Raw genomic sequence first — 72,089 nt, forward strand, 5'->3', positions numbered from 1 at the left:
TGATGTACTGTATGTGAATAATCGTCTTGTTGTGCCAGATGTTTCAGATTCGAAACAACAAATTTTGTCAGAAGTGCACAGTAGTCGATTCAGTATCCATCCTTGTGGCAGAATGATGTATAATGATTTGAAAAGACAGTTTTGGTGGAAATAGATGAAGCAGATATTGCAGAATTTTTTTGTATCAAAATTTCTGAATTGCCAACAGGTGAAAGCCAAATGAACGAAACCAGGAGGTTTGTTGCATAGTTTGTCTATTCTTGAATGGAAATAGGATCACATTTCTATGGATTTTGTGACGAAGCTACCACGTTCCTCCCGAGGTTTTGATGCGATTTGGGTCGTGATTGATAGATTGACCAAATTAGCATGTTTTATTCCGTACAAGATGGCATACAAACATGACCAGATGGCAGATATCTATGTCAGAGAAGTGGTCAGATTGCATGGAGTGCCGAAGTAGATTGTATCAGACCGTGATTCTCGGTTTACTTCGCACTTTTGGCGCAGTTTGCAGCAAGCTCTAGGTACGAAGTTACATCTGAGTACCGCATATCATCCACAGGCTGAAGGACAATCAGAGCGGACTATCCAGACATTGGAAGATATGCTTAGAGCTGTAGTGCTAGATTTTGGCACTAGTTGGCAAGATTCTTTGCCTCTTTGTGAGTTTTCGTACAACAACAGCTATCAGACGAGTATAGAGATGGCTCCATTTGAAGCGTTGTACGGCAAGAAGTTCAGATCCCCTCTTTATTGGGATGATATCACTGAGGTACCTGAGATTGGACCTGATATGATTAGAGATATGATTGAGAAAGTAAAGCTGATTCGTCAGAGAACGAGAACAGGTCAAGACAGACAGGCCAAATATGCCAATGTTCGTCGTCGACCTCTAGTATTTGAGGCAGGAGATAGAGTATTTCTGAAGATTTCTCCTTTCAGAGGCATTGTCAGATTTGGCAAGAAAGGGAAGTTGTCTCCACGATATATCGGTCCGTATGAGATTCTCGAGAAGATAGGAGATCGTGCCTATCGACTCGCCTTACCGCTTTCTCTATCTGGAATACATGATGTCTTTCATGTATCTTTATTGTGGAAATATCTTCCTGATGCATCTCATATTATTCAACCAGATGAGGCAGAACTTGATGAGACACTGAGCCATTATGAAAAACCGATCCAGATTCTCGATCGAAAAGAAAAGCAACTCAGAACTAAGACTATTCCGCTTGTGAAAGTTCAATGGAGTTCGTCATGGCATCGAAGAAGCTACATGGGAGACTGAATCAGAAATGAGACAGAAATTCCCAGAGTTATTTCACAGATATGAGTTTCCTGTTTAGCTTCTGTTATACATTTCTTATTGTATCTGATTTCATATCTGATTTGATTGCTTGCGATTTCGAGGACGAAATCAGATCTTAGAGGGGGAGAAATGTAATGCCCGAGATTTTGATTATTGTAATATGAAATGATTTATTGATAATTGATGTGATTATAGACGGAAAGGATCAGACCGGGGAAGACCGGAGAAGAAATTGTTATGTGCGAGGACTGAGCCCTCGCGCATATGCGCGAGGTAGGCAGAGAACCTCGCGCATATGCGCGACCAGGACCCACGCATATGCGCGAGAATGGCAGAGAATCTTGCGCATATGCGCCGAAAGAGGACGTGCATATGCACGAGCTGAGGAAAGAAGAATGCCGAGACCAATAGGTCTCGCGCATATGCGCCGACGGAGGTCGTGCATATGCGTGAGACGTGCAGTGCAAAGAAATGGGCCACTTGTCTTTGCCATGCAAGTTGTATTAAAATAACTTCATTCTCATTCAGACTTAGGATAGAAAAGAGAAGACCAAGGCTCCGTGGAAAGAAACTCTAAATCTTTTGCAAATAATAGAAACTTGATTTTGTGCCAGATCCACCCGGTAGAATTTTGATCCGAGTTGATTTTCGAGTTCCTCTTGTCAAGAACTTCAACTGGACGTAAGTTTGATTACTTTCTGATATGATTTGAAAAAATGATATGGAGGAAATCCTGACATGATATATATTATGTGTTCCTGAGATTTTTACATCGTATAATTGAAATCAGATAGAAGAACATACACTGTATGAAATTGTTATCATTTTCAGAATTGATTTGATTGAGATTATACAGATTTGATATCAGATTATGTTTGTCAATCGATTATGGGTTGAGATTTGTATCTGTGGATATTTGTATTGTTTAGTATATTGATATTGTACTCCTCAATATTGTCAATGCCAGATTGAGTATTGACAGATTCGAATTCGAGACTTCGACTTTGTCAGACCGAGAAAAGAAAGGCATAAATCAATGTTGCACCGGGAAGATACGACTCGAGTTTGATTTGACTTGAATTTTCCAAAACCACATACTTAACTTTATTGCATTGATATTTGCAATTTATGAGATTGATATGCTTAGTCTATTGATTTAGAGCAAAGCATGTATTGAGTCATGGGCGGATGTGCCTAGTCATTGGCGGAGGTGCCAAGACACTGAATGTTTGGTTTATATCGATGTTGCGTAGGAGCAGATCGGCTTCTATTGCGGAGATTCGGTATATTGTGCCAATGTCCAGGAACCGGGATCCCTAGATTAGAGATGAGTCTAGTCTGAGATGACGAGTCCAGAGTTTATTTACAGTTTTATATCGATTCATGTCTTTCAGATTATGATAAATATTATTGATATCTGTTTCATGTTTTTATATCTGTTTATATGATTGCATATATACGTTGTTTATACTGGGAATATATTTCTCACCGGAGTTATTCGGCTGTTGTTGTGTTTGTATGTGTGCATGACAACAGGTGGGACAAGATCAGGGTCAAGAAGAGGATGAGAGATCAAGATTAGCGTGGAGATCCAGACTTAGAAGTAGATTTGTTTCATCACCTGATATGTAGTGAATGAACAGTAGTTTGTTATGATTTACTTTCGTACAAGACTTGTACTTTAGATCTGGATGTTGATCTTGTAAATGAAATAAAAAGTATTTCATATGTTGCGCACTCATGTATTTAAAAAAATAATTTAGAACTAGATTAATTAATTGATCCACTTAATCCCAGAAGACGAATTAGGTTCGGGTCCCCACAGCATACATTAAGCTTCCGATAGCAGAAGTATAAGGAATGTTTTTCATTTGTTCCCGCTCTAGATCATTCTTTGGGCATTGGCTCAAATTGAATTTATCGCCTTTCATAACGGGAGCTATACTTGGTGAACAATCTTTCATCCGATATCTCTCTAAAACTTTGTTGATATAGGTTTCTTAAGACAGACCTAGAATACCACTAATTCGATATCTGTGTATCTTAATGCCAATGACATAAGATGCATCGCCCATATCCTTCATATCAAAGTTTTTAGAGAGGAATTGTTTCACATCATATAACAGACCCTTATCATTTGTTGCAAGTAATATATCATCCATATATAGAATAAGGAAACAAATCTAGCTCCCACTGACCTTCTGGTATATACATTGATCCATGGGGTTCTCAACGAATCCGAATGAAGAGATAATATCATGAAATTTTAAATACCATTGACGAGAAGCTTGTTTCAATCCATATATAGATTTGTTAAACTTACAAACCAATTGCTCACCATTACTAGAGAAGAATCCTTCAGGTTGTTTCATATAAACCTTTTCCTCTAGTTCTCCATTGAGAAAAGCTGTATTGTTGCAAATCTAAGTCAAAATGTGCAACTAATGCTAGAATGATACAGAGAGAATCTTTCTTAGATACAGGAGAAAAATTCTCCTTATAATCGATTCCTTCCTGCTGAGTGAATCCTTTAGCAACGAGTATTGCTTTATACCTTTCAATGTTGTCTAATGAGTCTTTCTTTGTTTTGAAGACCCATTTTCATCCAATGGCTTTTACACCATCAGGCAACTGAACAAGATCCCAGACTCCATTAACTGCCATAGAATTCATCTCTTCTCTCATAGCATTAAACCATAGTTTTGACTCATTACAACTCATGGCTTGTGAAAACGTTTCAGGATCATTTTCGGCTCCGATGTTAAAATCCGATTCTTGTAAATACACAACTTAATCACTAGATATATCTGATCTTCTTATTCTAGTAGATCTCTTTAGGTTGTTTGGTTGATCAACAATTTCTTGTTGTTTTTCATTAACAACTTGATCTAATGGATTTTCATCAGCGATTTGTGGAACTTCAGTAACTGGTTGTCTAACAATCATTTGGTCTTGAGGAGTGTGAATAAAGACCAATCTGTCATTTGAATAAGAGGGTTGTGAATTAATGTGATCTTTCTCAAAAACTATGTCATTTGAATAATCACTCCCACTAATAAAATCATTCTCAAGAAAATTTGCATTTCTTGATTCCACAATTCTAGTGTTGTGATATGGACAATAGAATCTGTACCCTTTGGATTTTTCGGCATACCCAATGAAATATCCACTTATAGTTCTTGGGTCCAGTTTCTTTTCATGTGGGTTGTAAACTCTTATTTCAGAAGGACAACCCCAAATACATATATGTTGCAAACTCAGTTTCCAACCTTTAAATAACTCAAATGGCGACTTTGGGACAGCCTTAGTTGGAACTCGGTTTAATATATACACAGCTGTCTTAAGAGCTTCAGTCCACAAGGATTTAGGAAGTTTGGAGCTACTAAACATGCTCCTTACCATGTCCAATAATGTTCGGTTTCTCCTATCAGCTACGCCATTCTGGTCAGGAGAACCAGGCATAGTATATTGGGCAACAATCTCATGTTCTTGAAGAAACTTCGCAAACGGATCAGGTGCTTGTCCATTCTCAGTTTATCTGTCATAATATTCTCCACCTCTATCAGTTCTCACGATCTTAATATGTTTTCCACATTGCTTCTCCACTTCAGCCTTAAAAACCATAAAGGCTTCAAGTGCTTCGTTTTTATTATGAAGCATGTAGATATACATGTATCGTGAGTAATCATCAATGAAAGATATGAAGTATTTCGGACTTTGCATGTCCATATCTGGACAACAAATATCTGAATGTATTTCGAATATTTCCGTACTCCTCTTGGCACCCTTTTTAGACTTATTGGTCTGTTTTCCCTTAATGCAGTCCACACAAGTCTCAAAATCAATAAAATCTAAAGTACTAAGTACTCCATCATTCACTAATCTTTTAATCCTCTCTATGGAGATTTGTCTCAATCTCCAGTGCCACAATATAGAGAAATCTTCATTTATAACACATCTTTTAATATCTCCTTGAAAATGCATAGTGGTGTTATTATTTTGTAAAGAAATAGAAAAAAGACCATCAACAATTGTACCATTTCCAATAAGATTTGATTTATAAAACAAATTTATTGATTTATCCAAAAACTGAAAGGAATAACCAAGAGGTGTAAGTTTTGATACTGAAATTAAATTCCTAGAAAAACTAGGAACATAAAAGGTCTTTTCCAATTTTAAAATATAACCACTATTCAACACTGGGCAGCAAGTCCCAATAGCCTCCACATGCGAAGACATCTTGTTTCCTGAATAGATGCTTCGCTCATTTTCTATTGGCTTCCTTAGGTTTTGCATACCCTGCAAGGTATTTGTAACATGAATTGTAGAACCAGAATCAATCCACCATGTGTTATAAATCATATCAACCATATTAGATTCATAACAGACAAATGAAGTAGGAATACCTTTTTTTTTCAAGCCAGCCCTTAAATTTATTGCAATCCTTCTTAATGTGTCCCGTCTTTTTACAGAAGAAGCACTTGGATTCTTTCTTGATGTCAGGTTGGGGTGGAATTATTCCTTTCCATTTTCCCTTGACTTTGGCTTGCTTTTTATACTTTCCTTGTGTGGTCATAAAGACATTATCATTTGTTTCCATCAACAACTTTCCTTCCTCTTGAACACACATGATCATTAATTCATTAATCGACCATTTATCCTTATGTGTATTGTAGGAAATTTTAAAGGGTCCATATTGCTGTGGAAGAGTGCATAAAATGTAGTGCACAAGAAAAGTCTCAAACATTTCCACTTCAAGTGTCTTGAGCCGAGCCGCTATGTCCCGCATTTGTTCAAAATTTTTCAGAAATTCTCCAATTTTCAAGACTTCAAGGAAGATTTTAAAGGTGGAATCGAGAACAAAATTCTCAGGTAAGTTTTTTAATATTATCATCTCCAAACTTTCATTTTTTACTTGAACTTTCAGAAATCAAATTTTCAAGGCAGAGGTATCACGGCTTTGATACCAAATGTTAGAGATTTTTATCAAAATCATTTTTTTACGTATACATGAACATGAAAAAATAATATGTGGAAGATTAAATCGAGTGTTACCTCCGGCCATTGAAAATTTTGATTTCTCTGATTTTCTTCTCGGTTGATGTCTTCTAAGCACTCCACCCTCTCAATAGATGGTGTAAATTTTTCTTATGAGATGTGTGCTTAGGGACCTCAATCGCTCTATTTATAGGCGTTTCTCATACCATCGATGAGTGTACCGGGAGTCGAGATTCAGAAGAAAAATCGTGTATGCATTTAAATTTTCTTGGTCTTCGCCAATATCAATTTGTACACGCTACTTCTTTTAATATGTGTAACGTTTTTCTTACATTCCAAACCTACTGAACCCACGAAAATCAGCCCATGCATAATTGAATTCGCCGTTTCTCGCTAGACTTCAAGGAAACCCAATTCACGAATAATTTCCTACTCTCTCGATCAGTTGCGCTTGAGTCCTTTTCCTGCTCGTTCTGAACCCTTCCAAGCCTTGTCTTCGACCCACCAGGGTCTGGTCTAAGGCTCGGCTAGGTCCCTGTGTTGCTAGCTGATCCCTACCCGCTATTTACCCCAAGAACCGAGCCTTCCCAAAGAAACACTCCCCTCGGCTCTTCAACCTGCAACTACCAGCAAAAATTCTAAACCCCAAGAAAACCCTTATCACCATATACAGACCCATAACAATCAAAAACCGCAGCCCCTTGCACCAAAAACCAGAAAACGTGATATTACCCAAAGATACATGCTTGAACCGTGAAAAACCGAGGTAAAAAGACACTTGCCAGACAAATACCGAGCAATATACATACAACCACAGATGACAGCAGTAAACGAAATGAATGATGCAGAAATAATGATAAAATGCTTGCCTTATATTTATTTGAACGAAAACTTGGAGAAAACACGCGCCGCGGAGTCACTGGAGAGGCAGAGATAATCTTTTCTTGAAGAGGGGAGGGTGGCCGATGGTTGCTGGATTTTTTTTCTCACGGAAATGAGCTGCTGAAAGAGGATTTTCGGCTGGTTCAATTATTGTGGAGAAAGGATAGGTGTAGAGTTAATTAAGTAGTATTTAATTAGTTTAACAATTAGCTAATGGGCCCTAAGTTACTAATTAAAAGTTAAAAATGATTTTTAAGCCCAACAAGCTTAAAAATAGGCTCATTAGATCCAAACACACTCCCGAAAAATATTTCGTGTTGGAAAGATTTTGAAAATATTAGCCGAACCCTAAAAAATTCTCCCGATTTGATAAAATTTGCGTACCGGTTAAAATAAAATAATGCGGGTCAAAATACCCAATAAAATCCCGTTTCTTGAAAAAAAAATTTAAAACACATTATATTAGTTAATAAAAATTAATCATGTAATAAAATAATTTTTTCTGAAAATTCTCCGGTCTCCGTTCCTCGTTAAAGTGCGAAATGAAACTTAAATTCTTTAATGAATGAACCTTTAAAATTTCATGAATTAAATTCCACCATGCATTAATTATGCATAAAATGCTTAAAAATATTTAAACACAAATTAACGAAATAAAAAATACATTTAAAACTTTAAAACAATTTAATAAAATACCAAAAAAATTTAATAACTTGCATGCATGTGGTTTACGTGACCCTTCAAATTCTCGGGACGTTACAATCTTCCCCACTTAAATCGAATTTCGTCCCCGAAATTCGATTATCCTTGATAATCAAAAAGTTTAGACTTAGTTCTAGTATTCCAATAGTCCACGCTTCCGCGGCGCTACTCTGATAAAATAATAAATTTTAAGATGTACTTATGTCTCCTCAGTCTTAATAAACTCTATCTTCTAAATCCTCGTTTGCCTTTTTTTTCTATAGCCTCAAATTTCAAATTTTCTTAAATTTTTCAATATTAAAAATGGCAGTCCGAATTTTATTGCGTCTTACTTTCTTATACTATACCAGGATGTTCATTGACCTATTATATTAGCATTTATGTAATTCAACTTGAGAAACTTTAGCACAAAAAATTACTGATCGACTTCTATACTCTGTAATAAATACACTTAAAAATTAAACCTTATTTCAACCCCATAATAATATTAGCCTAAGATCCTTGAATGGAATCTTTATCTTACGGCACCAAACTTACGTAACACCAAACTTACGTAACTTACTATTTACAAATACATCCCGGATGTAAAATTGTTGCAAATATTAAACTTCGAATAACATTAATCCATAAAAACCAATTATACAATAATGATCTTCTACCTAATTAGTAAAACCCTTCTCGCATCAGTTGCATGCTTAAATTATTCACTTCCCAATTACAATATAGTTGAGGCCTAAAGCTCTTAGACTTTTCTCCTTGAAACGAATGTCGCATTCTTACGTATCTCTAATGCTTAATTAATACTAGCGTATAAAACTTAATAAGTCATCCCATGGGAACCTTATAATAACTCTAATAAATCAACTTCACTTGTACCCCATAGAGTTCCAGAATCTCCATATCAAAGTTTTAGAATTCTTACTCGATAAAAATCTTAATATTCATTCATTGATAACTTATGTTGAACACCATTAATTCCCTTTTGTTTTTGTTTCACCCAAAATTTCCGTATGAACAAATATCCCATAAATTTGAATTTCAAACTTACGCAACCCAAATAGTTTTGGATAACATAATTCCAACACACATATTCACTTATTCCCAAGTTGCACAATGACTGACAAAATTCCTCAAGACAAGGTGTCTACCTCACCTCTTACATGCGTCTATCATGAAAGGGGATCGGTTTTAGGTGATCGAAAGGCAACGGAAGCTCAAATTTCGGTTTTTTGCAAGATAATTCGAGCACCACATGTACTAGGTGTGTAGCAAATACAAAAATACAATATGTCATACATAGGGTGTTATGAAATTTTACCTATCAATCTCTTGAGATTGATGTTTGGCACCAACTTAGTTGTCAAGAAACTAAGCTCTTCAAAGGCAAGACAAATCTACAAGCTCTCCTTGTCCTTGAGTCCTTCCTTCAAAATCAAGCCCACCACCAAACTTAAAAGATCCACCTTACACTTGCACTAGAAAATGTAGGCTATTTTTCTTTTGAGAAGAGAATTGTTTCTCCAACAATTGAAGAACGAAAATGAGGGAAAAAAGAGCTAGAAATTTTGGCCAAGGGAGTATGGGAGGGAGGAGTATGAATTTTCTTGGTGTGGTAAAAAGTTGCATGCCATGCAAATTTATAATGAAAAGTATTCCTCAACTCTTCACCTCCCAAGCATGCTTTTGACTTGGGCTTGTAACAATTACAAGGCCCATGGACTTTTAATTAAATGTCGCAAACATATTTGAGTCCATTTAAAGTTTACTTGATTTTACTCAAGCCCACTAGTTTAATAATTATTTCTAATTGGGCTCTACAAGGCCCAATGTAGTTTAATTAATTCAACACTTGAATTAATTTAATTATTTGGACTCTACTAGGCCCACTAGTATTTAATTAATTCAACACTTGAATTAATTTAATTTAGTCCATAATAATGTTTATGTAAATCAAAATTTTCAAATACATTATTTATTTGGCCAATTTTTAATTTAGGAACACTTCCATAAATTAAAAGTTACATTTCCCTCATAGAAGTCATACTTCTATTTTTCCTTACGCTTATAAACTCAATTATAAACCGTTCAACACAATGAACTATTTTAACTTCTCAACGGGATCTAGAAAGCTAGTACTTGTGTGGCCCTAATGATTCATTGATACAACTAGCCGTGGGTTCACATCTACATGTGATTCGGCCTAAACATGTCCTTATACGAGCATACCCAATTGCTCCATTCTTACTTATCAACTCCTTGATAACAAAAATGTCAGAACTCAAGTCTGATAGTACCCAACCAATCATGTTAAACGCCTAGCAGCATCGCTTACATGATTCCCTAGGTATCAAATGATAGTGCCTGCAAGAACCATTCAATTATGGTTAGCGTACAGTACGGTCCCTTCAACTCATATATCCCGACCGATTCGACAACCATTGGCATATCAAGAGTTGTCAATGAATCGATACTATGTGTCATGTCTTAGTTGCATCGATGGTGTAATCTATGAAACCCCTTTCATAATTACCACCATACTCTGATCAGAGATTTCATACTACACATACATGAGAACACATATGATATCCATACCCGAAGGTAAGCGGTGAATCCCCGACTACAATGCATCGACTCCTATATGTTTCGACAGAACACCCAACCTTGCCACCTGATGACCCCATAAGAGTCGGTAAACAAGTCAAGTTGTAATTCTAGCACATAGAGTCTCAATGTTGTCCGGGGTCATAAGGACTAATGGTGTACAACCATAAACTAGGACTTTTCCACTCGATAATTGAGAACCACTTGGAAAATCCTTTATTGAGAGTTGTTTAGTGCACTCTACAAGGAGCACCTATCTGCATGCTCGGACATCACAATGTCCCCTACCAATGAAACATGGTACTCACATCGCAGATACTAGTCTCGAACTCGAGCGGCCTATATCTTTCTTAGCGGCTGCTGAATCGACTAGGAACTGTTTAGAATATACAGTATTCCAAATATGAGTTTATGATACTCATCATATGAGCATCTCATATTCTTTCTACTATTTGTATATTCAAGGACTTTATCTATGCAACTAGCATGGGTATACAGATAAAGAAGTGCCAAAATAATAAATTAGAATATTATTAAAATAAATACTGTTCATACATAGAGTTTAAACATGAACCCTCGGCCAACACTTGGCTCGACGGGCACCTACTCTAACAATCTCCCTACTTGCCCTAGAGCCAACTACCCATATGCTTCAAACCCATCGATTCGCGATGCTTCTCGCATAATGGTCCTGGTAAAGGCTTAGTTAGCGGATCAGCAACATTATCTGCGGAGCCGACTTTGTCAATCGTGACGTCTCCTCTTTCTACGATCTCTCGGAGGATGTGGTACTTTCTCAATACGTGTTTGGATTTCTGATGAGACCTCGCCTCCTTTGCTTGAGCAATGGCTTCCGTGTTATCACAAAACACCGGGACAGGAGCAACTCCATTAGGAATGACGTTCAACTCTTGGACGAAATTCCTTATCCAATAAGCCTCTTTGCTGCTGCTAATGCAGCAATATATTCTGCCTCAGTGGTGGAATCCGCTGTACTGTCTTGCTTGGAACTCTTCCAAGAGATAGCAGCACCATTGAGCATGAATATGAATCCAGAGGTTGACTTCGAGTCATCGATATTGCTTTGGAAGCTAGAGTCGGTATAGCCTTCCAATTTCAGTTCCCCACCCCCATAGACCAAGAACAACTTATTGGTCCTTCTCAAATACTTGAGGATGTCTTTCACAGCTTTCCAATGTGGAAGACCGGGGTTCGATTGATATCTTCTCACTACACTTATTGCGAAAGTCACGTTAGGACGTGTAGATATCATCTCATACATGATGCTATGCAATCGCAGATGCATACGGAATGCGTGTCATCGCCTCTATCTCTGCATCAGTCTTGGTAGACATAGACATGGATAGGGACACGCCATGACACATTGGTAGATGTCCTCTCTTGGACTCATCCATCGAGAACCTCTTCACTGATGGTATCAATGTATGTGGACTGGGTGAGACCAAGCAATCTTCTTGATCTATCTCTATAGATCTGTATTCCCAATACAAAAGATGCTTCACCCAAGTCCTGCATCGAGAACTTACTCACTAACCATATCTTAGTTGATTGCAACATTCCTACATCATTCCCAATGAGTAGAATGTCATCAATATACAGCACCAGGAATGTCACAGCACTCCCACTGACCTTCTTATACACACAGGGTTCCTCATATGCTCACTTCCGACAGATGTAAACCCTTCGGGTTGAGACATGTAAATTTCTTCCTTAATATCCCCATTAAGAAAGGTTGTCTTAACATCCATCTGCCATATCTCATAGTCATACCATGCAGCTATGGCTAGCAAAATCCTTATGGACTTGAACATTGCAACTGGAGAAAAGGTTTCCTCAAAGTCAACTCCTTGTATCACATCCATGGATAGGCTCATCATGGCCCTCTTCAAGAAGCAGACCATACCTCATAGGTGGTCTCGAGACTCTCTCGGATCTTCTAGGAGTTGTATCTCCTCTCTTGGCTCTTCGGGTGTGGGTTCTACAATAGTAGGTGTCTTTCGAACCTCTTCGAGTTCTATCATCTCGCCTTTTCTATCTAATAGAAATTTCTTTTCTAAAAAGGTTGCATTCCTAGAAACAAACACCTTTGTTTCTTTGGGATGATAGAAGTAGTATCCAACCGAATTCTTTGGATATCCCACAAAGTAACATAAAATGAATCGACTATCCAATTTATCTCCCACTATCTGCTTCACATAAGCAGGGCACCCCTATATTCTAAGATAAGAATATTTGGGTGGCTTACCCATCCATAGCTCATATGGTGTCTTATCAACTATCTTTGTATGGACATTATTCAACAACTGTAAGGCTTGAGATTTATTAGTCTTCATTGATGTGATATTCGGAAGATATGAGTATGCATGACATGTAATGAGAGGCACTAAATGAGATTATGAAGTGTTGCATGAGATATAGACCGCACCCGCGGTAAGGAAAGGACCGCACCCGCGGTTATGGTTCATGAAATATGGAAGAGTTTCAGTAGCATGAGTGCACCCGTGCCTAGAGAAACACCGCACTCGCGGTGCATGGACAGAAAGATGGCCATTTTTACCGTAGGGTCACCGCACCCGCGGTCCAGAGAGAGTCCACCCGCGGTTAATGTCCAGTAGGGTAGGAAATTTTATTCGAAGCAAGACCGCACCCGCGGTCAAGGAGGGACCGCACCCGCGGTCGTCGAATTTCGGAAAATGTAAGGCATGCCGTGGGCACAGCGCACCCGCGGTGAAGACTGACCGCACCCGCGGTGCTGCATGCGGAGAAATCCACCTTTGTTCCTTGTTGTGACACATGGCATATATATATATATATATATAGATATTGGACTGATTTAGTCTTCCTCACTTTCAGAACTCAGAACCGAGAGCATCTTCAACAATTCCTCATGTTCTTCCAAATTTATAATTGTGATTGTGTGAGATTTATACATTAAAACTTGAATCTAAATATGGATTTGGATTCCTCTCTTTGAAGGCTACAAGAGGATGTAAGTATTGTTCACTTTCAACATGCTTTGAAGTTAAGATGTTGGGGAAATCAGATTTTGGTTGTTATTATGTGTTCTTGACATGTTGGACATAGTATAATCGAAATCGGATCGAGAAAATGATAGCATAAGACATTGTTATGATTTTCAGCATGTATCGAAATGAGATATGCAGATTTCAGAAGTTATATATGTTTATGATGATGATTATGAGTTGTTGATATTGATTATGTTATATGAGTTGATCGGTATATTGAGAATCCGTCGTTATGCCGTCGAAATGCATTGAAATGAAATATTGATTCCTATGTGTATTGAGGTGTACTAGAGCTTGATAGAATGTACATTGATGATGCCATTTCAGATTTGTATTGGCGACTTTGACATCGAGACTTCGACATCGACAGAGATTGTGCGACGAAAGGTATAATTCATGTGAATTCGGGAGATACGACTCGAATCAGACTTGGTTGGAGTTTCCCTAAATCACATACTAGATTTATTATTTATATTTGATTATGATTATGTCTTGTTTATAGATTTATATTCAAGCATTGAAATAGGAGAGTCATTGGCAGACTTGCCAAACTAGACGTTCGGTGGTATCGACGCTTCGGATCAGATTCAATCCGATTGTAGACATTCGATACAGACAGGGCCGAAGTCTAGGAATAAGACGTACAGTTACCCCGATTGGGAGGGTAGGTGACAGACAATGACGTCTTATTCACACCGGGATCCCTAGAAATAGAGTCGAGTCGAGTCAAGATATGAATTGAATTGAGTTGCATGCTTATTTTATTTTAATTTCAGAGATTATGGAATACATTGTTACTGCATGCTTATTTTGATTGGTTTCCTAGACTATGAAACCTATTGTTATGAATTTTATGCATGATAATATGCTTTATGATTATATTGTGTATATGCATGTATACATGTTTTATACTGGGATTTATTCTCACCGGAGTATCCGGCTGTTGTCTTGTTTTGTATGTGTGCATGACAACAGGTGGGACAAGATCGGGGTCAAGAAGATGATGAGAGATCGAGATTAGAGTGGTGATTCCGGACTTGGATGTAGACCTTGTTTAATACTTGAACTTTAGTAGTTAAACCTTAGACTAGTTTGAATTAGAAGCATGTTGTATAAGATTTGTATTATTATACTGGTTTGTATAATAGATTGATTCCATTACCTTCCGCATTTTAAAAGAAAAATTTTTTAGACCCTGTTTATCTTAATTGATAATTAAATCTCAAAGATGATTAAGAAGATGATTAGCGTCCGGGTCCCCACAACAGGTGGTATCAGAGCGATAGATCCTTTAGACTGAGATAGAAGAGAATGAGCGGGGTAGGGTGAGTTTTCTTTCCTTGCATGTGATTGCTAGCATGAGATTTATTTTAATGTTGACTTACATTGTGTGTGCTAGCATGACATTATGCTTTACTGCTTTAAAATACATGTTATCTAATTATCTGATTTGAATTGGTAATATGTATTATTGAGTATGAATCAGATTTGATTCATGATCGGCAGTAAGATGATCATAGAAAGATTGGAACAGATTTGTAGTATTCGAGTACTAATGTTTTGATAAGCAGATATACCTCCACGGAGAATCCAGAAAGGGGTAGTACTTCGACTGAACAGATAGATGTATCAGAAACTCAGATGGAAATACAGTTGGAAGAATTTCAGTTATTTCAGCCGCCGATTCTGAGTGGTGTCGAGACGTCTCAAGATTGTGAGAACTGGTTTGATGACATAGAAATACTTTTTGATTTACTTGATTATTCAGATGAGCAGAGAATTAAACTGATATTCCACCAGTTACGAGAGACTGCCAGAAGTTGGTGGATTACAAGTAAAAGAATGCTAGAACAGAGAGGTACAATGATTTCGTGGGAAATATTCAGAACTGAATTTTATCGAAGATTTTTCTCAGTTTCGTATCGGGAGGACAAGAAAGCAGAGTTTGAGAATTTGAGACAAGGTCAACTGAATATTGAAGGATATGTTGCTAAATTCTCTACTGCGTTTTGCTCCTCATGTAATTGGGAATGATGAAGCTGTAGCGGATCAGTTCATCAGAGGATTGAGCTCGGAGATAGTTGCATTGATGAATATGCAGCGACCTTACCATTTTGTTGATGCCTTGAGTAGAGCGAAGAGAGCGGAGGCGAGTCTGATTAGACAACTAAAAAGGGTGTGTGAGATGCAACCCCAGACACAGCAATCCCCTCTCCGATTTGATCGCGGCAGCACGAGTGGAAAGCAAGATTTGCTGAAAGCTCGAAAGAAACCATTCAAGAAGTTAGGGAGCGGACTGAGCGGTTCATCTAGCTCCAGTGGTTCCCGCCCAAGTTATACTGGAGTGTATTGCAGAATTTGCGGAGGGAGACATTCCACAGAGCAATGCCAGGGAATGACTGGTATTTGCCATATTTGTTGACAGCCGGGACACTTTGCTAGAGTTTGTCCTCAGAGAAATTCCCGAAGATTTTAGGGAGCAGAAGACCGAGGAACAGACATAGGACACACCTGATGATAGAGTGGCAGGTATTGTTCTTTTATGATTATATTGCATAGGTATTGATATATACTACTGCATTCCCTACGATCATCTTTGACTGAGTTGCATTGAGATATGCTGTATCTGTTGAGTCTGATTGTACTGTAATATTGATTCCCTTATTTTTTTTGGAAAGAAAGATGGATATCAGAGATTTCTGTGAAATATTGTATACTACAGTAAGATGAGAATAAGATTGAGTTAGATTATGATGTACTTGTGTTTTCTAAGTTGACTGCATTATTGATATTAATATGCTGAACAAGTACAGAACTATTATAGATTCCTTTCAGGAGAGTATAAAATTCAGACCAGATATGGCTGATGAGTAAAGATTTCACAGTAAGGATTATAGATTAGAATTCCTTTGATATCTGTATTATTTATGACTCGATTGATACAGAAAGGAACAGATGGTATCCTTATGTATTCAGTAGACATACGAAAATCGAGCCTAGCATTGGCAGATTTGCCAGTGATGTACGAGTTGGCTGATGTCTGCCAGATAAGATTCCAGAATTGATTTGTATTAGGAAGATAGATTTCAGAATTGAATTGATACCAGGTACAGGTTGTGTTTTAGAATTCAGTACAGAATGATATTAAATGTACAGAATGACACTAAAAGAATTGAAAGATCAGTAGAAGAGTACCGACCAGGAGTTACATCTGATTTAATGTTTCTCTTTGGCATGTTTCAGTATGTTCAGAGATATTATGATGATTTCATGCTCGTTGTATCTATGATGTTTTGATATCCTTACAGCATCTGATTGACTGAATCGAATATCTGAAGATTGTATTGAATACTCTGAGAACTGTGATTATTGTATACAGAAATTATTCAGATATGAATCCTGCTTGAAACAGATTGTATTCAGAATATGCGATATCTGAAGTTAGTATACTGATTGATTTTGACACAGTTGAGATCATGATCAGTAGATAAGAATAATACCGATATCAGAAAGAGCAGAAATGTCAGAAATGTCAGAAATTTATGTTTGGTCTGAATTGACAGAATTTCGTATACGATTGTTATTTTGTGTCTGCCTGAGTATTGTTATATTTCTACAACCGTATTTGATACAGATCAATGTGAACCGTTGAGATTATATACAGTTCAATCCGAATCAGAGTTGAATTCGAGAATTTCAGTAGATCAGAAATATAATCAGAATGTTCAGAGCTTAATTTCAATAATCAGAACAGAGCATCGATCAGAGTGACAGATATGTGATTTTACGGTATGAGAATGATTATCTTGTGATGTCCAATGTTTCAGAATTGTACAACAGAATTTGATATCGACAATCAGAACCGAATACCAGGTAGGTATTTTTCTTTAATTTATATTAATAACTGATTATTTATACCAAATAGTTCGAATTGGAAATGACAGATAGGGTTAGAAGCGCACAGAAATGGATTCAGTAGTCGTTCAGGTAACAGAAAGTATATGATAATTCCAACAGATAGTTTTGATATAGACAGATTAAATCAGTTATGGCAGAATTTATGCTGAAATGTTGGCAGAATTGTACTGAAATGTCTGAATCGCCAATAAATGAAGATAGAAAGATAGAGATCAGAAGATTTATTACAGAATTTGTATAGTCTTGACTAGATATGGGGAGTATATTTCGATGAATTTCGTAATATGACTACTGCAATACTTTCCAGAGTGTGATGTAATATGATTGTGATTGACAGATTGTTCAATCTATATCTATTAGTTTGTACTAGATAACGTACAAACATGACCAAATAACACAGATCGATGTCAGAAAAGTGGTCAGAATAACTAGAATGCCGAAGTAGAGTATATCAGATTGTGATTATGATTGAGTTTGTAATTGTGGCAGAATATACCATGAACTCATTCATATATTATCCACCGATTGACAGATAGCCAGAGTGTACTATTCGGATATTGAGAGGTATACAGAGAGCTGCAGTGCTGGATGCTAGCACCAGTTGATATGACATATTGTCGGTGTGTGAATTATTGTACGATCATAGCTATCAGATAACCAGATGGATAATGAAATAATTACAGACGATATATTGTACAGTGAGTACTGCAGATTTCTTTGGTATAAGAATAATATCTCGGAGATACCTGAGATAAGATTTGATACGGTCAGAGATATGACAAAGAAAATGTAGCTAATTCAAAAGAAAATGAAGATAGCTCAGACCAGACAGACTTAATATGCCAACGTCGGATGATGACGATTGGTACTTGGAGCCGAAGATTTAATATATCCTTGACTGGGATAAACAGATATGATATCAGCTGATGATATTGATTTGGTATGAGCTGTTGATTGGTATATACGGGTGTTGTATAGCCAGTATTATGAGATTGATTCTGTCAGAGTTATTTCGAAGGGTATTATGATACTATGCTCTTGAATTATTATTCCAATTTAGAATCACAGATCCGTACAAGAAAGATATTTTCAGAATGAAGACTATTCTATTATTGAAAATACAGTAAGTTGACAGGGCCTCAAAGAGACTATCTGAAAGACAGAATTTGTCATGAGATTAAGATTTCAGAATGGATTCATTGAGATGAGTTTCTGATTTAAACTCTATTATACATTTCTTCTGATATAGTGCTTTTCATATATGAATTGATAGATTGTTTGCGATTTCTAGGACGAAATCATTTCTTAGAGGGGGAGAAATGTAAGGCTTGAGATTTATTAGTCTTCATTGATATGATATTCGGAAGATATGAGTATGCATGACATGTAATGAGAGGCACTAAATGATATTATGAAGTGTTGCATGAGATACAGACCGCACCCGCGGTAAGGAAAGGACCGCACCCGCGGTTATGGTTCATGAAATATGGAAGAGTTACAGTAGCATGAGCGCACCCGCGCCTAGAGAAGCACCGCACCCGCGGTGCATGGACAGAAAGATGGCCATTTTTACCGTAGGGTCACCGCACCCGCGGTCCAGAGGTAGTGCACCCGCGGTTAATGTCCAGTAGGGTAGGAAATTTTATTCGAAGCAAGACCGCACCCGCGGTCAAGGAAGGACCGCACCCGCGGTCGTCGAATTTCAGAAAATGAAAGGCATGCCGTGGGCACAGCGCACCCGCGGTGAAGAGTGACCGCACTCGCGGTGCTGCATGCGAGAAATCCACATTTGTTCCTTGTTGTGACACATGGCATATATATATATATATAGATATTGGACTGATTTAGTCTTCCTCACTTTCAGAACTCAGAACCGAGAGCATCTTCAACAATTCCTCAAGTTCTTCCAAATTTATAATTGTGATTGTGTGAGATTTATACATTAAAACTTGAATCTAAATATGGATTTGGATTCCTCTCTTTGAAGGCTACAAGAGGATGTAAGTATTGTTCACTTTCAACATGATTTGAAGTTGAGATGTTGCGAAAATCCGATACTGGTTGTTATTATGTGTTCTTGACATGTTGGACATAGTATAATCGAAACCAGATCGAGAAAATGATAGCATATGACATTGTTATGATTTTCAGCATGTATCGAAATGAGATATGCAGATTTCAGAAGTTATATATGTTTATGATGAAGATTATGAGTTGTTGATATTGATTATGTTATATGAGTTGATCGGTATATTGAGAATCCGTCGTTATGTCGTCGAAATGCATTTAAATGAAATATTGATTCCTATGTGTATTGAGGTGTACTAGAGCTTGATAGAATGTACATTGATGATGCCATTTCAGATTTGTATTGGCGACTTTGACATCGAGACTTCGACATCGACAGAGATTGTGCGACGAAAGGTATAATTCATGTGAATTCGGGAGATACGACTCGAATCAGACTTGGTTGGAGTTTCCCTAAATCACATACTAGATTTATTATTTATATTTGATTATGATTATGTCTTGTTTATAGATTTATATTCAAGCATTGAAATAGGAGAGTCATTGGCAGACTTGCCAAACTAGACGTTCGGTGGTATCGACGCTTCGGATCAGATTCAATCCGATTGTAGACATTCGATACAGACAGGGCCGAAGTCTAGGAATAAGTGGTACAGTTACCCCGATGTGGAGGGTAGGTGACAGACAGTGACGTCTTATTCACACTGGGATCCCTAGAGTTAGAGTCGAGTCGAGTCAAGATATGAATTGAATTGAGTTGCATGCTTATTTTATTTTCATTTCAGAGATTATGGAATCCATTGTTACTGCATGCTTATTTTGATTGATTTCCTAGACTATGAAACCTATTGTTATGAATTTTATGCATGATAATATGCTTTATGATTATATTGTGTATATGCATGTATACATGTTTTATACTGGGATTTATTCTCACCGGAGTATCCGACTGTTGTCTTGTTTTGTATGTGTGCATGACAAAAGGTGGGACAAGATCGGGGTGAAGAAGATGATGAGAGATCGAGATTAGAGTGGTGATTCCGGACTTGGATGTAGACTTGGTTTAATACTTGAACTTTAGTAGTTAAACCTTAGACTAGTTTGAATTAGAAGCATGTTGTATAAGATTTGTATTATTATACTGGTTTGTATAATAGATTGATTCCATTACCTTCCGCATTTTAAAAGAAAAATTTTTGAGACCCTGTTTATCTTAACTGATAATTAAATCCCAAAGATGATTAAGAAGATGATTAGCGTCCGGGTCCCCACAACAACAGTGCCGCTGTCTCAAGCGCATATACCCAAAAGGATGGCGGCAACTCCGTGAACCCCATCATAGATCGAACCATGTCCATCAATGTCCGATTACGACGCTCCTAAACACCATTCAACTATGGTGTAGCGGGCGGAGTCCACTGCGAGAGAATCCCATTCTCCCTAAGATACTCTTGGAACTCGGCACTCAAGTACTCACCCCCTCGATCCGATCTAAGTGTCTTGATGCTTCGTCCCAACTGTTTCTCTACTTCACTTTTGAATTCTTTGAACCTTTCAAAGGTTTCAGACTTGTATTTCATCAAATACACATACCCATACCTCGAAAAGTCATCTGTAAAGGTGATGAATTAGGCATGTTCATGCTTAGTGGTGATGCTAAGCGGACCGCACACATCGATATGGATCAAATCCAATAACCCTTTGGCTCGCTCCACATGGCCCTTAAAGGGAATTTTGGTCATCTTTCCTTTAAGACAGGATTCACAAGTCGTGAGAGCATTAATATCAGACATATCAAACATGCCCACTCCCACTAACTTGTTCATCCTTCTTAGGGAAATATGTCCTAATTGAGCATGCCATAATTGTGCCGAATTTAGAGTATCTTGTTTTCGCTTGTTTGTTGTTGTTATTGCTTGGACATTGTTTAGTGGAATATCTTTCAATTTTAAGTTGTAGAGATCGTTTTCAAAGTTCTCCAGTACCAATTAAACATTCATTCTTGTAAATGTTGCAAACACCTTTGCTAAATAAACAAGAAAATCAATCTTTATCAAGCATAGAAATGGAAATAATGTTTTTCACCAAGTTTGGTACAAAAAAAACATCTCTCAACATTAACTTAAAATCATTGTTCAAATACAAGCAAACATCTCCTACGGTCTTAGCAGCAACCCTTGCTCCATTGCCCATCCTCAAGAAGGTCTCACCTTCCCTGAGCCTCCTACTTCTTCCCATCGGCTGCAAATCATTACAGAGATGTGAGCCACAGCCGGTATCCAATACCCAAGAAGTAGAGTTAATTGAAATGTTTACTTCAATATAGAACATAACATTTCCAGAACTCTTCTGGGCAAGATATTCCCTTCAATTACGCCTCCAATATCCAGGCTTCTTGCAGTGACGACAGATGTCAACAGTCTTGTCAGACTTAACTGGTGCGGCTGCCACAGCGGGAATCGGAGTCTGCCTCTTCAAGGGCACGTTCTTCTTGGGACGTTGGAAAGAACGCTTCTTTCCCTTCCCACGTGGATAGGTCTTCGTACCAGATGAAGAACCCACATAAAGAACCGGATTCTCTTTCATGATAGTGGATTCAAACGTCACAAGCATATTCACCAACTCTTCAAGGGTCGGCTCCATCTTGTTCATGTTGAAGTTCACCACAGGATCAAATGAGCTAGGCAATGACAAAAGCAACACGTCGGTGGTCAGCTCCGAAGGCAACATCAAATCCACACCAACAAGCTTGTCCACGAGCCCAATCATCTTCAGGCCATGCTCATGGACCGAGGCCCCATCTCGCATGCGCAAAGTGATCAGCTCCTTGACTGTAGCATGCCTAAGAGGCCAAGTTTGCTCACCAAAGAGCTCCTTGAGGTGCAAATGAATGTCAGCAGCACTCTTTGCATTCTCAAAACGCCTCTGTAGCTCATCATTCATAGAAGCCTGCATATAACACCTGGCCTTCAAGTCATGGTCACACCATTCCTTGTAAGTCTGCAATTCCTCAGGAGTGCAGCTAGTCAGAGCCTCAACAGGGGACGACTCAATCAGTGTGTATGCAATCTTTTCCGAGTTCAAGACGATTTTCAGGTTTCTTAGCCAAGTGAGGTAATTAGGTCCGGTTAATACGAGTTTTTTGAGAATAACAGACAGCGGATTGCGAATCGAAGACATTGTCAAATTTTTACTGAAAAGTAAAACAGAAAAATGTTAATGGCTATTTTAAAATATTTAGTAAGATATAAAGTATGGACTTTTACTTAATAAATTTTCGCTCCCACTGTTTTGACATTTTCACTACCCTCTAGTGAAAACGGGAAACTCCTTTCCTCAGTAGGTACGCAAGGTCCAATTAGCGAATTATGATCCCGAATAATATCAGCCAATCACAATCCCTAAAAGGTAGTTTTCAATTGCATCACCATGCAACCCTTTACGTAAACTTTTGTCTCACGTTTGATTAGGACCCAATAATATGACGTCGTTCATCTTCACGTTTCAAGCCTTACCCATCGATGTTGAAACTTAATGGACGGTCGCCATGAGTTCCCCAATAATATGAACCGAAATCATGGGAGTTCCACGTAGTTCACATCACTATGTCAATGGATGTCACAGTTTTCCGGCACCCAGGGCCCCCCCAATAATATGAGCCGAGCCCCGAGCACGGGTAGTGTTCATCATGCACCCATTGTCGATGAAAGACATGGAAATTATAAACAAATTTATAATTCCCCTTTTCAGGATTGATATTAATTTTGAATCTTATTCAAAATGAGGGTTTTTTATTTTTGAAAGGTCTCATCATTAATTTTATTTAAAAGCTTGCCATGTTTGATCGTATGTTTGCCGGATTTATGCAACTTTGTTATTATCATAATAAAAACGCACATACTCATTATTTATAACATATTGTGCATATATTATAAACAATAAACAAAACAAGGATGATCAATCGCCCCAAAATTAATGGCCCGTGTGAGCTAAACACGGGCCTAGGTCCAATCCTAGGGAAATGCAAGGGATGCAAATGCAACTATTACATTAGCTTCCAATATTTACATGTCTTCGATTTTCATAATCATCATGGCCACCATATTCCAATTTTGATCATCCACTATAATAATATTTACAAATAAATATCCATGGCAAATAGGGATACATCTCATGGGGGTGGGAACGGTTCATAAACCAAGCCCACTTTATAAATTGATAATTATTACAACCATTCAACACAAAATATCATAGCATACATCTAGCAAATTGGGCTTGGGCTTTTGATCATCCTTCATGCATAATATCACATATCATACACCATCAATAAATTATCACAATAATTAATTGATCCAATATTATATATCTTGATCCAATCACTAACCGCCACGATTATCAACTAAATTAACAAAGTATACAAACACATTTGTCTACTTTCTAATTAATTTATTTATAACCGAATTTTTTTTAAATCACCATTTACTATAAATAACTAAAGTCCAACTTCAATTATTTATTTCATGAGAAAATATTTACAACTTTTGTAATTTTAAACTTAAATGCCCAAAAACACATTTTTTCACCAAAAATATTTTGGCTCATTTAAAATTCACAAATATGTTAGCCATTCAATGGCCCAACAACTCAAGGGCCATGACACTTTGATATTTCAAAACACCTTTTGAAAACCCTAGTCGTCATCGCTGTCGCCGGAGCTCCGTCGCTGGATTCCTGCCAACATGCAAAAATTTTTTTTTATTTTAAATAGAGAGTTTCGGGCAGCCGAGGGGCTGCCCTTGCTTCCCGAAATGGGCAGCCCCTCGGGCAGCCCGAGCTGCCCGAAATGGGCAGCAACATACTGCCCCAAATAACCCTATACATGGCCTTTTATTTTGTTGCAAAAATCATCCCATGCGGTTAGAAATTGACCTCAATATAATATTATGTATTTGCTACACCAAAATAGTAAGCATAGCTCGGATACCACTTGAAAGGAGATCGGTTTTAGGTGCTCGAAAGGCAACGGAAGCTCAAAATTTCGGTTTTTTGCAAGAGAAATTCGAGCACCACATGTACTAGGTGTGTAGCAAATACAAAAACACAATATATCATACATAGGGTGTTATGAAGTTTAACCTATCAATCTCTTCAGATTGATGTTTGGCACCAACTTAGTTGTCAAGCAACTAAGCTCTTCAAAGGCAAGACAAATCTACAAGCTCTCCTTGTCCTTGAGTCCTTCCTTCAAAATCAAGCCCACCACCAAACTTAAAAGATCCTCCTTACACTTGCACTAGAAAATGTAGGGTATTTTTCTTTTGAGAAGAGAATTGTTTCTCCAACAATTGAAGAACAAAAATGAGGGAGAAAAAAGCTAGAAATTTCGGTCAAGTGAGTATGGGAGGGAAGGAGTATGAATTTTCTTGGTGTTGTAAAAAGTTGAATCAAAAGTTGCATGCTATTAAATTTTTTAATGAAAAGTATTCCCAACTCTTCACCGACTTGGGCTTATAAAAATTACAAAGCCCATGGACTTTTATTTAAATGTCCCAAACATATTTGAGTCCATTTAAAGTTTACTTGATTTTACTCAAGCCCAATAGTTTAATAATTATTTCTAATTGGGCTCTACAAAGCCCAATGTAGTTAATTAATTCAACACTTGAATTAATTTAATTATTTGAACTCTACTAGGCCCACTAGTATTTAGTTAATTCAACACTTGAATTAATTTAATTTGGTCCATAATAATGTTTATGAAAATCACAAGTTTCAAATACATTATTTATTTGGCCAACTTTTAATTTAGGAACACTTCCATAAATTAAAAGTTACATTTCCCTCATAGAAGTCATACTTCTATTTTTCCTTACGCTTATAAACTCATTTATAAGCCGTTCTACACATTGAACTCTTTTAACTTCTCAACTGGATCTAGAAAGCTAGTACTTGTGTGGCCCTCAATGGTTCATTGATACAACTAGCCGTGGGTTCACATATCCATGTGATTCGGACTAAACATGTCCTTATACGAGCATACCCTAATTGCTCCATTCTTACTTATCAACTCCTTGATAACAAGAATGTCAGAACTCAAGTCTGATAGTACTCAACCAATCATGTTAAACGCCTAGCAGCATGGCTTACATGATTCCCTAGGTATCAAATGATAGTGCCTGCAAGAACCATTCAATTATGGTTAGCGTACAGTACGGTCCCTTCAACTCATATATCCCGACCGATTCAACAACCATTGGTTTATCGAGAGTTGTCAATTAATCGATAATATGTGTCATGTCGTAGTTGCATCGATGGTGTAATCTATGAAACCCATTTCATAATTACCACCATACTCTGATAAGATATTTCATACTACACATACATGAGAACACATAGGATATTCATACCCGAAGGTAAGCGGTGAATCCCCGACTACAATGCATCGACTCCTATATGTTTCGACAGAACACCCAACATTGCCACCTGATGACCCCATGATAGTCGGTAAACAAGTCAAAGTGTAATTCTAGCACATAGAGTCTCAATGTTGTCCCAAGTCATAAGGACTAATGGTGTACAACCATAAACTAGGACTTTTCCACTCGATAAGTGAGAACCACTTGGAAAGTCCTTTATGGAGGGTTGTTCAGTGCACTCTACAAGGAGCACCTATCTGCATGCTCGGACATCACAATGTCCCCTACCAATGAAACATGGTACGCACATCGCAGATACTAGTCTCGAACTCGAGCGGCCTATATCCTTCTTAGCGGCGGCTGAATCGACTAGGAACTGTTTAGAATATACAGTATTCCAAATATGAGTTTAATGATACTCATCATATGAGCATCTCATATTCTTTCTACTATTTGTATATTCAAGGACTTTATCTATGCAACTAGCATGGGTATACAGATAAAGAAGTGCCAAAATAATAAATTCAAATATTATTAAAATAGAGACTGTTCATACATAGAGTTTAAACATGAACCTTCGGCCAACACTTGGCTCGACGGGCACCTACTCTAACATATCAAACATCCCAACCATCAATCATTCCCAAGTTTCTAGCCAAATTAAATTCTAACAAAGGTATAATTTTAACTCTTAAGATCATGATTAAAACTTAACCTACATCAAACCTTAGGTTCCCAAAAATAAATTAACTTACTATGGAGTCTTATAACTTAACTAATTACTCAAGTTTATCTTAAATTGTAGACACTCTAAATTCTTAATTTGCCACAGCATTAATTTACTAGCGTTCAAACTTTCAAACCAAATGTTAATCTATCCTACGAAGCCCTTGATTAGCATTTATTATAACATTATAACCCAGATGTTTCAAAATTCTAAATATCCCTTCAAGCCTAAATCATCAAAAAAATTCGTATACTTTAAACCATTCGCTTCTCACTTATTGCTAAACAAGTCCCCAAATATCTTAAAAATTACAAAAATAATTCTTACTTTCCTCGAATATTATCCAATTTGTCCTTAATCTCGAGAATTCCACAATTACCCATAAGTTCTTGACGTTCTTAATATCATTTTATAGGTTTCTCGTAACATAAAGTTTAATAACTCTTAAGATTATTAGACCCAAGATCAATTCTCATAACCTTGAAAATTACTTATTTTACCCAAGTGTTCCTCAAAAGTTCGAATTTAATCCTCAAAATTTTAAAATTTGCAATTTGGTCCTTAAAATTCTCGAAGATTACAATTTTGGCCCATATAACTCCTCGAAATTTGCATTTTTTTCCATAAAATTTTTGACTTGGCCTCATTAAACCTTAAAATTCTCAAAACTAAAAATTTAATCCTAAAGTTTAGTAAATTCGAAATAGTATCTTAGAATTTTATTGTTGCACTTAGGTCCTCAAATTATTGATTAATACAGTTAGATTCTTAAAATTCTCAATCCATGCAATTCAATCCTTAGGTCCCACTAGGTAGAGCATGCATCCTAAATAAATTCTACGTTTTTATACTTGCAAAGATCGTCGTAGTTTTCGAATCTTTAATCCTTATATGGAATCCTCAAAAATTAATTCAACTAGCAACCACGAACTATCAATAATTTCTTAGAAATTCTACAAGTCCCAAAAGCATTCAGAATTTTCAAGATTAACTTATGACCCATAGGGAGGACATCAATACTACTAACCTACAAATCAATATAGTCAAATCATTATCAACCTCTTTTAAAGCCCAATATTCAAATTCTTAGACACATCCAATTCCAAATGTAACCAACATGCAATTTAATCTAGTTTTTAAAACAGTAAATCCTTAAATCATAAAAGCAGTTAAACATATACCGTAGATCATCATAAAATGTAAATCATGTTAACATGCAGGTGATAAGAGTTAATCATTTAAAACATTTAAATCATAAAAGCTTACAGACTTGAGGCTTGAAGACTGAGCGGCATAAGCTGACGGTGGCACAACCCTATACAGGACCCTTGCATTGATACCAACTATAACGTCTCACTCATTTTTTAAAATTTTACTGGACATTTTTTTAAAATAAAAACTCGCATTTTAGAAATAACATTTAAAATAATCGTTATCATTTGACAGTAAAAATAATGCAGTTTAAATTATTCAAATAATCATATTTATTTGACAAAGTAAAATCTTGCAGTTTAAAATAGCCATAAACGAATAAAAATTTTAAAATCATCAACGTATGGAAATATTCATCTCCTCTCAATCTCATAAATCGTAATGTGGAAAACATGTGGTCCTCGGGTCGTGTCACCGCACCATGTCTGCCTAATCAGAGCTCGGCACCTCCAGTCTCCTCAACATTTAGCTCACCTGCATCACACACGCATAGTGAGTCTAAAGACTCAACACACCTGTACCAGGAAAAACAAGTACATATACATAGCACACAGCAGTGAAAAATATCATACTCAATATATCTTTCATGAAATTAAAAGCATAACATAAATGTGTTGTGTAAAATCATATCGTGTCAAAGCATGTCATCTCATGTCATCATATACGTAAACATGTCGTATCCTTTTAAAACATGATAATAATCATAGCATGTATCATCAGTATCAGCATATACGTGTTAAAGCATATAATCTCATGTCATCATATACGTAAACATTTTTTTTAATTGAATTCAGTTCGTTAGTTGTGACTTTCGTATCAGCTCTATCGTATCAGCTTTATCGATGGATCCATTTACGTATAACCACGGTACCGGGCAGCGAGGGACATCAACGATAGCATTACCCGTCCACTGAGCCCGGGCCTCAGTTCATCATATCTCATATCATCGTATACATATACATCATCAGTTACAACCAATTCCCATCCTTCAAAAACATAATCATATTCACCACTTAATAAAAACATGCATATACGTAATTTTTTCCTTTAAACCAAGCATACAACGTATTTATCGTAACTCCATAAAATTCATGAACATGATGCATAAACATTTAAAACATGATAAAATGTGATCAGGACGCTGCCTTGACCAAAATCTCACCCCGGGGGCAAAATGACCATTTTGCACCTAGAAACCCAAAAATTAGTGTTTTGCCTCTAGACGTAAGATTTCACGTTTTTGACATTTTCATAATTCTACTGACTCTAACATGTTCCAAATAATTATTTAAGCCTAAATGAATTTTCTCCTATTTTTATTTGGCTTAAATCGATGACTTTTAAATTAATCTTTAAATATAACATATTAATGCGCTTTAATCCCGAATTAAACCAAACCTTAGCATAAAATTCCCAATTAAAAACTTAGACTTCTAATAATTATTTGAGCTTAAATATAATTTCTCATAATTTTATTAAGTTTAAATCTAGGCTGTTTCAATTCATCCTTTACTTAACGTTTTGTGCGGTGATTAAATCCCGGATAATTCCAAAACTCATTATTTTGATCCGAAGCTTACCAAACTCCTAAAAATATCCCAAAACATATTTATAAGCATTCATAGACGTAAAATCGAACTCATTTCATAACTTAACTAAATTGTTTTAAAACTTGGACCGGAGACCCGATTTTAACCCGAATCGAACCGAAATTTAACCAAAACTTTCTCAGCTTTTTACCACACATTATAAACTCTTAAAAGAACTTAATTTCCCCAAAACCATCCTCTTAGCCCTTCGAACAAACCTTGGATAGCAGCTGAAAAAATACAGCAGCAATCGCTCAACCTTTGCCGAGACCCTAGTGTTGGATCCCGGTTTTCTACACGCCCAAACGCAGCGGAAGTTTTAAAATTTTATTTATTTTGACAATCAAAATATGTTTTGCTTTGGGCGCTCGTATGATTTTAACAAAAACATTCATAGGGCGTTAGAATTTTATACCTTTGGTGATTAAATCACTTGACTCCAACTAATCCGGTATAAGCGGATCTAGCTCTTGATGAATCCCTACGAACTTTCTTCAAGGACTTCTTTCTTCTAATCAGGTCCACGACTAGATGATTTGTTCCTCTTCTAATTCGCACTAGAAAATTCGAAGAAGTTTTTGCGTAGAGATAGAACACGAAAAAAAAATTGATTCAATTCCATTAATTAGAATTGCCGAAAACTTCTTGTAAAAGAAAGAAGAATTTTTCGAGAGCAGCCCCCTTTGGGAAGAGCCGAAAGTTGCTTGAAGAAGAATGACTTTCGGATGCTTCATTTTTAAAATAAGAATCAAATCTTATCTTTTTGTCTAATCTACAATTTACTTAATTAATTAGATTAATTAAGTCAATCAAAGATTCTACAAATATTTGGTGCCAAATCATGAAACTCTCGGATGCATGTTATTAAATAAGAATCAAATTTTTATTATTATTTTTCTAATCATTTCTTTACTTAATTAATCTAATTAATTAAGTTAATTAACGATTCCAAAAAATTGCATCCCTTAAGTCTCGAAGATCTCATAATCCAATTTATGTGGAGGCTATGATTTTAGGTCAAAAATTTTAAAATAAAAATTACATGACCTAATTACCATAATTAACATTAATAGGCTTGATTAATTAATTGGGCTAGTCCAACTAGTTTAATTAATTAATCAAAGTCCATTACGAACTTTAATTATTTAGTATGTTGGACTTGTACTCCTACAAGCCTATTAAACATACTTCCCACTATATTTAATACAATATTTAATAAACTCAACTTTTGAGTTTAATAAATTAAATTCATTATAAATTCAACATTTAAATTTATTATTAAAATTATAAATTCAACTCCTTGAATTTTATCACCTCCAAAATTTAATATTTAATAAACCCAACTTTTGAGTTTAATAAATTTAATTCTCAAATTTTATAAATTCAACCCTTTGAATTTATTCTCTCCAAATTTCATAAATTCAACTTCTTGAACTTACTCTCTCATAAATTCAACTCCTTGAATTTATTTTCTCAAAATTTAATTATCATAAATTCAACTCCTTGAATTTACTATATCATAATATAAATTCAAATCCTTGAATTTTTTCTCTTAACGGGAACAAACGATCCAGTGCTTGTGTGACCCTCAATGGTTCAGGATACAGCTAGCCGTGGGTTCACAACTCTTTGTGATTCATGACATAATCCTTTATTCGGGCTTACCCTTGTTAGCCCCATTCTTTTCATCAACACCTTGATTAAGAATTTCAGAACTCATTTCTGATTGCACCCATCGGATCATGGTAAGAGCGTCTAGTAGCATCGCCCCATGATCCCCTAGGTATCATTGATAGTGCCTGCAAGAAGCAGTTTATGATTTGCGTAGAGTACGGTCCCTTCATCTCATATATCCCGATCGAATCTGCAACCATTGATTCATTGAGGGTTGCATAATAATTCGATAACTATGTGACACATATAATAGTGGCATCGCGTGTACTATTGGAAAACTCCTTCTCCATCGTACATCTCATACTCTGGCCAGAGATTCCATGCAATATTATTACATCAGATCACATAGGATATCCACACCCGTAAGTGAGTGGTGAATCCCCGACTAAAATGCACTGGCTCCTATATGTGTCGCAACTGTACCCAACCTCGCCACATGATGACTCTCCTGGAGCCGGTAAACGAGTCAAAGCACAGCCCTAGCATATAGAGCCTCAGTGTTGTCACGGGTTTTAAGACTGATTGTAGAACCCGTAAATCAGTAGACGTATAAGCCATGCATAATTCTAGATTTTTAAATTTAATTGACTTCATTGCATGATTATTTTAAATGCATTTGTTTGAAGTTAATTATTTATTATTTCAGTTCAGCAGTTTGATTTTTAGCATTTCAGTTATTTCAGTGAGGCCGGACTGGAGTTGGAGTTTTGAGATAGAATTTAAGATTTGAGAAATATTTCCAGAAGTTAATTTAGCTAGCAAGTAAGTTCATTTAAGTTAAAAAGAAGTTTAAGGAATTATTTAAGTTAGTTGAGGATTTTAATTTAATTATTTGAGGTGATTAAGAAATGAACTCATTTAAGTTATTAAATTAATGGGTTAGCTCACTAAATTAATTAAAGGATTAGTAAGGCTTTCAAGGATTATTAGTTGACTAGATAACAATATTTCCCCTTCATTTTATTGCAATTTTCGGCCCCCATAGTTGCTAGACAATTTAATTGCCAACTCATCAACCTTTTGACCATTTCTTTGCATGTAAGTTGTAGGATAATTCTAGGATTTTTGGGAGCACAATTTAATTAATTAATGGACATATCCTAGACTAGAAAATAAGCAAAATTTCGGCCACCACCTCCTAGAAGCATCCACCAACTCATTTGATATCAATTCAAAATTCAAATTCAAAAGGGGAGTGGACTTGGTCTTGATATGATCCTATTTTTGTGCACCCTTCTCCTCACCTTCATAACCACTCAATCCCTCTCCCTCTCCACCGAAATACCTCACCATTCAGATCCATTTTCAGTGTAAAAATCGTGAGTCTTAGCTAGAGGGAAGGCAAGAAAAAAATCGAGAACTAGAAAGAGCAAGAGAAGCGCTCCACCTCCTCCGTGCCGCGTCGTCGTTGTTTCGTTCGTTTTCTTTCAAAACGAAACCAGGCATGTCTAGATTTCTTTCAAACCTCAATCAAGTCATATTATCGTTTATTTTTCAGTACATGATCATGTTTTAGCAAGCAAAAACCGAGATACATGTCAAAATATTTTGGAACACACATGCAGAATTTCGGCCCTTCCCTTGACAAGCTTCACGTTTTTCTGAGTTTTGATGGTTTCAGGTATTGGATCGACTCCAGGCTCTCAAGGCGGCTTGTATACATGTAGTAGGATGCATTAGGACCATGTTGGTCCATTCAAACCAGCCCCATGCTTGCTGGAAATTCAGAATGACAGCAAGTTCCCCATAAGTGCAGAAATGTGATTCGAAAATTCAGTTTGGATGTCAAGGAGGAAGGATCTGATCTTGGCTGCCCCAAGGGCCTTTAGCCATGGTTGGATCACTTCCCTAGCATGTCTAAGACGTGACTAAGTTGCCCTTTTGGTGGCTTGGTCCATGGCTCATCGGTTTTTAAATAATCAACAAGAACAGCCCCTTTCCCCATTCGGCCCTTCCATTTTTCAGCATATGGTTCGTTTCTTTTGTGGCTTGGTGTGGATCTTGGTTGGCCTATGGCCCTTAGCCACGGTTCATATCATGCTCCTAGATGTCTAGATCGTGCCATGGTCAATCAAATGGCCACTGGAACGACGCAAGACATCGATCATAGCATAAACACCACACACGCATGCATGTTGCTCTCGGTTGGACCCTTCGGGTAAGATATGGTGTGATGCGGATTGTGGCTGGCCTAGGGCCCTTAGCCATGGTTCAAATCATTCCTTGGGATGTTGGTAAGAGTCTCTGGTCGGTGGTTCACGCCCCAATGGCCGGTAGCCTCGAAAACGACACAAGGAAAAACAAGTGCGCAGCTGCTGTATCTTTTGACAGCAAGTATGCTGCTGTTCAGAAGCGTCGTTTGAGTTCTTGGTTGGCTTTTAGCCCATGGACTTGGACTGGACAGTGCCTCATTGAGTTGGGAAGGTCATGTTTTTGACCGTTCGTCATTTGGATCATTTTTGAGGTCGTACGAGAATTTACGGTGCAATGTGCCAAATTGACTCTCGAAAGAGCGTTTCGTGTTTTGGCCTCCATTCCACCTAGATTTCGACCCTATCATTTTAGGAACATTATTTTATGATTTTTCAGCGTATTTTAATCATGACTATACGTCAGTTCAGTGTCGGTTCAGGTTGGCTCTGAGTCATGATTAAATGCGAAGTCATTAGGCGTCATAGTCGCATCTTTTGAACGTAAATTGCATAGTTGGTTAAGTTTAAGCTATTGCATATTTTTCATAGCACAGTTAGGTTGCAGCGAGCCTGGGAACGATCCAATCCAATCCAGTTGGTAAAATTACAGGAATTTTCATTATGCCAGTTAATTATTTTACGTGCATTAAATAGAAAATGATTATTTTTGAGATTTATGCGATATGGCTTGTGGTTCATTCACTATGTGGGAGTGTTATTTTATACGGTCGCCAGTGACCGATCAGTTCAGTATGGTACCACCCGGTCGCCAGTGACCGGCCAGCTCAGTTCAGTTTCAGCCTCCCCGGTAGCCAGTTACCGATCAGTTCAGCTTAGTGCAGTGGCCACAGGCGTAAAACATAATCTCAATAGAAAATTTTACCAGATATTTCAGTACAGGCTCCAAGGAGCAAATATTTTTACAGTGACTTCCAGTTCAGTTATGCACGTATTATAATTGCTCAGTACAGATTATTTTCAGTATGCCTCAGGACAGGATATGTTAACTCATGCATATTTTAAATTCAGATTTTTACTCGTTACCTGCGATTTATGCATGCTGAGTCTTTAGGCTCACTAGACTTGATTGTTGTAGGTACTGATGAGGCCAGGGCCGAGGGCGGGGACCAGTGAGCCAGCTTGGGTCGGCAGTAGTGGCACCCGAGGACCTCAGTGCAGCAGTTGTTATGTTTTTCCGCAAACAATTTTATCAGTTGTTGGATATTTTTAAATTGTGATTTTTGGCAAACTTTGATTTTCTTCCGCTGCAATTATTTTGAAATATTGAACTTGTTTCACCAGTGATTTTATGAGCGAGGCCATTAAGTTCTTTTTTAAAAAAAAAAAAAAAAAAAATTTTTAATTTTCCCCAAATTTTCAAGCAAGTAGTTCGAGGGCCTACACAGTTGGTATCAGAGCGGTGGTTCTGTATAGGGTTTCACTACTACTGACCGCGAGAAGCTCACGAAGCCACGCCTTTGGTCTGTAAGTTTTTCAGTTCAGCATTTTGTTCAGCATTTCAGTTATAGCATGAATTATTTTGTCAGCATGCTTCCAGATTTTCAGTATTTCAGAGTTCATTTAAAATAAATTATGGAATTATGCATGTTAGTTACGTATGGGTTATGTTGGAACAGTATGCCCCCTAGACGCATCTTAGAGCGCAACAGGGAGGAGCGTAGACCAGAGGGAGACCTACCACCTCCTCCACCGCCCCTACAGGACATGAGTGCCCAGATGTTAGCTGGGATGGCACAGTTCTTCGCACAGTTTGCGGGGGGCAATGCCGCAGCCGTAGCCGCAGCCGCAGCCAGGCCGACAGGGCCCGAGGCAGTGTATGAGCGATTCATGAAGATGCGCCCGAAGGAGTTCTCTGGGGCATCAGACCCCATGGTTGCCGAGGGATGGATCAAATCCCTCGAGGTTATCTTCGATTTTATGGAGCTGGGGGACGCAGACCGAGTCCGATGTGCCACCTACTTGTTCACTGGAGACGCCCGCTTGTGGTGGGAAGGAGCTTCGGTAGCCCTGACATTGGCTACACTTTCTTGGACCCGCTTTACGGAGGTTTTCTACTCCAAGTATTTTGCCGAGGAGGTTCGCACCAGGCTGACCACCGAGTTCATGAGCCTGAGACAGGGGGATATGTCGGTTACGGAGTTTATCCGTAAGTTCGAGAGGGGCTGTCACTTTGTGCCCCTGATAGCGAATGATGCCAGAGCCAAGCTGATGCACTTCCTGGTGGGTTTACGGCCGATCTTGCGCCGGGATGTTAGGGTATCTGACCCTGCTACTTATGAGATTGCCGTCTCCAAGGCCTTAGCCGCAGAGCAGGATCTGCGGGATATCGAGAGGGATCGCCAGGGCAAGCGCCAAGTCCAGGCACCGCACCGCCCTCCTCCTCTTCAGCATCAGCAGCAGAATAAGAGGCCTTTTCATGGACCGCCCAGGAACAGAGGCCAGCAGCAGCAGCAGCAGCAGCAGCGGGGACGCCCAGCCCCGAGGACTCAGGAGCACCCAGTCTGTCCCAGGTGCTCACGTCGCCATCCTGGAGCATGTATGGCTGGCTCAGGAAAGTGTTTTAAGTGTGGCAGTCCAGACCACATGTTGCTGCAGTGCCCTCAGAGGAATCTGCCTACCCAAGGCAGAGGTTTTGCTCTCCATGCCGCGGAAGCCAACCCGGAGACTATGTTGTTGACAGGTACCTTTAAACTTTAAGTTATTATTTGAAGTTCCGCATGTTGGGATTCGGGATTTAGATTTTGAACTTAGAACTGTTATAGGATTGCATGCTCTACTCAGATTTATTTCGGGGAAATTAAGCTAGAGGAACCTAGACCTTTGCATGTCTATAAGTTTAGATCTTGTAGTGGGATTCAACTTAGAGCTCCGCTCTTTCAGGGAGAATTTTTATATCTGGTTCCGCTACCAAGGCCTTGATAGATTCAGGGGCCACTCACTCATTTATTTCGGAGGTCTTTGCAAACTTTCTCAAGATCCAGACCATTGGGCTAGATACAGCCTTTTCAGTAGTGTTGCCGTCAGGAGAGGAGATGGCAGCTACCAATGTTATCCGAGATATAGACCTTGAGTTGCACGGTAATCTTGTTTATGCGGATCTGATTGTGCTACCGATGCCGGAATTTGACATCATCCTAGGGATGGACTGGCTATTGAGGAACAGAGTGTTGATAGACTTCCAGCGGAGATCCGTTCTTGTCCGACCGCCTGGAATGGAGCAGTTCTTATTTGAGCCGGACAGGTACTTTTCCTTACCGCGCATTATTCCTTATGTTTAGGCTAGGAAGCTCATGCATAGAGGGTGTCGGGCATTTCTAGCAACCTTTTTATCTGTCCCCGATGAACCCAGCCAGTCAGCCTCAGATGTTCCGATTGTTAGAGATTTCTTAGACGTTTTTCCCGAAGACGTCTCTGGTATGCCACCAGAGAGAGAGGTGGAGTTTTCCGTTGAGCTTACGCCAGGTACGACTCCGATATCCAAAGCGCCATACCGACTAGCACCGACAGAGATGGCAAAGCTTAAGAAGCAGATCCAGGAACTTCTCGACAAGGAGTTCATTCGCCCGAGCTTTTCTCCATGGGGCGCGCCAGTCTTATTCGTTAAAAAGAAGGATGGCTCGATGAGGCTTTGCATTGACTACAGGGAGTTGAACAGGGTTACAGTGAAGAATAAATACCCACTGCCGAGGATTGAGGATCTGTTTGACCAGTTGCAGGGAGCTTCGATTTTCTCCAAGATAGATCTGCGTTCCGGTTATCACCAGTTGAGGGTGAGAGATGCTGATGTCTCGAAGACAGCTTTCAGGACTCGTTATGGCCACTACGAGTTCCTAGTGATGCCGTTTGGTCTGACGAATGCGCCAGCGATCTTCATGGATCTAATGAATCGCGTATTTCAGCCGTACCTCGACCAGTTTGTGATACTGTTCATAGATGACATTCTCGTCTACTCCAAGAGTCGGGAGGAGCACAGCAGGCATCTGACCACAGTGTTGCAGACATTGCAGAAACATAAACTATTCGCAAAGTTCAGTAAGTGCGAATTCTGGTTAGAGAAGGTGGCGTTCTTGGGCCACATTGTTTCTAGCAGTGGCATTGAGGTAGACCCGGCGAAAGTTGTAGCAGTCAGAGATTGGGTTGTGCCTCAGAATGCATCAGAGATCCGCAGTTTTCTTGGGCTAGCAGGATATTACAGGAAATTCATCCAGGGATTCTCCTCTATAGCCGTTCCACTCACAGCACTGACCAAGAAAAATGTAAAGTTTGTGTGGAGCGAGGAGTGTCAGAAGAGCTTCGATACTTTGAAGCAAGCTCTTATCTCAGCACCCGTTTTGGCTGTACCGTCAGGATCTGGTGAGTTTGTCCTTTATACCGATGCTTCGAAGCTTGGTTTAGGTGCAGTTTTGATGCAGCATGGGAGAGTGATAGCGTATGCTTCTCGACAGCTGAAAATCCACGAGAAGAATTACCCTACCCATGATCTGGAGTTAGCGGCCGTAGTTTTTGCTTTGAAGATTTGGAGGCACTATCTGTATGGAGAGAAGTGCCAGATCTTTACCGACCATAAGAGCCTCAAGTATTTCTTTACGCAGAAGGAGCTGAACATGCGTCAGAGACGTTGGTTGGAGCTTGTGAAAGACTACGATTGTGACATTAGCTACCACCCGGGTAAAGCTAATGTAGTTGCGGATGCTTTGAGCAGGAAAGTCGCAGTGATGGCTCATTTGACGATTCAGAAACCTCTTCAGATCGAGATGCAGAGGTTTGATCTTGAGACTTACCCTCGAGGTAGAGTTCCTCGTTTATCTACCTTGACTATCCAGTCCTCTCTTATTGACCGTATTCGCAGCGGTCAGGCAGCAGATGAGCAGTTGGCACAGTGGAAGAAGAGAGATGAAGCTAAGGGCAGTGTTTTGTATTCAGTCAGCGACGGTATTGTGAGATACCGAGATAGGATATGGGTTCCCAGCAGTGATTCTATCCGAGCAGACATCTTATCAGAGGCCCATACGTCCCCGTACTCCATTCACCCTGGGAGTACGAAGATGTACAAAGATCTGCAGCTATTGTATTGGTGGCCAGGAATGAAGAAGGACATCAGGCGTTTTGTATCCGAGTGCCTGACTTGCCAGTTAGTGAAGGCCGAGCATCAGAGACCAGCAGGTTTGCTCAAGCCTCTTCCTATTCCCGAGTGGAAGTGGGAGAACATTACCATGGACTTTGTGACCGGATTGCCGAGGTCAGCCAAAGGATCGAATGCTATCTGGGTGATTGTAGATCGTCTTACCAAATCAGCGCACTTCTTGCCTATTAAGACGACTTTCACCATGGTTCAGTATGCAGAGCTGTATATCCGAGAGATAGTCCGACTCCACGGTATTCCAGTTTCTATCGTATCCGACAGAGATCCTAGATTCACTTCCTCGTTTTGGAAGAGTTTGCATTCGACTTTGGGTACGAAGTTGCTGTTTAGCACAGCTTTCCATCCGCAGACGGATGGGCAGTCGGAGCGAGTTATTCAGATCTTAGAGGATCTTCTCCGTGCTTGCGTCATTGATTTCTCTGGGAGTTGGGAGTCGAACTTACCATTGGTAGAGTTCACCTATAACAACAGTTTCCAGTCGTCTATAGGTATGGCTCCGTATGAAGCGCTGTATGGTCGCAAGTGTAGATCTCCTGTTCATTGGGATGAAGTAGGAGAGAGAGCAGAGTTGGGTCCAGAGATGGTTCAGCAGGCAGCAGATGTAGTAGTCAAGATCCGTGATAGGATGAGGACTGCCCAGAGCCGACAGAAGAGTTATGCCGATCAGCGGAGGAGAGAGTTAGAGTTTGCAGTGGGCGATCATGTCTTCGTGAAAGTGGCACCTATGAAGGGTGTCATGAGATTTGGCAAGAAAGGGAAGCTCAGTCCGAGATTCATTGGACCGTTTGAGATCCTTGACAGAGTTGGGACGCTAGCGTATCGTGTGGCTCTTCCGCCAAATCTGGCCGGAGTACACAATGTCTTTCACGTCTCCATGCTGAGGAAGTATATGGCAAATCCTTCGCATGTGCTGAATTTCGAGCCGTTGCAGCTTACTCCGAACTTATCTTATGAGGAGAGACCCGTGCAGATCTTAGACAGACAGGAGAAGAAACTTCGGAACAAGTTGGTTAAGCGAGTCAAAGTCAAATGGCTCAACCATTCAGAGGAGGAAGCTACGTGGGAGTCTGAGCCGGAGATGAGAAGTCGATACCCTGAGTTATTCGGTGAGTTCTAATTTCGAGGACGAAATTTATTTAAGGGGGGAAGGATTGTAGAACCCGTAAATCAGTAGACGTATAAGCCATGCATAATTCTAGATTTTTAAATTTAATTGACTTCATTGCATGATTATTTTAAATGCATTTGTTTGAAGTTAATTATTTATTATTTCAGTTCAGCAGTTTGATTTTTAGCATTTCAGTTATTTCAGTGAGGCCGGACTGGAGTTGGAGTTTTGAGATAGAATTTAAGATTTGAGAAATATTTCCAGAAGTTAATTTAGCTAGCAAGTAAGTTCATTTAAGTTAAAAAGAAGTTTAAGGAATTATTTAAGTTAGTTGAGGATTTTAATTTAATTATTTGAGGTGATTAAGAAATGAACTCATTTAAGTTATTAAATTAATGGGTTAGCTCACTAAATTAATTAAAGGATTAGTAAGGCTTTCAAGGATTATTAGTTGACTAGATAACAATATTTCCCCTTCATTTTATTGCAATTTTCGGCCCCCATAGTTGCTAGACAATTTAATTGCCAACTCATCAACCTTTTGACCATTTCTTTGCATGTAAGTTGTAGGATAATTCTAGGATTTTTGGGAGCACAATTTAATTAATTAATGGACATATCCTAGACTAGAAAATAAGCAAAATTTCGGCCACCACCTCCTAGAAGCATCCACCAACTCATTTGATATCAATTCAAAATTCAAATTCAAAAGGGGAGTGGACTTGGTCTTGATATGATCCTATTTTTGTGCACCCTTCTCCTCACCTTCATAACCACTCAATCCCTCTCCCTCTCCACCGAAATACCTCACCATTCAGATCCATTTTCAGTGTAAAAATCGTGAGTCTTAGCTAGAGGGAAGGCAAGAAAAAAATCGAGAACTAGAAAGAGCAAGAGAAGCGCTCCACCTCCTCCGTGCCGCGTCGTCGTTGTTTCGTTCGTTTTCTTTCAAAACGAAACCAGGCATGTCTAGATTTCTTTCAAACCTCAATCAAGTCATATTATCATTTATTTTTCAGTACATGATCATGTTTTAGCAAGCAAAAACCGAGATACATGTCAAAATATTTTGGAACACACATGCAGAATTTCGGCCCTTCCCTTGACAAGCTTCACGTTTTTCTGAGTTTTGATGGTTTCAGGTATTGGATCGACTCCAGGCTCTCAAGGCGGCTTGTATACATGTAGTAGGATGCATTAGGACCATGTTGGTCCATTCAAACCAGACCCATGCTTGCTGGAAATTCAGAATGACAGCAAGTTCCCCATAAGTGCAGAAATGTGATTCGAAAATTCAGTTTGGATGTCAAGGAGGAAGGATCTGATCTTGGCTGCCCCAAGGGCCTTTAGCCATGGTTGGATCACTTCCCTAGCATGTCTAAGACGTGACTAAGTTGCCCTTTTGGTGGCTTGGTCCATGGCTCATCGGTTTTTAAATAATCAACAAGAACAGCCCCTTTCCCCATTCGGCCCTTCCATTTTTCAGCATATGGTTCGTTTCTTTTGTGGCTTGGTGTGGATCTTGGTTGGCCTATGGCCCTTAGCCACGGTTCATATCATGCTCCTAGATGTCTAGATCGTGCCATGGTCAATCAAATGGCCACTGGAACGACGCAAGACATCGATCATAGCATAAACACCACACACGCATGCATGTTGCTCTCGGTTGGACCCTTCGGGTAAGATATGGTGTGATGCGGATTGTGGCTGGCCTAGGGCCCTTAGCCATGGTTCAAATCATTCCTTGGGATGTTGGTAAGAGTCTCTGGTCGGTGGTTCACGCCCCAATGGCCGGTAGCCTCGAAAACGACACAAGGAAAAACAAGTGCGCAGCTGCTGTATCTTTTGACAGCAAGTATGCTGCTGTTCAGAAGCGTCGTTTGAGTTCTTGGTTGGCTTTTAGCCCATGGCCTTGGACTGGACAGTGCCTCATTGAGTTGGGAAGGTCATGTTTTTGACCGTTCGTCATTTGGATCATTTTTGAGGTCGTACGAGAATTTACGGTGCAATGTGCCAAATTGACTCTCGAAAGAGCGTTTCGTGTTTTGGCCTCCATTCCACCTAGATTTCGACCCTATCATTTTAGGAACATTATTTTATGATTTTTCAGCGTATTTTAATCATGACTATACGTCAGTTCAGTGTCGGTTCAGGTTGGCTCTGAGTCATGATTAAATGCGAAGTCATTAGGCGTCATAGTCGCATCTTTTGAACGTAAATTGCATAGTTGGTTAAGTTTAAGCTATTGCATATTTTTCATAGCACAGTTAGGTTGCAGCGAGCCTGGGAACGATCCAATCCAATCCAGTTGGTAAAATTACAGGAATTTTCATTATGCCAGTTAATTATTTTACGTGCATTAAATAGAAAATGATTATTTTTGAGATTTATGCGATATGGCTTGTGGTTCATTCACTATGTGGGAGTGTTATTTTATACGGTCGCCAGTGACCGATCAGTTCAGTATGGTACCACCCGGTCGCCAGTGACCGGCCAGCTCAGTTCAGTTTCAGCCTCCCCGGTAGCCAGTTACCGATCAGTTCAGCTTAGTGCAGTGGCCACAGGCGTAAAACATAATCTCAATAGAAAATTTTACCAGATATTTCAGTACAGGCTCCAAGGAGCAAATATTTTTACAGTGACTTGCAGTTCAGTTATGCACGTATTATAATTGCTCAGTACAGATTATTTTCAGTATGCCTCAGGACAGGATATGTTAACTCATGCATATTTTAAATTCAGATTTTTACTCGTTACCTGCGATTTATGCATGCTGAGTCTTTAGGCTCACTAGACTTGATTGTTGTAGGTACTGATGAGGCCAGGGCCGAGGGCGGGGACCAGTGAGCCAGCTTGGGTCGGCAGTAGTGGCACCCGAGGACCTCAGTGCAGCAGTTGTTATGTTTTTCCGCAAACAATTTTATCAGTTGTTGGATATTTTTAAATTGTGATTTTTGGCAAACTTTGATTTTCTTCCGCTGCAATTATTTTGAAATATTGAACTTGTTTCACCAGTGATTTTATGAGCGAGGCCATTAAGTTCTTTTTTAAAAAAAAAAAAAAAAAAAAATTTTTAATTTTCCCCAAATTTTCAAGCAAGTAGTTCGAGGGCCTACACTAATGGTGTACAATCATAACCACAGACTTATCCTCTCGATGAATGATAATCACTTGAAAAGTCCGAGGGAGGGTTGTTCGGTATAATCATCATATGACTACCCATCTTCATGTTTGGCCATCTCCATGCCCTTACCAAGAAACACAATACACAACATCACTGATGCTAGTCTCGAGCTCAAGCGACCTTTATCCCTGTTTTAGGCGGCTGAATCGACTAGGAACGAATTTAGAATATGCAGTGTTTACAAATGAGTTTCAACATCGAATTACGAATCATTTGTATTAAAGCATAATCAAGGACTTTATCTAAGCTGTTTGCATGGGTATACAGATAAAGTATAACAAGACCATAAAAAGTTAAATTATATTAAAATAAAGATTGTTTATTTCACTTGAGTCAATAAATTCCCTAGCCAAACGTTGGCTTGCAGGGCATCTACTCTAACAATCTCCCACTTGCCCTAGAGCCAACTACCCATAACTTTAATCCCATTGCTTCACAATGCTTCTCAAACAATGGTCCTGGCAAGGGCTATGTAGGTGGATCAGCAACATTATCTGCAGAGGGGACTCTTTCGACCGATATGTCTCCTCTTCCCACAATCTCCCGTATGATGTGGAACTTCCTCAGTACAGGTTTGGATCGCTGATGAGACCTTGGTTCCTTTGCTTGCGCAACGGCACCAGTGTTGTTCCAGTACAACGGGACTGGATCAACTCCATTAGGAATAATGCCCAACTCTTGGACAAAATTCCTCATCCAAACTACCTCTTTTGCTGCAGCAGATGAAAAAATGTATTCAACTTCAGTGGTGGAATCTGCAACGGTGTCTTGCTTGGAACCTTTCCAAGAGACAGCCGCACCATTAAGCGTGAATACAAAGCCAGAGGTTGATTTCGAATCTCCACCCCCATAGACAATGAACAAGTTCTTAGTCCTTCGCAAGTACTTAAGAATGTCTTTCACGGCCTTCCAATGCATTGGACCAGGGTTCGCCTGATATCTGCTTGTAACACTCAGAGCGTAAGCAATGTCAGGACGTGTCGATATCATACCATACACGATACTACCAATAGCTGACGCATATGGAATACGTGTCATCATCTCTATCTCTTCATCAGTTTTGGGACACATAGCTTTAGATAGAGTAATACCATGACACATTGGTAGGTATCCTCTCTTGGACTCTTCCATAGAGAATCGTTTTATAATTGTATCGATATAGGTAGCTTGGGTGAGTCCGAGCATCCTTTTTGATCTATCTCTATAGATTTGTATTCCCAATACGTAGAATGCTTCACCCATGTCTTTCATGGAGAATTTTCTGGCTAACCATACTTTAGTTGATTGGAGTAATCCTACATCATCCCCAATGAGCAGGATATCATCAACATAAAGTACTAGGAATTTCACTGCACTCCCACTAACTTTCTTATACACACACGGTTCCTCAGGATTCTTAGCAAAACCAAACTCTTTGATAGTGCTATCAAATCTGAGGTTCCAACTCCTTGATGCCTGATTGAGACCATATATTGATCTCTGAAGTTTGCATACCTTATGCTCACTTCCTACTGATGTGTATCCCTTAGGTTGAGACATATCAATTTCCTCTTTGATGTCTCCATTGAGGAATGCAGTCTTTACATCCATTTGCCATATCTCATAGTCATACTATGCTGCTATGGCTAGTAGTATTCTAACGGACTTAAACATAGCAACTGGTGAAAAAGTTTTCTGATAGACAACTCCTTACCTTTGAGTATAACCTTTTCCAAGCAGTCTTTCTTTGAAGGTCACTACCTTCTCATTCGCCCCAAGCTTTCTTTTGTAGATCCATTTGCATCCTATGGGAACGATTCCCTCAGGTGGATCCACTAATGTCCAGACTTGGTTTGAATACATAGAGTCCATTTCTGACTGCATGGCTTCAAGCCATTTGGTTGAATCAGTATCAGATATTGCTTCTTTGAAATTCATTGGATCACATCCAACACAAGACTCATCATGGCCTTGTTTATGAAGAAGCGTATATCTTGTAGGTGGTCTAATAACCCTATCAGACCTTCTAGAAGCTTGTACTTCAACTACTGGTTCTTGGGAAATGGGTTCAACTTCTATAGTTGAGGGAGTATCTTGAATTTCTTCAAGTTCTATCATCTTGCCTATTCTATCTAATAGAAATTCCCTTTCCAAAAAAGGTGGCATTTCTTGAAACAAACACTTTTGCTTCATTTGGATGATAGAAATAATATCCAACAGAATTCTTTGGATATCCTACAAAGTAGCACAAAGTGGATCTACTATCCAATTTGTCTCCCACTGTCTGCTTCACATAAGAATGACATCCCCATATTCTCTCGTAAGAATATTTGGGAGTTTTTCCCTTCTATATCTCATATGGTGTTGTATCAACTGCTTTAGCGTAGACATTATTCAACAACATTGCCGCAGTTTCAAGCGCAAAACCCCAAAACGATGTAGGCAATTCAGTGAATCCCATCATGGATCGAACCATGTCCAACAAGGTTCGCTTACGACGTTCAGAAACACCATTCAAATGTGGTGTTGCTTGTGGAGTCCACTGTGAGAGAATCCCATTCTCTTTTAGATAACCCAAAAATTCAGCACTTAAATATTCTCCACCTCGATCAGATCGAAGTGCCTTAATACTTCTTTCCAGATGATTTTCTACTTCAGATCTGAACTCTTTTAACTTTTCAAATGCTTCAGATTTGTGTTTCATCAAATAAACGTACCCATACCTCGAATGGTCATTAATAAAGGTAATGAAGTAGAAATGCCCATATTTTGTACTAATACTTATCAGGCCACAAACGTCTGTGTGGATCAAATCCAGTAGACCATGCGCACGTTCCAAGTTTCCATCGAATGGAGTCTTTGTCATTTTTCCTTCTAGGACAGGACTTACAAACATGTAGAGAATTTTTGTCTGACAAGTCAAACATACCTTCTCCCACTAGCTTGTGCATCCTTCTTTGGGAAATATGACCTAGTCTAACGTGTCATATTTGTGTGGGATTTGGATCATCTAACTTTATTTTGTTTTTTGTTGAAATCATGTTTACTTGGACATTCACTTATCATTTCAAGAACATTTCTGGCACATATAATTTCTTATGTCCGGACTTCATGCAGTGAAATAAATGTTAGAGTAGGTGGACGTCGAGCCAAGTGTTGGCCGAATGTCCACAATGAAACTCTATGTATAAACAATCTTTATTTTAATAATATTTGAAATTATTATTTTGGCACATCTTTATATGTATACCCATGCTAGTTGCATAGATAAAGCCCTTGAATATACAAATAGTAGAAAGAATATGAGATGCTCATATGATGAGTATCATGAAACTCATATTTGGAATACTGTATATTCTAAACAGTTCCTAGTCGATTCAGCCACCGCTAAGAAGGATATAGGCCGCTCGAGTTCGAGACTAGTATCTGCGATGTGAGTACCATGTTTCATTGGTAGGGGACATTGTGATGTCCAAGCATGCAGATAGGTGCTCCTGGTAGAGTGCACTGAACAACCCTCCATAAAGGACTTTCCAAGTGGTTCTCACTTATCGAGTGGAAAAGTCCTAGTTTATGGTTGTACACCATTAGTCCTTATGACCCGGGATAACATTGAGACTCTATGTTCTAGAATTACACTTTTACTGGTTTACCGACTCTCATGGGGTCATCAGGTGGCAAGGTTGGGTGTTCTTTCGAAACATATAGGAGTCGATGCATTGTAGTCAGGGATTCACCGCTTACCTTCGGGTATGGATATCCTATGTGTTCTCATGTGTATGTAGGTTGAAATCTCTGATCAGAGTATGGTGGTAATTATGAAAGGGGTTTCATAGATTACACCATCGATGCAACTTTGACATGACACATAGTATCGATTCATTGACAACTCTCGATAAACCAATGGTTGTCGAATCGGTCGGGATATATGAGTTGAAGGGACCGTACTGTACGCTAACCATAATTGAATGGTTCTTGCAGGCACTATCATTTGATATCTAGGGAATCATGTAAGCGATGCTGCTAGGCGTTTAACATGATTGGTTGGGTACTATCAGACTTGAGTTCATACGTTCTTATTATCAAGGAGTTGATAAGTAAGAATGGAGCGATTGGGGTATGCTTAAATAAGGACATATTTAGTCCGAATCACATGGAGATGTGAACCCACGGCTAGTTGTATCAATGAACCATTGAGGGCCACACAAGTACTAGCTTTCTAGATCCCGTTGAGAAGTAAAATAGTTCAATGTGTTGAACGGATTATAAATGAGTTTATAAGCGTAAGGAAAAATAGAAGTATGACTTCTATGAGAGAAATCTAACTTTTATTTTATGAATGTGTTCCTAAAATTAAAAGTTGGCTAAGTAAATAATGTATTTGAAAATTGTTATTTTCATAAACATTATTATGGACTAAATTAAATTAATTCAAGTGTTGAATTAATTTAACACTAGTGGGCCTAGTAGAGTGCAAATAATTAAATTAATTCAAGTGTTGGATTAATTAAATAACATTAGGCCTTGTAGAGCCCAATTATAAATAATTAATAAACTAGTAGGCTTGAGTAAAATCAAGAAAAGTTTAAATGGTCTCAAAAGTGTTTGGGACATTTAAATAAAAGTCCATGGGCCTTGTAATTATTACAAGCCCAAGTAGAAGGCCTGCAAGGGAGGTGAAGGGTTGGAGGCAACTTTTTTAATATCCAAGGCATGACATGCAACTTTTTGCTTTTGCTTTTTGCCCAACCAAGAAAAATATTTTCTCCTTCTCTCCTACTACATTAGATGGCCGAAATTTACCTCTTTTTCTCTCTAATTTTGTTCTTCAATGGTTGAGGAAACAATACACTTCTCAAAGAAAAATGCTCTAATTTTTCTAGTGCAAAATTAGAGTGGTTATAGCTAGTTGGTGGTTGGCTTAATATTTGAGCAAGGTGGGCTCAAAGGGAAGCTTGAAGATTAGTCTTGACATTCAAGAGCTAAGGTGTTTACACCTTAGTTGGAGCCATCATCAATCTTTTAAGATTGATAGGTACATTTCTATAAACACCCTATGTATGACATTTTAGTGTTTTTGTATTTGCTACACATCATAGTCTAAGGTGTTCGAAAATTTTTCTATAAAATTTCGGTTTTCTTACCTTTCAAAGATTTTTGAACTTCCGTTGCGCATTTCGGGCACCTAAAATCGATCCCTTTCAAGTGGTATCATGAGCTATGGATACTATTCTGTGTAGCTTATACATGATATTATATTGAGGTCTATTTCTAACCGCATGAGATGATTTGTTGCAACGAATTCAAGGCCGATTTTGGGGTGTTTTTGGGCAGCAAGTTGCTGCCCATTTCGGGCAGCTCGGGCTGCATGTCTTGCTGCCCGAAGCGGGCAGCCCGAGGAGCTGCCCGAACAGCCCCTTGATTTTAAATAAAAATTTTTTTTTTGTAAGTTGGCCGGAATCCGGCGACGGCGATGACGACTAGGGTTTCAAAAAGTGTTTTGGAATATCAAAGTGTCATGGGCCTTGAAGTTGTTGGGCCATTAGATGGCTAACATATTTGTGAAATTTTAAATGAGCCAAAATATTTTTGGTGAAAAATGTGTTTTTGGGCCCTAAAGTTTAAAATTACAAAAGTTGCAAATATTTTCTCATAAAATAAATAATTGAAGTTGGACTTTAATTATTTATAGTAAATTGTGATTTACAAGAAATTCGGTTATAAATAAATTAATTGGAAATTAGATAAAGATGTTTGTATACTTTGTTAATTTAGTTTATAATCGTGGCGGTTAGTGATTGATTCAAGATATATAATATTGGATCAATTAATTATTGTCATAATTAATTGATGGTGTATGATATGTGATATTATGCATGAAGGATGATCAAAAGCCCAAGCCCAATTTGCTAGGTGTATGCTAGGATATTTTGTGTTGAATGATTGTAATAATTATCAAATTTAAAGTGGGCTTTGTTTATGGCCCGTTCCCACCCCATGAGATGTATCCCTATTTGCCATGGATATTTATTTGTAAATATTAGTATAGTGGATGATCAAGATTGGAAGATGGTGGCCTTGATGATTATGAAGATCGAAGACATGTAAATATTGGAATCTTATGTAATAGTTGCATTTGCATCCCATGCATTTCTCTAGGATTGGACCTAGGCCGTGCTTAGCTCACATGGGCAATTAGTATTGGGGCGATTGATCATCCTTGTTTGTTTACTGTTTATAATATATGCATGATATGTTATAAATAATGAGTGTGTGCGTTATTATTATGATAATAACAAAGTTGCATGAATCCGGCAAACATACGATCAAACATGGCGAGCTTTTAAATAAAATTAATGATGAGACCTTTCAAAATTAAAAAACCTTCATTTTGAATAAGATTCAAAATTAATATCAAGCCCGAGAAGGGGAATTATAAATTTGTTTATAATTCTCATGTCTTCCATCGACAATGGGTGCATGATGAACGCTACCCATACTCGGGGCTCGGCTCATATTATTGGGGGGGCCCTGGGTGTCGGAAAGCTGTGACATCCATTGACATGGTGATGTCAACTACGTGGAACTCCCATGATTTCGGCTCATATTATTAGGGGAACTCATGACGACCGTCCATTAAGGTTCAACATCGATGGGTAAGGCTTGACACGTGAAGATGAACGACGTCATATTATTGGGTCCTAATCAAACGTGAGACAAAGTTTACGTAGAGGGTTGCATGGAGATGCAATTGGAAACTACCTTTTAGAAATTGTGATTGGCTGATATTATTCGGGATCATAATTCGCTAATTGGACCTTACGTACCTACTGAGGAAAGGAGTTTCCCGTTTTCACTAGAGGGTAGTGAAAGATGTCAAAACAGTGGGAGTAAACATTTATAAAGTAAAAGTCCATACTTTATATCTTACTAAATATTTTAAAATAGTCATCAACATTTCTCTGTTTTACTTTTCAGTACAAATTGACAATGTCTTCGATACGCAATCCATTACCTGCAATACTCGAAAAACACATGTTAACTGGACCTAATTACCTCACTTGGCTAAGAAACATGAAAATCGTCTTGAATTCGGAAAGGATAGCATATACACTGACTAAGTCGCGCCCTGTTGAGGCTCCGACTGACCGCACTCCTGAGAAATTGCAGACTTACAAGGAATGGTGTTACCATAACTTGAAAGCCGAGTGTTATATGCAGGCTTCCATGAATGATGAGAAGTCGGTTCTTTATGTGGATTCTTCATCTGGTACGAAGATTGGTCCACATGGGAAGAGAAAGAAGCGTTCTTTCCAACGTCCCAAAAAGAACGTGCCCTTGCAGAGGCAATCTCCGAGTCCCGCTGTGGCAGCCATACCAATGAAGGCTTACAAGACTGTTGACATATGCCATTACTGCAAGAAGCCTGGACATTGGAGGCGTAACTGCAGAGAATATCTTGCCCAAAAAGGTTCTGGAAATGGTATGTTCTACATTTAAGTAAACATTTCAAATAACTCTACTTCTTGGGAATTAGATACCGGTTGTGGCTCACATCTCTGTAATGAGTTACAGGTGATGGGAAGAAGTAGAAGGCTTAGTGAAGGTGAGACCTTCTTGAGATTGGGCAATGGAGCAAGAGTTGCTGCCAAGGCCGTGGGAAATTTTTACTTATTGTTGAACAATGATTTTAAGTTGATTTTAGGAGATGTTTTGTTTGTACCTGATTTGGTGAAAAACATTGTTTCCATTTCTATGCTTGATAAAAATGGATATTCTTGTTTATTTAGCAAAAGTGTTTGCAACATTTACAAGAATGAATGTTTAATTGGTACTGGAGAACTTGAAAACGATCTCTATAACTTAAATTTGAAAGATATTCCACTAAACAATGTCCAAGCAATAACAACAACAAACAAGCGAAAACAAGATACTCTAAATTCGGCACAATTATGACATGCTCGATTAGGACATATTTTCCCTAAGAAGGATGAACAAGCTAGTGGGAGTAGGCATGTTTTATATGTCTGATATTAATGCTCTCATGACTTGTGAATCCTGTCTAAAAGGAAAGATGACCAAAATTCCCTTTAAGGGCCACGTGGAGCGAGCCAAATGGTTATTGGATTTGATCCATACCGATGTGTGCGGTCCGCTTAGCATCACCACTAAGCATGGACATGCCTACTTCATCACCTTTACAGATGACTTTTCGAGGTACGGGTATGTGTATTTGATGAAATACAAGTCTGAAGCCTTTGAAAGGTTCAAAGAATTCAAAAGTGAAGTAGAGAAACAGTTGGGACGAAGCATCAAGACACTTCGATCGGATCGAGGTGGTGAGTACTTGAGTGCCGAGTTCCAAGAGTATCTTAGGGAGAATGAGATTCTCTCGCAGTGGACTCCGCCCGCTACACCACAGTTGAATGGTGTTTCGGAGCGTCGTAACCGGACTTTGATGGACATGGTTCAGTCTATGATGGGGTTCACGGAGTTGCCGCCATCCTTTTGGGGATATGCGCTTGAGACAGCGGCACTGTTGTTGAACAATGTCCATTCAATAGAGGAGATACAAGCTCCTAGAAGATCCGAGAGAGTCTCGAGAGACACCTACATTTATAGAACCCACACCCGAAGAGCCAAGAGAGGAGATACAAGCTCCTAGAAGATCCGAGAGAGTCTCGAGACCACCTATGAGGTATGGTCTGCTTCTTGAAGAGGGCCATGATGAGCCTAACCATGGATGTGATCCAAGGACCTTCAAGGAATCGTTATCTGATGCCGATTCATCCAAGTGGCATGAAGCGATGGAATCTGAGATGAATTCCTTGCATTCGAACCAAGTGTGGAATCTCGTGGATCCACCTGAGGGAATTGTTCCTATAGGGTGTAAATGGATTTACAAGAGGAAACTTGGGGCGGATGGGAAGGTATTGACCTTCAAGGCGCGATTGGTGGCAAAAGGATATACTCAAAGACAAGGAGTTTACTTTGAGGAAACCTTTTCTCCAGTTGCAATGTTCAAGTCCATAAGGATATTGCTAGCCATAGCTGCATGGTATGACTATGAGATATGGCAGATGGATGTCAAGACAGTCTTTCTTAATGGGGATATTAAGGAAGAGATTTACGTGTCTCAACCTGAAGGGTTTACATCTGTCGAAAGTGAGCATATGGTATGCAAACTTCAAAGATCTATTTATGGTCTAAAGCACTCATCTAGGAGTTGGAACCTCAGATTCGATAGTACAATCAAAGAGTTTGGTTTTGCTAAGAATCCTGAGGAACCCTGTGTGTATAAGAAGTTCAGTGGGAGTGTTGTGACATTCCTTGTGCTTTATGTTGATGACATTCTACTCATTGGGAATGATGTAGGGATGTTGCAATCAACTAAGATATGGTTAGCGAGTAAGTTCTCGATGCCAGGACTTGGGTAAAGCATCTTTTGTATTGGGAATACAGATCTATAGAGATAGATCAAAAAGATTGCTTGGTCTCACCCAGTCCACATACACTGATACCATCGTGAAGCGGTTCTCGATGGATGAGTCCAAGAGAGGACATCTACCAATGTGTCATGGCGTGTCCCTATCCAAGTCTATGTCTCCCAAGACAGATGCAGAGATAGCGGCGATGACAAGCATTCCTTATGCATCTGCGGTTGGTAGCATCATGTATGGGATGATATCTACATGTCCTGACGTGGCTTTCGCACTAAGTGTAGTGAGTAGATATCAATCCAACCCTGGTCTTCCACACTGGAAAGCTGTGAAAGACATCCTCAAGTATTTGAGAAGGACCAATAAATTGTTCTAGGTCTATTGGGGGTGGAGAACTGAAATTGGAAGGCTATACCGACTCTAGCTTCCAAAGCGATATCGATGACTCTAAGTCAACCTCTGGATTCGTATTCATGCTCAATGGTGTTGCTGTCTCTTGGAAGAGTTCCAAGCATGACAGTACTGCAGATTCCACCACTGAGGCCGAATACATTGCTGCATCAGATGCAGCAAAGGAGGCTGTTTGGATAAGGAATTTCGTCCAAGAGTTGGACGTCATTCCTAATAGAGTTGCTCCTGTCCCGGTGTTGTGTGACAACACAGGAGGTATAGCCCAAGCAAAGAAGCCAAGGTCTCATCAGAAATCCAAACACGTATTGAGAAAGTACCACATCCTCTGAGAGATTGTGGAAAGAGTAAATGTCTCGATTGACAAAGTCGGCTCCGCAGATAATGTTGTTGATCCGCTAACTAAGCCTTTACCTGGACCATTATTCGAGTAGGATCGCGAATTGATGGGTTTGAAGCATATGGGTAGTTGGCTCTAGTGCAAGTGGGAGATTGTTAGAGTAGGTGCACGTCGAGCCAAGTGTTGGCTGAGTGTCCACAATGAAACTCTATGTATAAACAATCTTTATTTAATAATATTTGAAATTATTATTTTGGCACATCTTTATCTGTATACCCATGCTAGTTGCATAGATAAAGCCCTTGAATATACAAATAGTAGCAACTAGGGCGGATGAGATACACAGCCTCGTACTCCCATTTTTCTTCTTCACAAAAAGCACTGGTGCGCCCCAAGGTGAGAAACCAGGGCGGATGAATTCCTTGTCAAGAAGCTCTTGAATCTGCTGTTTGAGCTCTAACATCTCAGCTGGAGCTAGACGGTACGGTGCCTTAGAGATTGGCACGATGCCTGGCACAAGCTCAATGGAAAACTCCACGTCTCTCTCTGGTGGGAGGCCTGTGATGTCATCTGGAAAGACGTCAGGAAACTCTCTGACTACTGGTACTTCAGATATAGATTGAGTGGGTACGTCAGGTGCAGAAACATCACTGGCCAAGAAAGCCTGACACCCTTTGTGAATGAGTCTCCGCGCCTGCATGTAAGAGATCATGCGAGGAAAACTCCTCCATCTAGATGGTTCAAAGAGAAACTGCTCCATACCCAAAGGTCTTACTAACACTGACCTTTTCTGGAAGTCGATAAGAACTCTGTTCTTCGTCAGCCAGTCCATTCCCAAAATGATATCAAACTCTGAAATCGGCAACACAATCAAATCGGCATACACTAGGTGGTCTTGCTGCTCGAGATCGATGTCCCTGTCCACGCTAGTAGCTGACAATTCTTCTTCTGATGGGACTTTCACTGAATAGCTCACGTTGAGGCCAATAGACTTGACATCCAGGTGGCTAGCGAATGTTTCTGAAATAAAAGAGTGGGTGATTCCTGAGTCTATTAGGGCCTTCGTGGCAACTCTCTTTATGAAAATATTTCCTATGAGACGTCAACACAACACAAAAACTTATATCCCAAATTCTAACCTCAACCTCAAGCATGGAAGAAATTATATCCCAAGCCACCAAAATATTACTAACACACTAAAATCCCAAATACAATTCAAAACATGCAAGGCAAAATTTTAATACTATACTGAATTGAATAAGTTAACAGTCAATAGTGTCATGTCTGGGTTCGCCTCGTGTGCATGCGTGGTGAACACTCTGCCCTGAGTTGGCTGCCTCCACTGTGGGCAGTCCTTTAGCATGTGATCAGTGGCTCCACATTTAAAGCATTTGCCTGATTCATATAAACATTGCCCAGGATGTTGGCGATTGCATTTTTGACATACTGGGAAATTACCAGGCCTCTGCGGAGCCTTCTGTTGCGGGATAGGACCCTTGCCTCTCGGCGGTCCCTGGTCTGGCTTCTTCCCTGGCTGCCCTTGGAATGGCCTCTGGAGCTGAGGTCGCTGTTGCTGCTGCTGTGGTGCCTGATAGGGCCTCTTGCCCTGCATATCGACCTCAATATGTTTCTGGTCCTGCTCTGCCGCCAGGGCTCTAGATACCGCAACGGCGTAGGTAGTCAGACCAGCAACTCTCACATTGCGGCGCAAGATCGCCCTCAACCCATCCATAAAATGCCTCAGCTTTCCCCTGGGAATCATTAGCTATCAGGGGTACAAATTTACACCCCCTTTCAAACTTCCTAACAAAGTCCGCCACGCTACTGTCTCTCTGTCGCAGCGTCATAAACTTCCTTGTCAATCTGGATCGTACTTCTTCAATGAAGTACTTCGAGTAGAATACCTCCTTAAATCCACTCCACGTCAATGTTTGAAAGTTAACTGACACTAATGCACTTTCCCACCATATCCTGGCGTCTCCAGTCAAAAATTAGGTGGCGCACCAAACCCGGTCTGCATCCTGCAGTTCCATGAACTCGAATATCACCTCGATGGACTTTATTCATCCTTACGATATCATTTGGTCAGTAGTCCCCGAAAACTCCTTTGGGTTCATCCTCCTGAACCTCTCATACACCGCCTCTGGTCTTGGCCTAGTCCCTGCATCCACCGTCGCCTGGTTCCCCGCAAACTTTGCGAAGAACTGAGTCATTCCTGCAAGCATCTGTGCCTGCATATCTGGCGGTGGAGGAAGAGGAGCGTCTCTCCCCTCCTCTCGAGTCTCTCTATCCTCATCCCTAGCTTCCCGGTTAATTATGCGTCTAGGAGGCATACTGTTCCAACAATTTACCCGACACGTAAACCCATTATGCATCCATGAACATAATATCAATAGTATAAGATGCACGTAAATCGAACATAAAACATGACATGCAGAAATAATTACTTAATGCTTAATACATAACATGATTCAAAACTGTAAAACTTACAGACTTGAGGTATGGCCTCGTGAGCTTCTCACGACTGGAAGTAGGCGTAACCCTTGACAATAACACCGCTCTGATACCAACTGTAACGTACCGTACTTTTAAACTACTTAAAATTTGCGGAAAAATAAAAATTTTCATAAAAGAACCATGAACATTCGAAATTCGATAAAACAATCTGTCCATCCCCAAAGTAGTTGCATAAAAGATCTCAAATTAAAGTTTGTCAAAGGTATTTGCTTAACATCTCATAACCAGTAACATAAATCAGAGTACTTTTAAACATTTCATAAAACTTAAAACTTGGCCGTCCTCGGGTTTAGCCTCCCGCCCAGTCCAAGCCAGCTCACTGGTCCACATCTCTTGTCTCCTCAAATGCATCATCACCTGCATCGATCAAGTCTAGTGAGTCTAAAAACTCAATATGTATAAACTGGGAGTAACGAGTACTACGTAATAAAATCACATGCAACTTCAAAATAGAACATACATACTTGAACTTGAACGTGCATATAAAAGCTTGAACTTACATACATACGTAGACGTGTCATAACATGAAACTTTTCTTAAACGTGCTCGCACACTTGCACATACATGAACATACATAAACGTCATCATTTTGCGTAGAGGCATGTTTCAAAGCAAGTGACCCATACATAATACGCCTAATCAGACTAAACCACGGTACTGGGCTGACAGGGAAAATCCACTGCAACATACATGAGATCCCCGTTCATGCTTTAACGGGTGGATTGGTCCCTGGTCATGCTTTACCGCTTTCCAATCCTTATCTAAACCAGTTCATGCATTAAACGGGTGGAGAGGTCCTCAGCCACGTTCACCGACTTTCAAACTCATTCACAAAATGGTCACATGACATTTAGCATACCTCAAAAATAAAACATTTTTTCATTTGCACGTCGAACATACTTACTTGGCATTGAGGGATTCGTTGGATCTCGCTTGGGGCCACTACTGCACATACTAACATGAGTTTCAATACTAATCTTGCAAAGCTTAGACGTATAGTCATGCTCACACCCAAAAATGACAAATTTCCTTATGACATTCTAAATCTCTCGGGACTCGACCACATTTAATCATCGTACTAAACCATGACATAGAACTCCAAAACAAATCTCAAAGAAAAACCTAAACTATTCCCAAACAGGAGGTACACGGACCCCGTGCCGAGGTCCATCTCCGGGTCCGTGTAGGTACTGTAAAATGCGTGTGAAGAAAATGGGAGGCACGGACCCGTGCCTAGGTCCGTGTAAGGATCCCTGTAGACTATGAAAAATGACACTTCGGAAGGAACAAAGGCACGGACTCTGTGGAAGGGTGCTTGTAGCCTCGGATAAAAATCAACTTGCGGAAATTCTTATGTTGTGCTTATTACTCCCAACTCAACTGAATGGACTATAAATCGATACCTCGAGACCCAGCCTAGGATGCTATTACCTTGTTCCAAACCCATACAAACAACGACGTCCAACTTACGACAAAATACAACTCAAAACCACGGAAATTGATACCAAATCATTTGCCTATAGGCACTAACCGGAATACCAAATACCAACCCAACATCATACTAAACATATCTAAATGCAGCAACGATCACCCGTCGATCCCAACGAAGCCTGCAACAATAAAACTTCAAGAACACATCAATAGCATAATTTTCAGAAACACAGTTTGAGCAGTCCCACGAAAACAATCATAACTCACTCAATTCTTATCCAAATATTCTAATTTACTATCAAATCGAAGGTATCAAAATGTTCTACGTTTTTTATGTTGAAAGTTTTTCCAAAAAGTTGACCGAAAAATCGCAGTATTTAAAATAACAGCAAACTTTAAGTTTTCAGATCTAAAATCAATTCAAAACCGACCCAACAAATTTTTGCTCAAACTTTTGCATAACATTCACATATTTTTATACAATAAACATCAAAATATTTACTATGATAAGATCAATGCAGAAACGAAAGAATATACATGCCGTTAAATCTTTAACGTTACCGAACGACGACACCGAAGCAGGAAGGATAAGAGAGGCGATCCGGAACGAACGTGGCGCTATTTTGCTTGAAGAAAAATCAACGAAAACTCGTTGGAAAAGTTCAAAGAGGGGCGGCTGCACTCTTGCTCTAAGAACCCTAATATTTTCTCTCAAAAACTGAAATAGTGTGCAAGGAATTGTGTGTGTGTGTTGTGTGATTAACTTGTAGGTGTGTGTAGGTGTGTGTGTGTTTGTGCGTGAGTTAGGGGTGTAATTTAGGGAAGTAAATTGCTTAATTGTTAATTATAAATCTAATTAAAATACTAACTAAATTATCAAATTACTTAAAATACTAACCCCTAAAAATCTTGAATAAAATCTCCTAGCTAGAAAAATGACATGTACAAGTGCTAAACCTTTAAAAGTTTGAAATCATAAAACTCACCTAATAAATAAATACGGATTTTAAATGCTAAAACTAAAGAAATCTTTTAAAATACCCCGATCTAACTTAAAATAAAATACCACATTTAAAATTGCCAAAATCGTCACTGGTTTCTTTTCCTCAATCCCGCATCGAATAATCTCCTGGAACACGAAACTCGAGAAAACATTTTAACGTGCATCGCATAAACATAAATAATTTAAAACAATGCAACTTAATTAGGTCATGCATCGCTATAAATCATTTTAAACTTAAATAAATAATTTAACAATTAAATAAATGCATAGGTTTTACGTGTACTGATTTTGGGCCCTACAACCTACATGTTCACATGTCTAGCTGTAATAGCCAAGCCTGGTGAACGGTACGGTTTAAGATTTAATATATGTTTATGGACTATTTGGTTATGTTTAAGTATAGTTTTGATGTTAAGGGTTGCGATTTAAGGTTTATAGTATTGTTGGTTATACGAGTTATGTGGTTTTATTGTAGCGTCGTTGCGATTTAATTCATGGTAATTTGTATGTTGAGCCAATTGGTATGAGTTCAATGGGAGTGGTTAGATATGACATAGAGGTTCAACTTTCTTGTTGAGAGTGTTGCCGGATTATGAGGAGAAGCGGCGTTGCGATTCGATTTTTAGATGCAAAGTTTGTTGTGGCGACAGAGGTGACCGCACCCGCGGTCAGTTAGCCACCGCACCCGCGGTGATTGGGCAGAGGCGGCACTGCACCCCCGATAGAAAAAGAGCGCACCCGCGGTCGCTTGTTTCAGATTTTTGGTTGAACTCCAGTAGGCTGAGCGCACCCGCGGTAAGAACTCAGTGCACCTGCGGTCGTCACTTTCAGATTTTTGGATGTTGCACAGACAGCGTAGCGCACCCGCGGTCCAAGACTTAGCGCACCTGCGGTGCGTGAACAGTGAAAGCGTGTTTTCGATTTTAAGTGATTAAATACATGAGTTGGTTCACTTTATGCCTCATTTCCTCCACTCCTCTCGGTTTCTTCAGAGCAAGGGAGTCTAGGGTTCTTATTTTCCATCTTTTGCTACTTTCATTTTAGCATCTAGTTGGAATGTTGAAGTGAGAACAAGGTTCTTTTGGGTATAAGAAGCTAAGGTAAGCTTGTGGTTTTGTTTATTCATTGATTTTGGTGTTGGGGAGAAATCATGGGTTTGTGGATGGTGTTGGTTTTAAGGATTTAATGGTATGGTTGTTTGATTATTGGGTTATTGACGGTGCAATACATGATTTATTGTTGTAGGAATTGTACCAAGAGTTTAGAATCAAGTGCTCCAAGTGTAATAAGTGGAATTCATTTCCTTGTGCTCACATGATAATATATGTATGGTGTTTCAATGGTCTTATTATGCTATTCCCTTCCATTTGATTCATATTATGTATAAATACACTTTGATATATATTAGAGGCTTTTATATGTCTCAATTGTGTAAAAGAGAAAACAAAAGAAAAGAGTATGCAAAGTGTTTGATTTAATGCCAAAGAGAGAGTTCAAATTGATTTATTGGATTGATAAAGAGATAGTAAGAGATTGCATGCAATTAGTTGATCAACGACCATAGGCTTATATCCCAACAGAGTATCGATTTATATCGATGGGATATAGGTACAGAGACAGAGATACTATTTAGATATCAATCCATCAGAGAAAAGAGAAATATCATCGTTATTGTTATTCATGCTATGATATTTATGTTTCAGAGTTGATGGTATTTAAAGTTTTCAAAGCCATGTTTTACAGAGTATGATATGTATCCATTGTTATGTAAGAGTTCCACTTGCTGAGTTTTATACTCATTTCAGTTATTTATGTGATGCAGATAAGAGTGACGGGCCAGGACTTGATTGGAGCCGAGGTCATATGCATAGAATGGGGAAGGAAGAAGGCTATTTTGCTAGCATTTTGGACATGATCACAAAAATGATATTTTGTATTTTGTTGCATCATTTTATTGATCATGTATATACTTTTGATTGTAAATGTTTTATGGTAAGAGAATTTTAAATCCTTCTTCCCTCTAAGTAAATTTTTAATTTTCCGCTGTGTTATTTTATAAAATCAGTTAGAGGTGTTACATTTAGTGGTATCAGGCCCCGTTTTTCGGACCAATGCATATGACTTCGTCTACTTTCAACAGTCCGGGTATGTATTCTTCTACATCTATTTATTTTCATTGGTTGATATGTACTATGTGAGCACATTGTAGGATTTAATGCCTCCTAAGAGAAAATCTTCAGAGGGTGAGGATAGCTCCTAATCGAGAGTTGTCGGCGAGTTCGGCAAGTTATTGAAAGAGCTAGACAAGGTTCATAGTGAACAGATTCAGCAGTTGCTCCATTTGAAAGGTACATGTCAATGTAGAGGCCAAGGGAGAAGCCAAGTGGCTCAAGCAGTTGGAACCGATGGGATATTTACTGCTTTCAAGAGGATGGATTCGCCTGAGTTTGCAGGAAGCACCGATCCATTGTGGCTGTAGAGTGGATCAAAGCACTTGAGGCGATTTTTGATCATCTTAACTCTGAAGACAAGGAAAGAATTGGTTGTGCAGTGTTCATGTTAGTCAAAGCTGCACGTATTTGGTGGAATGCTACCAAGGTACGGTGTGGATGTTCCGGCATTGAAGTGGCAAGATTTCACTGATCTTTTCTACGACAAGTACTTCCCAGATGCACTTCGAGTTCGGAAGGTGACTGAGTTTTTAGAGTTTCGTCAAGGAGGTATGAATGTTGACGAGTACATTTTGAAGTTCGAGGAGGGCTGTCTGTTTGACCCATATATTGCCTCCAATGACAAAGACAAGGGTGCTCATTTCATTAGAGGACTTCGAGCAGAGATCAGAAGGGACATCAATATGTCTAAGGCGGTGACATTTAAAGAGATTGTGGCTAAGGCATTGTTAGCCGAGCAAGATGAAAAAGATATCGCTAGAGAGAGACAGGCGAGGCAACAGGCTATTGCGCAAAGAGGTCAAGGTTCGAGCCAAAGAGGGAAAGGCAGTTTCAAGGGGAAAGGCAAGCTAGAGCTGAGTTCTAAAGCACCGACAGTCCCATTTGATCCAGAGAAGCCGTTGTGTCCCATGTGCAGTAGGCATCATAGGGGAGAGTGCAGATTTGGTACTCATACTCGTTTATCGATGTGGCACTGCAGGCCATATCGCCAAGGACTGTCCGAGAGGCTCGAGTAAAGAGAAGGTGCAGGGTCGCATCTTTACCATGACGAAGGAAGGTATAAACCATGATTCTTCTGTGATCTCTAGCACTATTTTAATTTCAGGCAGAGTAGCTACGACATTGATTGATATAGATGCTACTCATTCTTTTATGTCTGAATTATTTTTGAAATCTTTGGGTTTAGTTCCTTCTGTTCTTCCCCTCCAGTTTAATGTTGTATTACCTTCTGGGGATGTGTTGTGTCCGACGTCTATTGTGTATGCGTGTTCTGTTCAAATTGATGAACGAGTGGTTTATGCCGATTTGATTGTTATTCCGATGGTTGCGTTTGATATTGTACTTGGCATGGATTGGCTATCGACTTATCGTGCAGTGATTGATTGCGTTGCCAAGACTGTGAAATTTGCAGATGATGGAGATAAGGAAGGTATGCTCGCCAGTGCAGGTACTTCGCTGGTCCTTCATTTTATTTCATGTCTTGAGGCTAAGAAGTTGTTGTATAGAGGTTATGATGGGTTTTTGGCTTCGATTGTTGATATAGATAGAATGGTTAAGTTGAATATTGATGATATTGATGTTGTGAGAGAGTTCCCTGATGTATTTGATGATGATGTGCCCGGTTTATCGCCGGACAGAGATGTAGAGTTTGTGATTGATCTAGTTCCGGGTACGGTTCCTATTTCTAAGGCTCCATACAGAATGGCTCCGATAGAGATGAAAGAGTTGAAGACGCAGTTGTAGGATCTATTAGATAAAGGTTTTATACGGCCTAGTTCTTCGCCTTGGGGAGCTCCGGTTCTTTTCGTCAAGAAAAAAGATGGGTCTTTGCGGTTTTGCATTGATTATAGAGAAATCAACAAAGTGACTATCAAGAATAAATATCCGTTGCCACGGATAGATGACCTTTTTGATCAACTGCAGGGGGCTACAGTGTTTACAAAGATTGATCTGCGATATGGCTATTATCAGTTGAAAGTTAGGGAGTCTGATATCCCTAAGACGGCGTTTCGACCAGGTATGGTCATTACGAATTTCTTGTGATGTCGTTCGGTTTGACTAATACTCCTTCAGTGTTCATGGATTATATGAACCAAGTGTTCAAGCCATATTTGGATAGCTTTGTCATTGTTTTCATCGATGACATATTGATTTATTCCAAGACCAGAGAGCTTCATGCAGAGCACCTCAGAGTTGTTCTTCAGTTGTTGAGAGAGAAGAGGTTGTATGCTAAGTTGAAGAAATGTGAGTTCTGGTTGGAGAAGATTTCTTTCTTAGGCCATGTTGTCTCGAAGGATGGTATAGTTGTTGATCCAGTGAAAATCGAGGCGATTCAGAAGTGGCCTATTCCTACAACTGTATCAGAGGTACGCAGTTTTCTTGGTTTGGCGGGTTATTATCGTCGTTTTATTTCAGATTTTTCCAAGATTGCCCTGCCATTAACCAATTTGATGAGGAAGACTGTGAAGTTTGAGTGGTCCAATGAATGCCAAAGTGAATTTCAAGAGTTGAAAGATAGGTTGACGACAGCTCCGGTACTTGCATTGCCTAGTGGTTCAGAGGACTTTGTTGTTTATACCGATGCGTCGAAGAAGGGCCTCGGTGCTAGTGCTGATGCAACGTGGAAAGGTTATAGCCTATGCTTCTCGTCAGCTGAAGGACTACGAGAAAAATTATCATACGCATGATCTGGAACTGGCAGCTGTGGTATTCGCCCTTGAAAATCTAGAGACACTATTTATATGGCGAAAAGTGTGAAATTTTCACGGACCACAAGAGTTTAAGGTACCTGTTTTCTCAGAAAGAACTCAATATGCGACAGAGACGGTGGTTAGAGCTTGTCAAAGACTATGATGTGACGATTAGTTACCACCCTGGGAAAGCGAATGTTGTAGCGGATGCATTGAAGCTGTAAGTCGAGTTCCACTTTGAGCTCTATGATCCAGAAGCCATTGTTGTTAGAATTGCAACGAGAGGAGATAGCTTTGGTAGTCCCAGGAACTATTGCTCGCTTTTCGGCGTTGGTCATTCGGGCTATATTGACGGACAGAATCCGTAGAGAGCAGGCCATTGATGTACAGTTGACAGAGATGAGAGCCAGAGCAGAAGAGAGAGGTAATTCAGAATTTGGGATGAATAAAGATGGTTTGGTGACATTTAGATGCCGTATATGTATTCCTGCTGGTGATGATATTCGACGAGACGTCTTGACAGAAGCACATACCGCGCCATATTCGATACATCCAGGTAGCACCAAGATGTATCAGGATCTCCGTAGACTCTATTGGTGGCCAGGTATGAAGAAGGATATTGCCATGTTTATTTCTCAGTGCCTAACTTGTCAGCTGGTGAAAATCAAACATCAGAGACCTGCAGGGACATTGCTATCATTGCCGATTTCTCAATGGAAATGGGATCACATTACAATGGACTTCGTGAATGGTCTTCTCAGAACGCAGAAAGGTTTTAACTCTATTTGGGTTATTGTTGATCGGTTGACCAAGTCAGCGCATTTTCTTCCAGTCAAGACGACGTATTCCATGAACCAGTATGCCGAAGAGTACATAGCTGAGATTGTTAGACTTCATGGTGTTCCTGTGTCGATCGTGTCTGATCATGATCCTAGATTTACTTCAGAGTTTTGGAAGAGTTTGCACAGAGCTATGGGTACACGGTTAGCATTCAGTACAGCATATCACCCCCAGAGCGACGGTCAATCAGAGAGAGTTATTCATATTTTAGAGGATATGCTCAGAGCTTGTACTATTGATTATCCTGGTAGCTGGGATTCCAAATTGCCTCTTGTTGAGTTCAGGTACAATAATAGCTACCAAGAGACGATTGGCATGGCACCGTATGAAGCACTTTATGGCAGAAAGTGTAGATCTCCCTTGTATTGGGACGAGATTGGTGAGAGAAAGATGTTGGGTCCAGAATTGGTCCAACAGATAGCTGATGTTGTTGCTGTTATTCGAGAGAGAATGAAGACAGCGCAGTCCAGACAGAAGAGTTATACTGATGTGAGATGAAGGCCGTTGCAGTTTGAGGTTGGTGATCACGTGTTCTTGAAGATTGCACCTATTAAAGGTGTGATACGGTTTGGCAAAAAGGGAAAGTTGAGTCCAAGGTTTATAGGCCCATTTGAAATCTTGGATAGAGTTGGTGATCGAGCCTACAGGTTAGCCCTACCGCCAGATCTTGATAGAGTTCATAATGTTTTTCATGTCTCCATGCTCAGGAAGTATATTGCGAATCCTTCCCATGTTCTTCGCCACGAACCATTGGATTTGACGCCGAATTTGACGTATCAAGAGATTCCAGATCAGATTCTGGATCGCAAAGTTAAAGTGTTGAGAAATAAAGAGATCGGCATTGTTAAAGTCCTTTGGAGGAATCATTTGATTGAAGAAGCCACGTGGGAACCAGAGGATGAAATGAAAGAGAAGTATCCTGAGTTGTTTGCGCAGTGACATCAATTTCGAGGACGAAATTCCTTTAAGGAGGGGGGATTGTAATAGCCAAGCCTGGTAAACGGTACGATTTAAGATTAAATATAAGTTTATGGACTATTTGGTCAAGTTTAAGTATAGTTTTGATGTTAAGAATTGCGATTTATGGTTTATAGTATTGTTGGTTATACGTGTTATGTGGTTTTATTGTAGCGTCGTTGCGATTTAATTCATGGTATTTTGTATGTTGAGCCAACTGGTATGAGGTCAATGGGAGTGGTTAGATATGACATAGAGGTTCAATTTTCTTGTTGAGAGTGTTGCCGGATTATGAGGAGAAGCGGCGTTGCGATTCGATTTTTAGATGCAAAGTTTGTTGTGGCTACAGAGGTGACCGCACCCGCGGTCAGTTAACCAACGCACCCGCGGTGATTGGGCAGAGGCGGCACTGCACCCCAGGTAGCAAAAGGAGCGCACCCGCGGTCGCTTGTTTCAGATTTTTGGCTGAACTCCAGCAGGCTGAGCGCACCCGCGGTAAGATCTCAGTGCACCTGCGGTCGTCACTTTCAGATTTTCGGATGTTGTACAGACAGCGTAGCGCACCCACGGTCCAAGACTTAGTGCACCTGCGGTGCGTGAACAGTGAAAGCGTGTTTTCGATTTTAAGTGATTAAATACATTAGTTGGTTCACTTTATGCCTCATTTCCTCCACTCCTCTCGATTTCTTCAGAGCAAGGGAGTCTAGGGTTCTTATTTTCCATCTTTTGCTACTTTCATTTTAGCATCTAGTTGGAGTGTTGAAGTGAGAACAAGGTTATTTTGGGTTCAAGAAGCTAAGGTAAGCTTGTGGTTTTGTTTATTCTTGGATTTTGGTGTTGGGGAGAAATCATGGGTTTGTGGATGGTGTTGGTTTTATGGATTTAATGGTATGGTTGTTTGATTATTGGGTTATTGATGGTGCAATACATGGTTTATTGTTGTAGGAATTTTTTAGGATCGGTTAACGTATCAAAAGTGTTTAGAAGGTGGGGTTGCATAAACACTCACTAATTAAAATGATCTTTTCAAATTTTGAGTTCAGTTTGGTGACAAACTGATTCTCGGAATCTTGTTGATCAATATCAATCAGTTAACTTAATCAGTTGCGGAAGGTAACTGACTGAAAGATAGAATACAAAAATAAAATGCGCAAGGGTTGTTTCTGGATGTTCGGAGATTTCAATTACTCCTACGTCACCCCTTCTATCACAAGGATAGGATATTCACTAAAAGACTTTGATCAAATACAAGAATTGTACTGACCCACTTCAGCTTGGACTTAACACTGCCAAAAACTGAAACTCTTAGTATAACACAATGTTCTCAGTGCTCAACTGATCTTAGCACTATCGAATTTCAATGATTATTACAACTTGCTTGTAAGATCAAATTGTAGCCTTAACTGCTACGAATAAATCAAGCAAGAGGTTAGCTGAGATTTTGACAGAGTGACAGCAAGCTTTCTGAATAGTATTCACTTCGTTATTGTTTTCAGCTGCTCTTCTGTCATATTTATATGCTTCTTTTCCAACGGTAACTTGAGATAAACTTGAATCTATGTATCCGTTGATTTCCACTTCATTATTCTTTGGACTTTGTTTCCGGCGTCTTAATTTCTTTAGCCGGAATGCGTTGTTCTAGGTAGTCTTGGTTGTGGTGCGGCGTTTCATATTCAGTTGTAATCTGTTATGTCTCTTTGTCGGTTGAAAGTTCTTTCCCGAGACATCTTCAGCTGAGAGATACTTAACTTTAAGGTATTCGGCTGGATGTATTAACTGATCAGTTTCCAACTGATCAGACAATCGATTTCAGTTATTAAGTCCAGTTGCTGAGTTCAGTTGGTTCGTATTTTCAGTTGGTTGATCAGTTTGTCAAACTCCAGAAGTTAGTTTCCAACAATTTCCCCCTTTATGGTGTTTGACAAAATTAAGTAACTGAACCCTTTGTAGATAAGAGATTGATCAACTGAATTTCACGATTGATTGGACTCTTTGTAGATAAAATAAGAAACTGATCAACTGAATCAGTAACTTGATGAGTACAGTGAAGACTGCTACTGAGACGAGAATTTCTTCTGTTGTTCTAGCATTCCTTTGATTTCTTCCCCCTTTTTGTCAAACAAATCCATCTTCTCAGATAATTTTCGAACATCAGTTGAAAGAATTTTGACATCTGTTGAGATACTTGAGACAGCGGTTTGAAAACAGGTCTGCAGCAATTCCATTTTATTAGAAACAGAAGTTTCTAATCGTTGAACTCGTTGACTAACTATATCCTGAGTTGTAAATAAGCTTTGAGCTAGACCTTTCTTTATCTCATCTACAGTTTAGGTGAGAGAATCCATGTTTGCTTGAATTGCTTTCAGTTTTGCAGAGTCATATTCAATTGAAGAATCCAATTTGACAGTGTGAGATAATTGTGTAGATTGAATCTTCTTGATGTCAGTGATTATCTGCTGCATATTGTGCTGCATATTTTGGATCTCTTCAAGAACAAGATCCATTTCTGTGGATTGAGGAGGAGGTGACTGATGAGGGAATTCCGGTCCCTTTGTGGTTTGATCAAATATAACCAACTCTTGGTTAGTTGCTACTGTTTCAGCAACATTCTGAACTGAAGTGATTGTTGCAGCAATGTCTTCTGGAACTTGAGGTGGAGAAAGTGGATGTTGATCAGCAGATGAGCTGCCTGGAGGAATAATAGAGTCTGATGAAGTCAAAATTGGTGTCTCTAGAGGATGATCTTGGGGATCAATTTGCACATCAGTTGGAATAGTCTGTTCAGCAGAAGGATCTGGCTGAACTGGTGCTTCTGAAGATATAGGCACCTCTGGATTGATTTGATCAACGGGATGATCAACATTATCAGAAATGGGTTCACTCAATTGGGATTCTTGCACCACTATCTGAATAATTTCATCAATGTTTGAGAAAGATAATTCTGCTTCAGTGTACATTTGATGTTCACCAGTTGGTGATTGAGACACATCCTGAATTGGCTCTTCAGTTGGAATAATAGCCTGTTCTGAGGATGACTCTTTCTGCTTTGAGGGATGTTCTTCAACTATTTCCTTTTCATCATCGTCTGAATCTCCTTTATGAAGGACTAACTCTTGATCCATTTCCCAAAACTTTATCTGAGATAGCAATCCCAACAGATCGGTGTCTAGCTGAGTGATCACCGCATGATCAGCATAGGCAGAAGGATTTGTTGGAACGTAGTTAGCCTTCAGTTTGTAAATAATTTGTGTTAACTTCTTTGCTCTCATCTGATCAAACAAATATGTTTTTCTCTCCATAGCTTGGGCAATGGTGGCAGCTTTGACTATCTTGAGGACAGAAGCTTCCAGTTTGAAGAATTTGTTCAATTGAGATTTCTTTCTTAGTTCCTTGGCAAAAATCTGTGTACGATAGGCTGTCAAAGCATCATAGAGTTAAAGTTTTGATGCTGCAAAATCATTAACCTCGTCCCAAACAAGGTCAATGTGGGTTTGAATGGGATTGGATGGCCTTGGTTCTTCAGTCAATTTTCCCTTGCCTTTGTCAGAACTGAGGATGTGTGGAATTTCCAGACCAGCTCGTGTAGTATCCACCCGTTCTATAATACTAATGCCCTTGGGTCGGGAAGGTGCCAGAGGAATGGGACGAGTAATATTAATCAGAGGGGCTTTGATCCTAACTGTTTCTTTCTTTGCACCAATTGATTTTTCTGGTGGGGTGATCTTCATAGGGTCTGCTTAAATTGGCTCCTGAGCATCTGAAGATATTGGCTTGTCAGTAGGAATAGATTCCTCTGTAGTTATTGGTTTAATCCTCTGGGTTCTCGGTTTCTTGGTGATCTTTGGGGAAGGAATTTTCTCTGAATCGGATTCTTCCACAATTAATTTTCTTTTTGCTGACTTCAGTTGAGCCAATGTCTTGGCCTTTTTTACTGATTTAGGAGCCTCCTGTTGAATCTCAATCTCCTGTTATATCTTTACAAACTGATCAGGAGAGATGTCCAATTTTGTCTTGGGTGGCATAGTATTCTTCGCATTAAAGACTTTGAATTTTGATGATTTTTCTGTATTATCTACCATTAACCCCTTCATTTTTCAGCAGATAGCTCAGTTGCACTGCAAAACCTTTGGACTGTTTTGATGATAGAAACATATTCTTTAAAATATTGAATATAAGATGCTTCCAGTTGAATTTATGTTCAGCCATAATGATAGAAATAGATTGAAATTTTTCCAAAGTAAGTGCAGCAAAAGATCCAGCTTTCGCCAAAATCCCTTTGGCGACTATATCAGCAAGTAACTGAACTTCGTGCTTCAGTTCCTTCTTTGGGTCGGAAACATAGATTTTCCGTCCTTCAGCAGAAAGTGAGGTTTGTATCTTTTCAATGTCAGATGCCTTAACATCAGATAAGTGTGCTAATCCATCAAATGGTAAAGAAAAGATTTCTCCAAAGGAATCTTCGGAAATGGTCAGCAGCTGACCATTGATAGTAAAAGCGATGTTTTCATCAGAATTGATCGTACCGTTAGAGTAGATTTCCTGAAGTTATTTGGGGTAGATCTCTTGTGATGATTGTCCCAAGAATGTCCTTAACTCAGCAGTTTCGAGTTTTTGAAAAACATTCTTGACATTAGTGTCGCCAAAAGATAGAATTGATCCAAAGTTGATAGCCATTGCATTTAGCATGTAAACGGGAATTTGATTCGCCATTTTGATAGATAAAATGATCTGCAATTTGTAAACGAGAGCTATGGAATTAGTATTCTCTTAAAAACTGATTGTACGCGTAAGAAGAAAAACTGAATTGAAGCGGGCTTAGTACAGTTGTTCGTGACTGTTTAAATTCGGGACACGTGTCAGTCCATTAAAAATTTGAGTAAAAAATGTGTGTACATGTGCTATAAGCGTGTGTACAATTTAAATGGTTCAAATGCTTCCACGTTTTCAAAATAGTATTCATCATTAGATAGTAGACAGTCACGTCACTTGATTTGGAATATAATTCGTTTTAATCAGTTAACTTATATGAGAAGATTAGTGAAATTCCCAACTGAAAGATCAGTTGAAAGACTGTGTCCTTTCAGTTTGAGAATTTACTAACATTTGTCTTCTCAGTTAACCTCTTAAAATCATTATTACCCCTTAATTAGTGCATAAGATAATTAAAGCGAATAAATTCAAAGATTAGAAAGATTATCGGTCTGCTGAAATGTTGACGACTCTTCAGTTTCCTTGATATTCTGCTATAAATAGACATAAAATATTTAGTTTCAGTTATATTGGTGAAAAATATTCAAAACTAAAGAATGGCAGATGCGAGTAGCTCGAGTGCTTCGCCATTTTCTCTGGAAGCTAGGAAGACTGCCATAGAAGACGAAGTCTTCCCTACTGGGAAAGGTTACAGGAGCTAGAGTTCTTGTATAATTCTAGAGAGGCTACTACTCCTAAGCTGATGGCAGAGTTGAGAGAAGTGCGGGAGCACTTGAACATAGCTGTGTGGGTGGACGTCTTCAAGGAAGGTCATATCTATCAGCTGATGCTTCAAAAGGAACTAGAGCTCCTTAATCGCATAGCTTCTACTCACAGCTTTTGTAAAACATCTTCCTCAGCTCTATCTGTTTGGTTGAGAATGTGGATAGATGATATAGAGGGAAAATATGAAAATGTAATTCAGGCAAATATTTATTGTTGAATGAAGTATGTATTTTGGCTTATCTTTGTTTTTCTTCTTCCTGCAAATAATAAATTATGATCATAAACAAATGAACTGATGAAAGACTAACTGATATAAGTTGATTAAGAATTGAAATCAGTTAATTGTTGAGTAGTAAATGGTAGACTGATATCAGTTGACAATGAACAACTGATAGTTAAGAGGCCTCGGTAAATGAGAAAAACGCTTCGGTTGACTAGAGTCTCTTCAGTTTCTTTATCATTCAAATTTTATCTGTCTATAAATAAGATGATAGAATGTGAGACAACAACAGTTCAAAATGTCGGATTCAAGTGACTCTGATGCATGCAGCAGTACACACGTTCATGTTACTGAACCATCGAATCCACGTTTAGAAGAGATGAAGAGAAGGATGGAGGAATATGTTTTCAAAAAAGGTGATGTCAACATGGTTTAAGATTTATGAGTTGCAGAGAGTGAGTAGAAGTGGTGCGATTCCTACTTTTGCTCAGGAAGCAACAGCAAGAAAGTATCTTGAATGTTTTGAAGTTAGGCATGTTACAGATTTGATTGAGGACAAATGTTTGTTGGAGGCGATGTTATGGAAGGAAGTGGCATGTGGTTGATAAGATTTCTAAAACTAGGGCATTTTCTAGAATTCGAATTTATGAGATGAATGATTGGGTTAGGGATTGGCTAGATACAGTTGGTTCTATGATTTCTGCTGTAAACTGGGAACGGTGGTATTCTTAATGAATTATTATTTTCAATTTGTTGTGTTCTTATTTTCTGCAGATAATTCTATTAGTGAAAGCAATATTAGTAATAATTTTAAGACAAATCAATTAAACCAAGAATATTTCGAAAGTAAGAAAGCTTAGTCTCGGGTAATGGTTTGGTAAAGATGTCGGCTGCTTGTTGTTCAGTTGATATATACTCCAGTCTAATGTCCTTCTTCAAAGCATGATCTCTGATGAAGTGGTGTCTGACATCTATATGCTTTGTCCTTGAGTGGAGAACTGGATTATAAATGATCGCAATTGTACTCGTGTTGTCACAAAATATGGGCGAATTATTTGTAATTACTCCATAATCTTTCAGTTGTTGCTGGATCCAGATCAGTTGTGCACAGCAACTACCAGCAGCAAGGTATTCTGCTTCAGTTGTTGAGGTAGCTATAGATGTTTACTTCTTGCTGAACCAAGAGATCAGTCTGTCTCCTAGAAACTGACAAGATCCACTTGTACTTTTTCGATCAAGCTTACATCCTGCATAATCTGCATCTGAATATCCAACTAAATTGAAAGTAGAGTCTTTAGAATACCATAACCCAACATTTTGTGTGCCCTTAAGATATCTCAAAATTCTTTTAGCAGCTGAGAAATGTGATTGGTTAGGATTTGCTTGAAATCTTGCACACATACACACAACAAATACAATATCAGGACGATTGGCAGTTAGGTATAATAATGACCCAATTAAACCTCGGTATAGTGTCGCCTCAACTGATATTCCCCCTTGATCAGTGTCCAATCTAACTGATGAGCTCATGGGAGTATTTGCAGCAGAACATGATTCCATGCCAAATTTCTTCAGCAGCTCCTTTGTATATTTAGTCTGACTGATGAATGTGCCAGTCTCCAATTGCTTCACTTGCAGTCCAAGGAAGAATGTCAGTTCACCCATCATGCTCATTTCGAACTTTTCCTGCATCAACTTAGCAAATATCTCGCATAATTTGGGGTTAGTTGACCCAAATATGATATCATCAACATAAATTTGAACTAATAAAATGTGATTATTCTTAGTAAATTTGAACAAGGTCTTATCAACTGATCCAACAGAAAAATCATGATCAGTTAGAAATTTTGAAAGAGTTTCGTACCAA

This window comes from Primulina tabacum, chromosome 1 (assembly GCF_025594145.1).
Source record: "Primulina tabacum isolate GXHZ01 chromosome 1, ASM2559414v2, whole genome shotgun sequence".
In the NCBI taxonomy this organism is placed as follows: Eukaryota; Viridiplantae; Streptophyta; class Magnoliopsida; order Lamiales; family Gesneriaceae; genus Primulina; species Primulina tabacum.